The following is a 71,718-nucleotide window of genomic DNA, read 5'->3' as shown; positions in this document are numbered from 1 at the left end:
TGTCTAAAGTAAATCTTAGCAGTAACCAAACATCACACCATGTATTTGACATGTAATCTTCTCTCAAAAGTTCTGCTTCATCCGCACTCTAAAAAATAACAAAGCGCATGTCCTCTTAAGCATAACATTTTATGCTTTATGCTTATGTTTTTGTGTAATTTTAACTTTTGTAATTTAATTTAAATAAACAATGTGTTTAGATGTTTAACATAAATTTGCATTCTAATGATACAGTCAAATATATGTTGTCCTTGTCAGTTATAAGCTTAATACTCAATAACTGTTACTCTTTTAATGTAAAATCTGCAACAACAAAAAAAAACACAGACAAGAAACAGAGGAGTATACAATTGCACACAACTGTGCATTGTTTTGATGTCATTGGTTTTCATGGGCTTTCATTTTCTGATTGGAGTTGAGATCTAGAAACAGAAATCATTTGTCATGTTTATGAAGACAGACAAATCTATACAGCCTGTCTGTTTCCACTTTTGTCAGCCAAGAACAGAAAGCTGAGGCCGCAATGGGACCAGGCTCACCAACACTGGACAGTTTAAGACTTGAGAAATATAGCTAGATCTGATGAGTCTCGATTTCAGATGTTAGGGCCAGAATTTAACACCAACAACATGAGTCCACAGACAACCTGCCTTATGTCAGCGGTCAAGGCTGATGGAGGTGGTGTAATGATGTGGTGAATACCAATTAATCATGGCTTGAATGCCTCAGCTTATTTGAATATTGTTGCTGACCATGTGCATCCCTTAATGGCCACAATTCACTCAAGTTCTAATAGCTACTTGCAGACCCATATCACAAAGCATAAGTCATCTCAAAGGAATGTTTCCAACATCTTGTGGAATCCATGGCATGAACAACTGGGTCTGTTTTGAGTGTAAAATGGAAGCATTTGTCATAAAAAGTAGTGTTAAAAAGGATACTTTTACAGAAAGCATGCTGCAATTGAAGTTCTTTTTTATGGTCTTATATCTCCTGAAGATCTCATGAAGAGCCTATCGAATCTCAGTTTGTCATGGCATAACAGTTTTCTGTCCAAAGATTGCATCTATGAAACTGGTGTCGATGCTGATATTACACTCCGCACTGGCTGTAAGCCTGAGAAGGTTATGACAGGTGTGGAGAAATTTCCTTTGTTCCCTCCCTGAACTGCAGTAGACTCGTTCCACTCCGTCTAATTAGAAGCCCTGTATTACCAGCCTGGGAGAATTCGTGGTGTGTACCGCTGAGCTGGACTTAACACATCTCCTCATTATATAACACCCTGCCTGAATTCCTACCTCATTTGCTGATTAAGAAGTGTAGTCTGTATCATTTGGAGCCACTCCAGCGTGCACCATGCGCTTTACATCAGCGGACGGGTGAGATGAGGCTATTTGGACTGGGACTAAAAGGAAACATCTAGTGTTCTCAAGTGTAAATTGAAGAAAATATTGCAGTCTTTCTTCTCCTTGACCTATATGATAGCTGTCAAGAGTCAAGCAAATACTGTAATATGGATAATTCCCCATTCGAAAAGCAGTCTGGTGTTTGCTCTGCCTCAAAAATGCTGGCCAATGGCATTACTAATATGGTGCCAGAGTGGGAAGACTTTGGAAAGGCTCCAGACTATTACAGAATCAGAGTCATGAAACCCACCACAAGCTAAAAAAAATGTAATATTATATTCACAATCTGAAACCTGAAAGAACTGGGACTTGACAGGACTGTGATGCTACAATGCTACGTTTTAGACAAAAATTAGAATATCTGGACAGTAAATGTTCATTTACTTGGTGATATTAGAATAATGGCTGATGACATTCATACTGAAAGTAGTGGTTTTACATTACTGTGTTCATTAAAACTACATAGCTCTCCTCAAGTCAAGCCAAGTCAAGTCAAGAGGAACAATAAATACGACTCAGTAAACAGGACAGTGCAACGCCAACACAGCAATCAGTACTGAATGGTATATATACGCGCTATGATGCTATATATAAACCTAAGCTTTGTTCTTTGTTCTTGTTCTTTATTGTATTTATGTTTACCTGTATCTGTTTTAATGTGATCTGGGGTTTCTACAATAAAAACATCTTATTGCTGGGAGAAATGTGTTTAAATAATGTGATTAGGTGCCTAAAATGCATGCACAGTACTGTAGGTGAAAGTGGAGTCATTAACTGTCATATTTAAGAGAAGTAAACTGTAAAAGTTTTAAAGGAGCAGTCCAGTGTTTCTCAGGCTAACCTCTGTTTGCTGTATCAGTAGTATACAGTGGATTGCTACAGACAATCATTTTGATTATACTTAAGAATCAACGGAAATATATACATATATTCATTCAGCGCATGTTTTAATAAGAATGAATTCTGCCCTGTAAAAGCACTCTGTCCAATTAGCGCACACTGTATCGTATGAGCAACTTACTGTTTGGTTCTGGGATATAACCACTAGGAAAAGGCCTATTCCTCTGGATAGGCTGCAAGGGTGTTTGTACTATGAAAGGTGTTATGAGGTGGTGCAGGTGCACTGCGGAACCACACTAATATGGTCTACATATCCGAATATAAGGATACAATGCGTCCATGCTGAATCAGCTTTATTATACAGGTTATGTTATACTGCAAACTCACATTTATGTAATTAATTATGTAACCTGTTGTTTAATGAGGATGCGGTTGCGAAACCACTGGAATAAACGAGTGATAGTGGAAGGCTGTGCCTGGCGGGAGCAGTTGGCCCTCGCCCACGCACAGTTCTTCATTTTGTTAAAGATATAAAGGACGGGTTCCCCCCTTTTTTGGTGAAAAGTCGGCTAAGTGGAACTGCAGCTCGGTGGTTTACTGGTACAGCTGTCTCTTACCAGGGTCGACAGGCTCTCCTGATCCAGTGTGAGTGGTGAGTAACAGCAAGTCTCATTGTGAAACTGAAAGCATGCTAAGTATGCTTTCGGTTTGTTTGTGTTGATTGTGAAATAAAGTGACCTTTTATACTGAACATCTGGTGTGGAGCCTGAGTTACTTGACGATCCTCCCTTTGATTAAAAATGTTACAAAACACATGTTAATGGAGAAATGAATATTTAAAATATATATGTCTATATGACATGGCTATATAATATGAATTTGACACTACCAATACAGGTACTGGGATGAGACAGAATGAGAAATGTGTTCTTATGAAATCAACATTATGTCACAATATGTCATAGCGTGTACGGCCAGACAAGAAGGGATGAACACTCACAGAGATGGAACAACAGCAGCAACTAAGGGCCAGAATGAGGAACAAAACAGAAAATGGCAAAAACAACAAACCTGGGACTGGGAGGAGCAGGGAGCAGGATATAAGTAGAAGGTACCATGGAACGCCACAATCCTAGCTTGGGATGCAGGGGTAACTAGAAACTAGATCCAGAGTCGTGCTCTGTGAACACTCAGGGGTAGCTGGACAGCCAGCTGCCTGACTAGATAACGAGGCAAGCCAAACCTGAGTATTTTGTGACTGCCTCGAGCTGGGGTCGCCTAAGAGCATGAGCAGGAAGCGAACGTAACACGCTTGCCTCTCAAATCAGACTCTGATATCTCTTGACTAAGAACAGATCACTTGCCAACCTTGAACACGCCAACATGTGGGGAATCACAGAGAGTCAAGGAGATTCCTGGAGAGTCAATTCACGGCAAGGAGTGGCCCTCATGGAGCTCCTTGAATGCTCCCAGTCCCAGGTGCAACTCATGAACACCAAACGAACACAAATGAACCGGAATAAACACAAACGAACAGGAAGTGAGGCGGAAGTCCTTATATGAGCCTGTGGGCGGCGGCCACAATTTGTGCATATACTTGAGGACCAAACTACATTTAGCACACATACTCGTTTGAATGCTGAAATGGTCTTTTAGTCACATGTATGAATTGCTTATGAGACCAGACTGAAAGACAAACTGAACCATGGTTCACTTTGATACAGACAGAGATCACCTTCTTTTGTCCTTTGGTCCAGACTGTGGTCTGGCGCACCTTTCGCACCTGCCATTTCAGTTGGTACCAAACTGAGAAAGTCTGAAGGTCCAGACCAAACAAGGTAGGTGTGAAAGTACCTTAAGTTGAATAACACTGGACTGTTCCTTTAAAGATTATGCTGATGCTTACTTCAACCTCCTTACCCACAATCTGCTCAGATATGTTCTTTCACATTTGCAACACTGTTGTGTGAATGTTGTTTTGTGAAATGGTTTTCATAACATATTTGCTGTCAGCTTTGTTTAAAATGAGATCTAAGGGCTAGTGCCAAAAGCACAGCAAGAGAAGAGAGAGAGGAAGAGACAGAGAGAGAGAGAGAGAGGGCCGGAAGCAGGATAAGAAGAGAAGTGCAGATGGCTGGAGCATGACGGGCGCAGGGCCGAGGCCAGAGATGAGCCCTGTTCCACTTCTTGCTCTCGGATACATCCGAGATATCTGACTTCAGAAGGGATTTAGCTGTGAGGTTGACTTGAAGGTTGTTTGAGGTTGTAAGAGGAAAGCCAACACTCAGAGCAAAGCTGAGCTGCAGTCTGCAGTCTCACCACACAGATGATTCCACCAGGACTTTTGTAAGTGCCAGTGTCACTGTTTGGACCTGAGGACAGCAGTGGAAACAATACCTGCAATACCAATCACAAAAACTCTCAATATGAAGGTTCTTAAATGCTTCAAGGCTTGGATATATATGGTTCTATAGGTAATACATTGAATTCATATAGAACCATTACATTATGCAGATGCTCTGAAAGGTTCTCCACTCCCAAATTGTGTGAGCTCTCTCTATGCTCCATTGTAGATTACCGAGGTGTTTGACTACCTGATTTCCTGAAGGTTTCCTGAATTTGGCCCATTATGTTAAGAAAAATATTTCTTTATTGCTGGTTTTTTAGAGCTGTAGTGCATCTCTAGAGAAGAAGCAAATCTGCTAAATTAAAGCTCTAACATGCATCCAGGGAGATTCAATCATAAGTGGTCAGCACAAGGTACAGGTGCGAACAGGGTACAATGCATCTCAAGAATGCTTTGTAATCCCATCACTCAAACCACATTTGGAGCTGGTCACATTTGGAGACGCATGTGACCACATCACTCTTGTAGTGTGAATGCCAAAGCTGAAAAATATCTAATAACCATGAGACTACACTGACCACCGTCTTGTACGAGTTAGCTGAGCATGCTACAATTACAAACTAACCAATGGATAAGGGCAGTACTCGTGGCTGGTGTGCAAGCAAAACTAGGTGCCTCATTTCTATTAATTAATTGTTAATGTGTGTCATGCCCCTCCTCCAGCCGAAAGGATATGAGAAATCCAATCACAAGCGGTCACAGAAGACGCATTTAAAATGCCTTTAAGCCTTAAACACCTTCTGCGCTGAATTCACTTCAAATTCAAATTCACAAATGAACCTGTTGTATCTGGGGTATGGGGTGACCACAGCCCTTTCAATCCACCCCTGCTTTTCGGAACTCTCAAAAATAACAAAAGGGATCTTTGGAGTGATGCCATAAAAGATAGCTCTTTAATTATACACAGCCCTCGCAAGTGTAACGAGACAAGGGTAACAAGCATGTCAAAAGGAAGGAACTTCTAATGAGCTAATACCATGTCCTGACAACCAGCAAAGCAAAGGAGTGACAATGACAACCCCAAACAATCCCATTACAAACTGTGAAGATGTGTTTCTACACACCGCCAGCTGCAGAGTGCTGGTTTGGATGGACGGCCCGTTTCTGTGTTTGAAGCATGGTGCTGATGTTCCACCTACAGGGTGAGAAAACATTATGGCAATGCTTAATGTAAAACCTGTTGTTACATAAACAACCTGTCTGTGTCATACAATGATGGTAATGATAATTTCAATAGGCAGTGCTTCTCACTCCTGCTGGCGACCCACAGGTGCGCACAGTTTCAGCTGATGGCGAAGCTTAGAACCTAGCCAGCTCACGAAGGGACAGAGGAATCAGGTGCGCCAAGTCAATTATACTTGAAATCGGCAGTGCTGTGAGATGCAGGGGCAGACTAGGTTTCTGTATTATGTGTGTGAGGGTGCTTGTCCATACTTGGTGGCATATCCAACATGGCTGTGGATGTTTCAACATTTTTTAATTATATAATTTGTCAGAGATTTATGACTGCTGAAGTGAACTTCCTGAAAATCTCAATTACTCTATAAACCTTTTCTAAACATAGTCTAAAAGTTCTACTAAAGCTTTACCAAGAACCATGTACAAACTAAGAATTATTTAGCAATCTATATATTTAATCTATATATTTATATAAGTGTGGAACCCCTCGTTCTGAGCATCATTACTTGCCCTTTCCATTCACTGTGGGCTGAAACAGGCTGTCACAGCAGCTGAGTATTGGCTATCAGGTCAGGATCAACAGGCCTGTTTCCACTGGCATGATTTATGAACGCCTTATTGCTGTTTGTGTTATTTTATTTGCCTACATGATAGCGCTGTCAAATATAAGCGTGATAAAGTGCCCGTGGTAGGCTGGGCACATCTGCTGGGACTTTCCTCTGTCATCTTCACACAGCGCGTCGCTCACTCTCCGAGCACTCTCCTCGGTTTCTGTTTTCTGTTTTATCACCTAGGCAGGAGATTTGATATGGGTCGCACCTGTATTACACGACAGGCTCTAAAGAATATTACACATGATGGAATTTGTACTCGTTTCAGAGCTGTCCTTTACATTGGGTGAAAATGTCTTGATGAACGGACCAGAACAAATGGTAAAGAAAATGACCTGGACTGATATTCCAGGTAAAACCATTTCTATGCATTAAAGCATGAACTGTGAAATATAGGATAGAAAATTTGAAAATTCAAGTTTTTTCTGACCAATTCATTTTAAAGACTAAATAACACTTTGCGAATATTTTATTTTATATTTGATACATCAAACCTGTGTCCTAAACTGTGCCCAGCTCACTATATAGTGCACTACTTTGGGGTTCTGCCATTTTTAGTAGAGTCCAAAAACTTACTGCACTGTAACCATCTCATAATGCACCATAATATATATTGTACAAATGACACTGTAATATATATTGGACACTAAACAGACATGGAATACTCGCTGGAAGATTCACACGTAGCATCTCTGAAAAACACAGACTAGGACTAAGACTAGTGTTGGACTAAATGGCAGTGTCAATGTTGATTTATCATTTAAATTTAGTTGACTTATCCAATGAATGAGAAAACTGTTGTTTCTTTCTAAAGCTCTTTGGTATATAAAAGGTGCTGTATACATGAATCTGTACATTATTATTATTAATTACTAGCAAAGGCTCGCTTTCTACCAAGATAAAAAGCTTCAAACAATTCAATCTCAGGTGGTCTACAATACGTCTGCACAGTAATATATTAATCTAAAACGAGCAATGTGTTTAACCCCTTAAAATCTAACACATTTAGTTTTTTTTTTACCTTATAAAATAACACTTGAATTGATTTGAATAGTGTATTGTATTCATTCATTTAAGTGGAGTTATGACATGTACACACCTAGTTCGACGTTACCCTGAACTTCTGAGCTCCCTCAGCTGTGGTCCATATACGCAAAATATCTATTCAAGTCACTTGAGTTTCACCAGATTTATTAACAATTTTATTAACAGTTTGAACATCTGTGAATAATCTGTAGGAAGACAAAGTTTTTTAATAAATAATAAAAACAAAAATGTATTACTGTGCCTTTAAGACTGACATATATATATAAGCTCTGTTCTGATTAGCCACACTGTATTGTACATCATTCAGAAAGCATGAATTGGTGGGGCTAAGCTGCATTCTAAATAGGAGAAAAATACACGTAAATAGACTCTTTTTAAGCTTGATTTGCATAAATGGACTGCATAGACTGATGTATTTAATACTTGATTGATGTTTAATGATGTTTATGTATGTACATAAGACTAGACTAGGGTTCAGTTCCTCAGTCAGACAAGCAGATTCCTCCCCTGTCTCCTACCTGTATATCATTATTCAAATGTAAGCCTTTTCTGTACCAAAATACTACAAATCTGTGACAGTTCCCAGATGAAGTTGCTATGAGAATACAAGATGACCAAAGGTATGTTAACCATGTTTAATTGCATAAAATATCATGTTACCCCTTGTTAATTTGTGCCCTACTCTCCCCTACACCCTCAGGCCTTGTATTTAACAATTACATGGTACACAATGCAAACTGACTGGAGTTATTATTAAGTTACTAAAGGTATTAGCCATTTAACAGGGTCCAATTTTGATCTCTGGTATCACAGTGTCTCTGGTATCACCTGTCAACCCCTAGGTTTATTTTTCTCAGTCCCACACAGTTCAGTTTCAGGGTGTATAAAGATGATGTTTATTATGACAGTAGCATAGGAAAGAACTGAAATTTTGGGCCTCTGTACAGTGTTTGAGGGGTTCTAATAAAGGTGATACACAGTAAGGTTTATTTGTGTGAAGAACCTTTATTGGTTCTTTCTGGAACCAAAAGTATTTTTTCTATGGCATTGCTCAGAGAAGCTCTTGTAGCACATTTAATTTTAATAGTGTACAAAGACTGCGGGGGGTGTATTCGCAGTGTATGCAGCATGTAACACTCCATCTAGGCGTGATTTAATTTGAAAGGAATTGCTCTCAGATCCCCCCTGAGCGGCCTTTGCAGATAGAGCAGGAAGGAGCCAGGGGAGGCCTGACCCGCCGGGCTCTAAACTGCAGGTGTTGGAATGAGGAGTGAGATTGGAATAACAAGGTAATTCCACAGAGCATGACCTTTCATCCACGCTCACTAGCTCAGTGACCTTTTTCTAGTGGGTGAGAGAGCAAAGTAATTAATAAGTAGGTTCAGCTCTCTTTAAAAACCATAGCAGATCACCAAATGAGTCTCGTGCTTGAACACAGCCTCTCTGCAGGGTAGTTATCATAATGTGGTAAACATTGCTGTGGGACCAAATGGCGGTCAGATCCGTCAGTCTGCAACCGATGGATCCTTCATTGTGGCTGATTTAATTGCCTCAGTGAAATTCCTCCCAGGGCTGTCAGCGCCTCTGATGGCTATGATTAAGATTTTATGTGCCACGAGGGGGCCGATGACAGTCAAAGAGAGAAACTGGAGACAGCTGTCAAACTGGGAGAGTCCAGGCATGTATATAGACTGCAATTTGTGACCAAATATATAACAGAATGCCATGGTGGGCCTGAAGAGACCTGAAACATAGCATTCACTTTGTTCAATTGCATGTAGCCTGGAAATATGTGTCCTGAACCCCACAATCTTCACTGCATATGAATGTCTGGTATCAAAATTGTCATGAAAGTCAATAATGTGTGGTAAAAATCTGCCATTTGGCTAAATCTGGCATATTCATCCTACAATAATGATGTTAAGTGGTGAGTGCTTTCCACGTTACAAGAATGAACAAGAAAAACAGCCACCAGTTAAAAGAAATGGAAGACTGAAGCCTGCCTGGATCTGACTGCATATATAAGCACTGAATGACAAGCATTTTCTGCATAGATATAAATAACACAGGCTTGTACAGGCCATAACCTTGAAACCACTAATAATGTGTAGGTCCCCCTCATTCTGCTTAAATAGCACTGACCCGTCAAGGCATGTATGGACTCCACAAGACCTCTGAAGGTGTCCTGTGGCATCTGGGGCCAAGACTTAGCAGCATAGCAAGCAGAGTTGTGAGGTGGGGCCCATGACCCTGTTGCCAGTTCATGATGTTGTCCTTCCTCTGAGGAGTTTTGGAAGGTGCTGCCCACTGCATACCTGATGTTTTGGAGATGCTCTGGCCCATCACAATTGGTCTAGCCATCACAATTTGGCCCTTGTTAATGTGTCTCAGATTTCTATGCTTGCCCATTTTTCCTACTTCCACCACATTACCTTCAAGAATGGACTGTTCATGCCCTGCCTAATATGTTGATACCACTGCTTGACAGGTTCCCCCGTAAGCAGATAATGTTATTCTGTGGTTTTAATGTTATGGCTGAGCAAAATGATACAAAAGGAGAGCAGCATGCGATGATGCACATCTACAGCTATAGTTGAAAATCCAGATGGTTCAACCAAGGAGAAAGGGGTAACTTATTGGTTTCCTTTCCTGGCCTGAAGCACACATGAACATAAACAGTGTAGTGCAGTCTGCCCATGAATTTAACCAGCATGGCTTCATGTGACATTCTTTGAAGCCCTTCTGAACTACTTGTCCACCTGTAAAAATCTGACTGAGTAATTTAGACCTTATATTCATGAGATTATTACTTCATTTGAATATGTGAAAATGCTTCCCCTCTGCCTCAGTTCCCAATGTACCATTGAGGGTGACAGTATAAACAGTTAAGGCTGTAATGCCCAAATTAAGCAATTACACATGAGTCAGATCTTGCCTACCCCCTTTTAAAGCCATTAAACACAGCATTATTCACACACTCGGCTTCCTTAACTGTTCCCCGCTAGCTCACTTGCCACTGTCCAATGCTCAAACCAGTCATGGCTGTCACCACAGCTCTCCCTGCTGGTCAGTATTTTCACTGCAGCCTGCAAGAAGCAACAGGACCCATCGTCCCAGCTCAAAAACAAAAAAACAACAACAAAAAAAAACACCCCACCAAACCCCATTCGTCCCATTCGCTCCGTCAGCTTATAACTCATGGCTGTGACGAGTGTGTGCTCCTGCATTTTTAATGAGGCCAATACAGAAAAGGGGCTGCTTCAGCTGTTTGCGCAGAGATTTATTTTATTAATGGCTCAGGCCTTGTTTTATGTGCGAAAGTACTAAATCATTCATCAAAAAGCAAAGGAACTTTGGCATCAAAAAAGGGGAGTCTGTCTGCCTGAATTGTCCGAGACTCTAAAGTTCTGGATGAATAACTGAGGGAAGGGAATGTTGAGAGCGATGTTTGGTGCTAACTCCCGGCCTGGTGCTGATGTCATGTCAAAGAAGCACTGGACCTTTAGAGAACAGTGCTAGTTTAATTAAAAACAATTAGTTACCCACAAAAACTACCAGAACTGACGTTCTTTGAGGGATGTTCAACAGCATTCTTTATCTTAGGTTTCCTCAGTCTGAGTCTTTTGTCCTAACTGTCCTATTCCTGCAGCCCTTTTGAGTCTTGGTTCCTGATGTGTTACTTCTTTATGCTCTTAGAGAGGTTCTTGGTTTAAATATTGGTTTGTCTCAGTAGTTCCTTATGTTATAAGGGAGCTTCTCGCATTGAGTCTTGATTCTTTTCCAAGTAGTTCCTTCTTCAGGCTCTAAGAGAGTTACTTGTTTTGAGTATTGGTTTCTCTCAGTGGTTGTCCTTGACACTATTCAAGAGTCTTTTTTGGGTCTTTGTTCCTCTCAGTGGCTGTTCCTCATGCTCCATGGATGGGAGTTTCTTCTTTTGAGTCTTGGTTTCTATTAGTAGTTCCTTCTTTTCTTCTCAAGAATTTATACATTTGAGTCTTGGTTCCCATCGGTAGTTGTCCTTCATGCTCTTAAAGAGTTTTCCTCTCAGAAGTTCTGTCTCATGCTATTTAAGAATTTCTCCTTTTGGGTCTTCGTTCCTCTCATCAGTTGTTCCTTATGCTATTAAGAGTTTCTCCTTTTGGGTCTTGGTTCTCTTTCAGCAGTTCTGCTTCATGCTATTTTTGTTTTGACTTCATTATTTATGAAATATTTTTTCCTCTTGCTCTTAAAGTTTTTTGTTTTGAATTTTTCCTCATCTTCTTCTGTGTGCTCTTGAGTTTCTCCTCAAGAGTTTCTCCTTTTTAACATGGGTTCAGTTGTATCTCCTCATGCAACTTGAGAGTTTTCAGGTTTTTGTTCCTCGCAATCGTTGTTCCTTATGCTCTTATGAGAGTCTTCTTTTGAGTCTTGGATCCTCTCTGTGGTTTTTCCTCAGGCTCTTAAGAAATGTCTTCTTTTGAGTCTTGGATCCTCTCTGTGGTTTTTCCTCAGGCTCTTAAGAAATGTCTTCTTTTGAGTCCTGGATCCTCTCTGTGGTTGTTCCTTAAGCTCTAAGGAAGAGTCTTCCTTTTGTGTCTCTTAGTAGATCTCCTTTATGCTCCTTTTGTTTGGTTCCTTTCAGTGGGTCTTCCTCATGCTCTTAATGGGCTTTTCCTCTTGAGTCTGGGTTCATCTCTATGGTTCTTCCTCATGGTATTCACACACGCCTATTGTGACCATTTTGTCCAATGCTTCTCTTAGTCAAGTGAAAATTAGAAGGTAAATCGTGGCTGACGGGAGCTACTAAGTTTGCACGTTGTGGTGCCTTAATTAGAGAGTCCCTGAAATGCTGAGCCGAGAGAAAGAGAGAGAGAAAGAAAGAAAGAAAGAGAGAGAGAGAGAGAGAGAGAGAGAGAGAGCCATCACATGAATCTCAGGTTAATGCCTGTGAAAAAGATAACGGTGACTAAGCACTGCAGCCTTCACATAATTCAATTCAGCTCACTTAATGAGATTTTTTTTTTGTGCTCTGCAGGAATGCCATGCCATTGTCAATCCACTTCAGTGTGTGGCTGTAGAGAGGGCCTCGCTTAACCTTCTCACCATTAATCAACACTCTTCTGTCCCTCACTTCGGCTCAGATACCAATGACATTAAACTGTAGAGACAAAAGCGTTTCTGTTATTGATACAGAAAACAGGAGGCCATGTCTGTTCATGTTTGAATGAACTGGGTGCTATGATGGTGAGTTCAAGTGACCCTAGTTAATTAGCACTAGCACAACTCACAAATTACTAAGCATTTACTAGAAAGCTACACTCAAATAGCTGACAAATTTGAAATTCCCAAGGCCAGTGGGAAACACTTTTGAAAACATTGACAACATCACGTTGTCAGTGTGTGCATGCTTGGTGCAGACTTACAACAGAGTTACTGTTTCATTAGATTGTAATCTATTTGAATGGCAATGATCTGTGGGGTTTGCTGGGATGTATTAGTAACACTAGCCTTTGAGTATGTAGTGTACATCTTCAAAAATCCTTATTGCATACCTAGAACCGGTCATTTCTTGAGCATGGTTTTGGAACAGAAAGGCAGCCCCTGCTGGGCTGGCATGCTAACGCTAATGTTTTATGATTGTTTTGTGTTCTTTTATGGTTGGAGATATTTTGAGAAACACTGCTGGAGATGAAGAGATAAACCATGCATTATCAAAAATGTCCACAATATGTGGATGAAGACTCTTGGCTGATTATTATTGGGTGATAATTTGGGTACTAATACTGGGTAAGGCCTCCTTGGTCTCTCAAAAAAAGCTTCAATTCCACCACATTCTGAAAGTGTTCTATTGGATTCAGATCCAGTGACTAGGAAGTTCACGGAAGATTAATGAACTCATTGTCATGTCCAACAAACCAGTTTAAGAGACTTTTGCTTTGTGACATGCCATTAGAAAATGGTAAATTGTGGCCCTGAAGGGATGCACATGGTCAGCAACAATACTCAAATAGGCATTTATGCAATGATTGATTGGTAATAACAGTGTCAAAACGTGCCAAGTAAACATACCCTTCACTATTACACCTCAGCCAGTATAGACTGTTGACACAAGGCAGATTGAATCCATGGTTTCATGAAGTTGAAGCCAAATTCTGACTCTACCACGCAATGCCCCAACGCTAGTTAGGGCGGACTAGCACACGCCCCCTTCGAGCCGCTAATTTTTCAAACAACCAAATCACCTGGAGGAAAGCACCGCAACGAGGCAATGTGGGGGAAGAGAGAGCGCCATCTACCCACCCTGGAGAGAACAATGTGTACAGTTTAAAGAAAGGGGTTGTGGGTAAGTTTGGATAAATTGTGTTTGCAAATCAGACTTTGTAATTGTGAACTTTGCACAGCTGCACTGTCCATAAAAAGGAACCTGCTGTTCAGTCTCTATCCAAGAGAGAGGCGCATTCCCATTAGAATTCACACCTCACCCACTCCAAGTCTGCTCTTGATTTATTATGTAATAGAACTTTGTTAGACTCGTTAATGGTCATTACTGCCCTGCTGTGAATTAGAATTTCCCTTTCAAGTCATTCTCCAGCTGACCTTCAACCTGTCATTACCATCCATCATTGGGAGACATGCAGACACAAGAAATCTCAACAAACATAAACTATTCATAGCACGTCAGATATGTCCTGGCTGTCATACATACAGTGTAACCATGAACAATGAATCCCTTGTTAACATAGCCAATGATTTCTAGACACGTCAAAGTCCCTCATGACTATTTAAACAGAGGTCTCCACAGTTTCCACTGTAATGAAGTGTATTAAAGGTGCCATTTAATTCATTGATTGAGTAGTTTAAGATGTTCTTTGATACTTAGGTTAGTGTGTGACTTTTGCTGGGGCAAAAAAAAATTGCTCAGATGTCAAATAAGCCCATTTACCACCCCGTTATTTTACCTCAAAATGAATTTTCCTTTTACACAGGGCTCATGAATACAATTATAAGCTCTGCTTTTATTGTGTGGTTTCTGTAATCATTTGCAGTAACCACAAACTGTAGCACTTTCATTAATTAACACTGTAACAGACCGTATAGAGTTGCTGTCCTCTCAGCACAATGTGCTTTTAGCAAGCTGAAGAGATTGTAGCAGGTTAGCTTATAGCCTTGCCCCTACTCGCTTCCTTGGGTTTGGCTTTCTTAAACATACCGTATAAATAATAAGCTGGTGCTTTGCCTTCTGATATGTGTGTTTAGCCCCAGTTTGGTTTAGCTGAGGTAGTCCAGTTGGTCATCACAGGAGTGGACGATAGAGAGAAGAGATGGCAAAGCCCACTCAACTAATGTTAGCTTTTAGCCTAGCACAGATCCCTGTTTGTTCTCTATTGCTTGCCAAGGTGGGCTTACATAGGAAAAGCTGTGGTTATGAAGCCTGGGGGCCCGGTGGTAATGAGCTGAAGTCTTCATCTCGTCTTACTGTTTTACTGTCTTACTGGGGTCCTTTTAAGTGCATTATGTATTATGAACTCTTTTTTTGCCATAAGTATGTTCCAAAATAACATGGATGTACTTTAATTATTCCAACAGGACCCAAAGCACATACTTAGCATAACAGCTAAAGTTTTTTTTTTAGTTTTAAATCTTTGAGGGTAAAAAAAGATCCTACATTTGTATGAGATCTATCTTCTCCTTAAGTCCGCAGTCAGTATTCCTGTCAGATATCTCAGTAATCATAATGACATGCTTGAACTCCCCACCATCCTGCTTCTTCACACTAGTCACATATTCTTTCGCTTAAAAGGCAGCATGCTATTTCACACTGCAATAATCAGCAGGACTTGGCCATCTGGAAATGCGAGAACACTCAGAACTCTAAGTTCGTCTGCCGTTTTGGGCCCAAATGTTCGTTTTCTCTCCTCTCGTTTCTCCTTTGAACAAACAAGATCCTTTAAAGATCTTAAAGATGAAAAATGAACCCTGTTTTGTCTTCTGTTGTTCCGCCTGTAGTTTTCAGTAATGAAGCGCTCCATACGGCTCCCTCAATGCATCTGTTTAAATATTCATGGCCTGCCCTGAATTGCCCAGTTTTTAATAAGCAGAGGGGAAATTTCCTCCCATCTAAGATGAAGCAGCATTACCTCAGACGAGAGCACAGCCAGAAGGGAAGAAACGTCGAGCCGGAGTGAAATCTGTCTCAGTTCTTTAAACAAAGACTTCAGAATTTGACCTTATTTCTGTACCAACTTTACTGCATCAGAGCAGGCACTGTGGAAAGGTACACGCTGGGTTTGGGGACATATAACTATTCCAAAGTGTCTAAGACTTTTGAATTGAGGCCATAGAATAACTACTTTTGGTTCTCTTGGTTCCCTTGCCTCGTCCTTTCAATGGACAGTTCTTTAAAGAACCATTTTGCTATTGCAGACCACGCCCTGAGATGGAGCAGAAGGGTGGACTCTGCACACTTTGGCTTGGAGCTGGGATCGGCTTTCCTGTGTTCGGCACGTGAAGCGAATTGATGGAAGAAGGGGGGGGGGGGGGGGGGCAGGGTTTGTTCGGCATGTAGTTGAAGTAAGAACCAGGGCATATAAATGGGTAAGGGGGCAAAAGGAGGAGTTTGGGGTGTGGTCCTTCTCCCAAAATGAACTTTTTTTGCTATTGCAATATGCACATTAACCTTAACCTTTAAAGCTCAAATGATGTAAAAGCTCTAAAAGAATTTCCTAGAACCAAACATTAAGGCCAAGAACCATTTACCCATTTTTATATTTAAAGTTGCCAATTGATTCAGAATTTTCTGATGTCTGATGTCTCTGGTGACTTAATATTCTTTTATGGTGGGCTTGTAAATAATTAGATGAGCTCTGCTCTGATTGGCTGGTTTACATCACTATGATGGCTTACAGAAGCCACACGGCATAGCCTAGCATACCTATGTCCTAAGCACTGTAACAAAAAGAATTGTAATTGTCTTTTTTGTGATTATTCCCGAGTCCATACTACCACATTCTGTTGCTGTCTTGCTGATGTTGTGTGGGGTTAGCTAGCTGAAGAGATGGTAAAAGGATGATTGACTAAGGTTATTAGCTATTAGCTTGCTTCCCCAGCTTTTGCTTGCTCAAACCCATTTTTTACTCCCCTTTCCTCCAGATCTTCAAAGTTGCTCACAAGAAATCGTTACTTTCTTCAACATGAGAAATTATTGTTACTGTATTTGACTGTATTAATGTTTACCTGCATCTACTCCAAAAACACTGCTATTTATTTTGAAATAAATGGTTTTAAATAATGTGCGTAGGTGCTTCTGCACAGCACTGTATACACACACACACACCCTGCATGCACACACACACACCAGCCTTCAAACTTATATTGTATCTCTGCTACATTAGACTCTTTATCTTTCCAAAAGACTCATTAGCTGGAGTCATTTGTCATGAGGCAGGTATGTCTAAGTGATGTCAGCGCCCTCTCAGGCTGAATGAACACGAACTGCTCTGTTCATCAGCCGCTGCTGCGATGGCATCCATGCTGCATGCTTTCCTCGGACTGTAAGGAGCATCTCATTTGCAGAATGCTGTGTGTGATGGATTGGGGCCTTTGTGTTATTAGACCATGTGTCCAGACTCAGATGTCCTCCATAAATCTCCTCCTGCCTGATTTCACACACACACACACACACACACACACACACACACACACACTTGCACAGATTAGATGTTGCGACGAGTGTGGAGTGAGGTTTCCAGTTTATTTTGGGTAGATAGCAGTGCTGCTACTTCTGCTTCCACTTCCAGTATGGTACTGGTATAGAAGCAGTACTTCACATGAACTGGGGCATGAAGTTAGACATAGCAAGTTTGGCAAGAACCTGGCGATAGTCATGCAATATGTTTCACAATACAGATGTTATGATTCAATATGTTGTGATATATTGTGATACTGTAAATTAATTAAAATTGACTAAAATAAATTTGTTGAAGACACTGCTACAACACTGCTATCTAGAGGTCAGGGTTTAAAAACCACACAAAATGAAGCGCTGTCTGCTAACCATCTTTACATGTAAATGATTAATTATGAATTGGATCTGTATTTATCAGACTCAACACAGTATTGCAGCATATTCACCATATTGCAATCCTTATCAGTATTTACTTACATCCTTAGCATGATGTGCTTCTGTACACGGGTTGTGTCTGCGTTCGTTTCATTTAGGTGTACTACTGCTACAGTGCTGTGATTTGTTGCATTTAAATGTGTCAAATCAGCCAATGTAATAGTGAATGTAATAGTAAACATGCAATTTAGCTTTTAAATAATTAAATAATTTTAAATAATTTTTTACCCATGTGAAAAAGTAAGCTTAGCTAGCCCCCATTTCACTAGCCACAACCAGACAGGATTACTTCCAGACCAGTTGAATCTAAACATCACTTAAATACAACCTGTTTGGCAATGTGGAGCAGGCTAGAAGGACTCAAAATCTGAAAAACTGCTGGCCTCGCTTGCCTCAGCTAAGGCCAATGTACAACTTCACAAAATAGGTGGAACTTCTTAAAAGACATGAGAACAACATACCAACAGTTAAACATGGTGATGGTTGTGTGATGGTCTGGGACTGATTTGCTTCTGTAGGATCCAGACACCCATCATAACTGATTGAACTTTAAGTTCTGCTCTCTATGAGATAATCCTGAAGGAGAATGTATGCCTGTCAGTTTATGACCTAAAGCTCAGGCGCAGTTGGGTTATGCCGCAGTACAATGATCTAAAGCACACATGTAAGTCTGCTTCTGCGTGGCTCAAAAGAAACAAATCGACTTGAATCCCAGTGAGATGCTGTGGCACAATCTTAAACCAGCAGTTGCTGCTGACAAACCCTCTAAGTGTAGCCAAATTAAAACAATTTTGCAAAGAAGAGTGAGACAGAGTTCCTTCACAGTGATGTAAGTTTTCACACAGGTAATATAGGTTTTAAATTAATCTATATCTTCAATAAATAGAATGCATTATGTAAAATTATTTAAAATCTGCATTGTGTTTACTAATGTTATCTTCTATTAAAATGAACTGGATGATCAGCAGCATGTAAATGTGACAAATACGCAAAAATAGAAGAAATTATAACAGGACAAATGTTTTCACAGCACAGTATAATAAGGAATAATTTTAGCAATACTACAGGCACATCTCAACCAATTCATCTGATGCTTGAGATACAGGCTTCGACCATAAAAAGGCTATTCTGCTGTAAATTTCTTTGCATTAGTTCTATGTTTTTAACCACCTGTGAATTTTAATCTTTCCCTGATTCCAAGGGCAGAACCAATGTGAAATATAATTGCTTGGTGATGTTAATTTGCACCATAAACTGCTCTAATTTACCCTCACTATTGCTTTTAAATATACAGAATCCACTTAGGATTCTAGCAGAGCTTTATTGCACACGCCTTACCTAATGAACAGTGGAACATCTGAGCGCTTAGTAAGAAGTGCAGCTCAGTGGGCTTTGAATGAGCGATCTTTAAACATCAGTTAGGATGCAGTGTGCAATTATCTTCATCAGCAGAAGTCCCAAGCACAGCATTTTCGTTTGATAGGAAAGCAACTATGTGCTCTCTACCTTCTTTAATGGTCTAATTAAATGCCGTAATGACTTCATTGACCATTTAAAACCCCTGATATCCCTCATATCTCTCTCTGTATTTCTCTCTCCCCACTGGGCTCTTCAGCATTGTATCGATCACCACAATTTCACCGCCCTCTATCTTTGATTAGTCTTATACAACTGTTTATTTCTTCCAACTCTATCAGCTCTATAAATGGCGCTGCTAACTTAAACAATCGATTGTCCCCTTCGGCTCCTGTCAGAAGACAATTAGCACAGTGCTGCAGAACAACAGGGGAATGGAGTCGTGCTGAGGACAGAAGTGTCTCATTCCACCATCCCAGATGGATCTGAGCTTTAGATCTATAAGCATGTGACAAGTAGCACAAAGCAAAACAGATTTCTTCCTGAAAACAACTTCAAGACATCCAGTCATTAAGTAAAGCTAAACAGGCTAGACTGGCATTCTGGAGACATGAGCTCAACACAGTGCATTGAAAGGGTCCATATACTTGCAAACTGACTTTTCCTTCACAGAGTCTGATGTAGTATCTACAACATGTACAACAAACACAGCATTCACTTAAATACAACCTGTTTGGCAAAATGAAGCAGACTAGAAGGACTCAAAATCTGAAAAACTGCAGGCCTCACTTGCCTCAGCAAGGTCAATGTACACAATTCCATAGTAAGACAGGCAAAATGGTCTCCACTGGAGAGTTGCAAGGCGCAAACCACTGCTGACCAAAAATAACACAAAGTAGACAGTCAAACTTCTGACAAGACATGAGAACACCATACCAACAATTAAACATGGTGATGGTAGCTCTATCTCTATGAGATAATCCTGAAGAAGAATGTATGCCTGTCAGTTTATGACCTAAAGCTCAAGTTGGGTTATGCAGCAGGACAATGATCTCCAGACATGAGCTCTACACAGTGCATTGAAAGGGCCCATATACTTGCAAACTGCCTTTTCCTTCACATAGTCTGATATAGTATCTACAACATGTACAACAAACACAGCATTCACTCACAATTTGTTTACAATAACAACCAACCCATTTGCAACATATTACACTGCAAATTTGTTAATCAGTGTTAACACTGTAAATCTGCCTAGAGCAGGCCATCCTCACAAACTCAGTGACCACACAAGAAGGAGACTAGTGAGGGAGGTCACCAAGACACCTATGACTGCTCTGAAGTAGTTAAATTGATGCTGCCACTTCCGTGCTTCATGGTGGGAATGGTGTGTTTATAGTCACTAGCCTAACTAGACTAACTCCAAATAAGCTTCTTGCAGTTAGCCATGGAGTCTCCCACATGCCTGAACTGTGATCAAGACGGAATCCTCTTTGCCACTGTCCAGTAAACCTTTGACTGGTGAAGAACCCGGGCAACAGTTGTCGTATGCAGAGTCTCTCCAATCGGTCTCCCTCACTAGCCTCCTTTTAGCGTGGTCACTCAGTTTATGAGGGTGGCTGCTCTGGGCAGACTTACATGTGCTATATTTTTTTCCATTTCTTAATGATGGTTTTTACTGAACTTCAAGGAATGTTCAGGATTTTTTTTTTGTTTAATAATTCCCTGTCTCTTCTTAGAGTTGCAAGGAATGTTCTTTTGTGGTGGATTTATAGCCAGGAATACTGATTAGCCAGTGACTGGACCTTCCAGACAGGTGTCTTTATACTACAATCACTTTGAGACACATTCACAACATTCATCTCCATTTCATTAACTGTGAGACTACTAGCACCAACTTCCTGGACTTATTGAATTGAATTTGTTGTCAGTCACTTTTAGGGGTGAATATTTATGCAATCACTTATTTTACATAATATATATATTTAAGTAAATGACAGCAATTTATGGAAATCTGCGTTCACCTGGACTTGTTTTTTGTTTTTTTGTAAATTCTTTTTTAAAATATTGCCCAATATTTCATTCATAAAAAGCAATAAAAGGGGGAAATCTCGCCAGTTTTGTTCATTATAGAGAATATTTGCTTTGCTATTGTGGTGTTAACCGCTAGTGTGTCAGCCGCTGGCCTCACCAAGCATATGTAACACAACGTTAGCATTGCTGCTAGCCTGGCTTTTCTTTTTTTTATGTGTATTTTTAATGAGTATTCTGACCATTCGCACTACTGATCATGCCTCAGATGAGTTTAACCACGCCACATTATTGATTTACCAGTGGATTTCTATGCATTACAAGGTATAATCGCAGTATTAGTATTTTGTCCATATCAAGCAGTCCTAGTCTCTACTTTTGACAAACCTTCCAAAAAGACATGTGTTTTCTGACACGTTTCTGCTCCTATTTAAAAAAGAACTGTCTTCAAGCCTCCCACTTCACATCAACTGATCTCAGCACGCGCCAAGATCTGAACAACAGTGATGGGCTGATGATGTTGGCTACTCCTCATCGTTTCTTCTTATTCATATTTCTGTTGTCCTAATCTCACAGTAGCCTCCTACAGACTAACTCTGCCAAGCACAGCATCTATAAATACAAGCACGAAGGAACAGAGAGACACAGATACCCACAAACAGCCAGCTTAATCCAGCCTTCCACAAATGACAGATTTTCAAAGCCGTGTTTGATGAAAATCCAGTTACTAAATCTCGTAATATATATATTTGTACGTGTGCTCAACTGCCATTCGCCATGTTTCATTGGTGTGCATTTATTGCGTATGGATTTTCTTATTGAAATCTGTACATTGCATTTTTAGACAGGAAAGTTCAGCACAGTTTGCTGTTTTTCCTGCTTTAACAGAACTATTAAAGTTAAATTAGCTGTGCCTAAGCAGCAAAAGCAGGAATAAAAAGCTAAAACAATAAAAACAATCTGCATATTGTTTGACACAATTCCAATTGATTATATATATATATACATATATATATATATATATATATATATATATATATATATATATATATATATATATATATATATATATATATATTTTTTTTTTTTTTTTTTTTTTTTTTTTTTTTTAATTAAGCTATGGTGACCATATTTGGATTTTTTTTAAAGGGACACTGGGGACACCCCAAAGATTTAGAGCTATAGGACCATAGCAATGTGGTGTATGTGTGAGAATGGGAGTTAAATGCCTTAAAAATAGGCAACTTCAGTTCATTTACCAAGACCCATAAATAACATTTGTTGTCTATATAGCCAAATTATCTCTTTCAGTGTTTATTTTCATGACAATATATATATATATATATATATATATATATATATATATATATATATATAAATCTATGTGAAAAATTTAATGTAAAAATAAATCAGCTGTCTTAAAATAATAAAAACAACAACATTTTTTCATTGGACACTATTCAGTCCTCCTGGCCGGTGCAACGGGCTGCGACTGTGTGAGACACTGATCTGATTATTAATTTGGAGAATGATTAATTTCCAGAATATTTAATAAACTTGGATTTGGCTGCTTTGAGTATTTGAGTGTTTGTTTGTTGTTGTTTTTTCTTTTTGACATTATTTACATCTGGCAGTTGTTCTGCACATTACTGTAGAGGTTCGTGTTCGTGATAAATGGACCAATAGAAAGAGAGAGAGAAACCAGGCTGTCTGATTTCTCGGTTAGCAACATAAAGCCATGCCTGTAGAGGCGGAAAAGCTAAAGGACTCTCCTCCTGGACAGAATTATTATCTGATATGAAGTTTACACAGATTTACTGAGAAATATTAAAGCCGGAAATCCTGCTGTGTGAAATCGCCCCTGCTGTTTACTGAGTTGTCCGCCTTCCGCATGGTATCATGTGATGCTCACGTGATAGAGCTTGACGCATCTGCTGAGCTCTTCACTACACTTCCTCTGTATGTGGAGCAGAAAGAGGGGATGCGGTTAAAAGTCTGTATCGTGCTGATTCTCAGTGTCCTCACATCAGGATCGTCTGGTAAGCCTCACTGCAGACCGTACTGGCTCTGTCAGACGCACTGATAGCAGATCTAGAACATAGTTGCTCAGACGAGCCTGTCAGTCTAACCTGGGTCTACTGCTGACACTGCAGGCGGTGCTGGTTCCTGTTTTAATGAGTGTATTTCTGCTTTTTTCATGGTCTTATATTTATATGTTTATGTTTACCCAGAGAAAACCAGTCTTCTAATTGAGATCTCCTTTAGTTCTCCCAGACTGGTCATGTTTGATATATCAGTGTGAGATTTAGGAAATGTTGCCCTGTTCTCCTTGTCCTGAAAGGACTCACACTCACATTGCAAAAAAATGATGTCTCACAGATGGCTTAATCTCTTTTTGCTCAGACTGATATCACCTTTGTCTCAGATCCATGAATAAGATCTAGATGAGACAAGCACAAGAGCTCCAGTTCCAGATCCAGTTAAGTGCTGATGCTGATCTCATCTTTTCTCCTGAAGAGGGGGTTTAGGACATGTTTAAGTCATGGTCTGGTCCCAGATCTTGGTTGGTTGTAACAGTTTAACCCTCATCATTTCATAACTGCAGTTGTAGCGTCTCTTTATTCTGCTTAGAAGCTACATAAAACTCAGGTTATATAGGTTCCTAGCAATCCAGCATGGCCTGATCCTGTCAGAGAACTCGGCAAGTTCTTATACTAGAGCAATATGAAGGCCTTTAGGAGGGACAAAACAAGAAAATGTGTCTTCTAAGAACTCCAACCCTTAGTACAAGTGTAATTGGAGCATCAGTCAGACTACTTGTCATGGGCTTCTTGCATGTCTTTGCACTTTCCAGGTGATGGATTTCGCTTTGCATTATCTTATGGAGAGCACATGGTCCTGCAGAGAGCTCCAGAGAGGGCTGTCGTTTGGGGATACGGCTCAAACGGAGCTAAGGTGGAGATTTCTCTATCGGGGCCAAAAAGTACACAAGTCAGCTCCACTTCGGTTATTAATGGTGAGTAAGAAAGCTTGTTGTTTACCGTGTTTACAAATGGAAGATCCAGGGTGTTTTACAAAGATGACGGTGGTTCAGCACTTTTGCAGACAGTCGTGTGCAAATGTTTGGGCATCTTCAGCAAAATCACACATTTTATAGTTTTTATTAGCCTCCAGAGCTTATCAAACGTAAAACACAATATTTTCATTAAATCTATAGCATAAAGCATAGTTGCTCTGTCTTTCATAGCATAAAATAATTTTAAAAAATGATCAGTGTTACCTGTGCAAAAGTAGGGGAAAAGTCATTAGGTTCTTGTAGTTGGAATCTTCCCCATTCTTCTTTGCAGAAGGCTCTCTTAGGCCCCATCCACACATATCTGCATTTTTTATTTTATTTTTTTTTTTTTGTCTGCGTTTTGGACCTTTGTCCACATCCTTTTGGACGCTGATGATACGTAGGTATAGCTCTCCCCTGTCTCATGGGCATAAATTACTTTCACTTTCAGATCTTTAGAAAGTTGCCTTAAAGAGCCCATAGTTGCTGAGTATGTGTATGAAGTTTGAGGAGTCTGAGAATTTATAAATATTTGATTCCAGTGGTTGGTGTGGCCCACCACATAACAGCACTACTTGCCAATGAGCTACTACGCCATGTGAGAGACTGAGGTTTGATCATAAAGTCATCTCAGTCTGCATGACTATGCAGTGCTAAACCAATAAGAGTATTTGGGCAAGACTCCTAACACCACCTCTTTGGCCCACCTCTCTAATCCGAGTAACCTTGTAAGTCGTTCTGGATAAGAGTGTCTGCAAAATGCCGCTCAGCAGGGTGCAGGGTGTCCAAACATTTGCACAGAAAGATATCACAATACCCACACAACATCAATACTCATATGCCATCTCTAAATGTATTACAACACAATTATTGCCGAAAGTGCTTAATATGATTTTCTGTGTACTGTGTACCCTATCTCTGGTATTTTAAGTAGGTCATTAATATGTATTTTATTCTGCAGGCATTTGGAAGATGACATTAAACCCAGTGCAGGCTGGTGGCCCTTATAACCTCACTGCTGTTCAGAAAGGAAACACTTCGGCCAGGATCGCGTTTACAGATGTTCTGTTTGGAGACGTTTGGTTATGTGGTGGTCAAAGCAACATGGCCTTCACCCTTGCTCAGGTGACTAGCAGTATTTTCATTTTTCACTTTCCTACAGGATGTTTTTTTTTTTTCAGCAAAGGTGTCGGTGTCCGTACCTCCATTACAAACAATAGTCTCAATTTTTGGGGGATAAATAGAAAGGCTGCGTTGGGTGCAATCTTATGTCTCCACTTCCTGTATTCGTTGTTTCATATTAAAAGCCCTCTGCAGAGTTTTGTAATTGCAGTTTCAAGACATTTTAGGAAAATTCTGAAGTAGCGGTGGCAGTAATTTTGCACTGTGAGAACTTTACAGAAAAAACCTTCTAAACTTTCAATGGATGACAATGTAAAACAATCATATTGTTTCATCATGAATTTTGGAAACAATGTAAAAAAAAAATAAAAAAAAGCCGCCAGATTCACATTATGTTAACATTTTTGCAAGATAGTGAGGATGTGTTTTATTAGACAAATGGTTATATCATGAATGTTCATTCTACATCATCAGGTTCATAAAATGTAATATTTTTGTTTGTCATTTTTTATTGTATTTTATTGTATCCAAGTTTGCAAAAAAAAAATCTTTTCACAAATTAGTACAACATACACCCCAAACACTTCAAATCAGAATATACCCTATTCTGTTTACACACACGGTACAGCTTGTTAAATCTACCCTTTCCACACACCCTTGTTTTAATAAGCCATGAAATAATGAAATATGAATGAAAATGAAATAATTCGTATTGAATTACAACATCATACATCATACAACACCATTGCCAGCATGAACTGCCACCTCTAAGGGTTAACTGAAGATCTTGTAGGGGTCGTGGGTTATTCCTTTCTGTTGATATATTGTTTCTCCCTTTGTAAGAGACTGACAGTTGATGAATAGCTCACACCTGGTTTTCTGGTTTTCTTGCAGGTGTACAATGCCTCAGAGGAGCTGGCCCTTGCCTCCAAGTACCCAAACGTGAGGGTCTTCCAAGCTGCCCTGGAGCAAAGCAGTGTGGAGCTGACTGATCTTGGACATGTGGCGGTTCCTTGGTCCCGTCCCACACCAGGTTTGAAATAATATATCCTGGCAAATACTGGGGTTTCTGTGATGCACTCGATCTGATGTGCTGTTCTGGAGTTTTTTCATGTGAAATTTAATTTAGTGCCAAGTGCATCACGGTTTGTGAACAATGCCATTCTGTACAGGATGTCACTGGGATTGTGATTATAATATGACAATTCTCCAAATTGTGGAAGAATAACATTTATTATGTCACATCTATTCAAATTTCTATGTGTGTAATGTTCAGATCACTGATGTTCAGATGTAGACTTTCCATCTGTGCACATCTGGGTGGATTTTTATTCATACAGCAGGTACACTATAGGTCCTAATGTTTGTGGACACCCCTTCTAATGAGTGCATTCAGCTATTTTAAGCTTGCACTCATTGCTGACACACAACTGCAGATACACAAACACACATAGTTTGTCTAGTCCCTGTAGAGCCAATAAAGTAGGACTCTCTGGAGCAGGTAAACATGAACCTATTGGCACCATGCCTAATGCCAAGCGTGGGCTAGAGGGGTATTAAGGCATTGCACTGTGGAGCAGTGGAACTGTGTTCTCTGGAATGACGGTGCTCATCCAACATCCTGACTTTACTAACGCTCTTGTTGCTGAATGCAATCAAATCCTCACAGCAGTGCTCCAAAACTATTTTTAATGCCTTTTATTTCAGAAGAAATAAGTGAAATGGATGAGCAGATGTCCCAATACTTTTGTCCCTATTGTGTATATGCTCATCTCGCTGTCACGCAAAAACCTTGTATATCCAAATTGCAACTTTCCAGGGGAAGGAAAAAAAACTTCTTAACTTTCAGTGTGAAAAGATTTTGGAGCATTTCTATTGGTCCATTTGTCATGACATTTTGGCACAATTGCCAAATTCACATTATGAAAAAAAAAGGGAAAACTGGCAAAAATGAAGTTACAGAGTTTTCACTGACGATGATGGTTCATGTCATTTTACACAATGTGTAATCCTTCCTTTGTGTGTTTGTTTGAATCCTGTGATTGCAGAGATACTTGGGGGAAAGGACTTCACTCACTTCTCTGCTGTGTGCTGGTTGTTTGGCCGCTACCTATATGAGACCCTTAAGTACCCTATAGGTTTAGTGGAGTCATGCTGGGGTGGGACACCTGTAGAAGCCTGGTCTTCACAAAGAGCCCTGACCAAGTGTGGGCTCAGGAGCAGCTCCCACACACACACTTTCCCAAAGAGGACCACTTCCTCAAAGTATGGTATATGCTCAAATGACCTATAAATGGTTTATGTAGTTAGATAGGTAGGTGGATGGATGAATAGGTAGATGGATAGGTAGATAGATACTCACTCGCTCACTCACTCACTTACTCACTCACTCACTTCATTGATCCAAGAGGAAATCTAGCAATATGCAGAGATGAACTGGAACACTTACATTTTACCATGTAAATGCCCTTTATTTTTATTTTTTTCATAACAACCATAACATAAACAACTGTAGTGTGCTTAATAATAATAAAATTAATATCAAGTAATATTCATCTGTTACTACAAGTTAAATTGCTTTACAGCAAAGTAATTCAATAACAGCAACAATATTGAATTATTGAAAAGTTGAAGGTGCCAAAGAACGCATTTATTTAGTGTTTTAGATTTTTTGATGTATAAACAGTATGTGAGTGTGATTGATGTGAAGCTTTGTGCAGTGCCATGCACTTTTCTTTTTGGAGATTTGGTTAAAAATTATACATTCAACAAAAAAGTGAAGTTTAATTAAAAGCTAGGTTAAACAGATATAAAAATGATTCTTAAAAGCAAATGGGCCAGGTTTCTCTGTATTTTAACGAAGAATCTGTATTTCAGTTTTTTCTGATTTAACTGCACATACATTTAAGACATCCACTGAGAAATATCTATCATTTTAGACATTTATTATATAGAATAGAAAGGTGTAATAATGTAACTACATTTCTATATGCACAGTTAATATGAGCGTGACTGTGTGTTTCTATGTTTTTCCCCCTTACTGTCTATTTAAAGTGATAGCTTGGAACAATACTGGAATAATTCAGTGTTATGGAATGCCATGATCCACCCTCTGCTTAACATGGCCATCAAAGGAGCCATATGGTACCAAGGTAATAAGTCCCATGTGACGACTGAGCTGAGTGGTGGTGTAATTAAGTGTGGCTTGACTCTGCTTGTATTGCTGCTTCTCAGGTGAATCTAATGCTCAATACAACCAGGCTAAGTACTCCTGCACGTTCCCTGCTCTGATTGATGACTGGAGGATGATGTTCCACACTGGCTCAGACGGGCAGACTGCAGAGGATTTCCCTTTCGGATTTGTGCAGGTGCCAAATGTAGTGATAACTAATATATATATATATACACTGAATTGTGTACATCAAAGAAAATTACAATTTGATTGGGGCCAAAAATGCTCAGTTGTTCATTTAACAAACCCTGTTATTTTACCTCAGATTGGAAAAACAATAAGATCTGCTCTTATTGGCTGGTTTACAGCACTGGCAGTGGCTCACAGAACCCACATTTTATAGCATAGTTTTAACACTCTTTTTAACGCCTTGCCCCCACCCACTTTCCCAGGTTTGGCTTTCTCAAGTCCTACCGGTAAAATAATAAGCTGGTGCTTTCCCTTGTGTGTTTAGCTCCCGTTTGATCTGCTTTTATAGGTAAAGTTAGAGGAAAGGTAAAAGTTAGCACCGACACATATACATGGTTATGGGGCCTATTTTCTGTAGCAACCCCTATTCCCATAACTAGCAGAGTCTAGAGCTGATGAGCTGCTCTCTAGTATCGACAACAGCATATTCTCCCGAAGTCACCATCATCACATTTTGCATTTTGGCCAGGGCTTTCCCTAGTGGACTGGGATACTGTACATTTTGGGGTGGTAAATTTAACAAATCAAGACTGTTAAACAGTTTTGAGATTCTGGATTTGGCCTGTTTTCCAGCTTTGTTTTGGTTATGCTGGATTTTCTTTTCAGTGAAAAGACAAGAGTGTTTGAAGTTCACGCTCTGTCACTTCCATGTACCAAACTCTTCTTAGTGGACTATGCCAGGAAGAGTACAGTTTTACATTGGTAAGACCCCTTCAATAGTGCTGGTACTGAACATAAGCATTGTCTGTAACATTGTCTGCGCTTTGACTGTTCTTTCTCCAGCTGTGTACCTATAGCAAACTAAACAAACAAGACGGATTCCCAGAGATTCGCTGGCACCAGACCGCAGACTATGGCTTTGTTCCTAATAAGCGCATGAAGAAAACCTTTATGGCTGTTGCTCTGGACTTACCAGATGAGACGTCTCCTTGGGGCAGGTACAGACAAGTGTGGAGCAAGAGTCAAAACATAAGAGGAATGTCCTGTGGACATTCTTACACAAACAATAGCAGACCACTTTTAGGTGCTTTATCCAGCCTTTTGTAAAAAAAAAAAAAAAAAAAAAAAAGGTTCTTTAGATAACCATCTCTAACAGGTTTTCATAGAGAAACAGCATCTAACCATGTAACGAACACTTTTATAAGTATAAATAACATAATATTGGTGTTTAAGAGTTATAAATAATTCCCTTAAATTTAATTAATCAATAAATGTAATTTATGATATTGATACATCTATATATATATATATACAAATTTGGCCCCTAGTTCCTCCCTAGGTCGCTCTCTTTACAGTGCCTAGTGACATGTCAAAGGTTTTATTTTGCATTGTAAACACAGCATCACTACTGTTGAGCTCAGAGGGTAGATTATACTTTTTTTTTTTTTTTTTTTTTTTTTTGGAATATAGATTAAATTTCATAACTAGCTCTTGTCCTCCTGCCCCTTATCCTTCACCTCTCTATCTTTCTCTCTCTTTGTCTCTTTCACACACACAGCTGCTCATCTCTTAGCACTTAGCTTAATCCAGTCCAATGACTGAATGTCCAGTTATCTCTTAAAGCATTTTCTCTATTAAAGCTTCTGTGTCTAAGCTTTGTTGTGGTTGAGGCTAAAGTTCAAAACTACACTGAGATATTATATTTTTAAAAAACTAGCCCGTTTGTTGTTGGCATACCACACAATTACTTGTTCTCGCATCTGACGTGCTATCAAGCATTTTAACTTGATGCTGTGGTGATTAACATGAATTAATCAATTGACACAATTATAAATGTATTGTTATATAATGTGTGTGTGTGTATATATACAGTCATGCCCGAAAGTATTCATACCCCTGGCAATGTTTGACTTAAATTTACTTTTATTTAACCAGAAGTTATATTTTTGCCTTGAAACGACACAGGCATCTCCCAGGAGATAACACGATGATGTACAAGAGGCATCATTGTGGGAAAAAGTATTTCTCAGCTTTTATACACATTTGAACAAAAAGTGGCATGTCCAAAATTATTCATACCCTTTGAAAACTGTCACAGTATATGGGAAAATCCAAAGTTCTATACCATTCCAAATAGTCCAAGCTGTTTTAAAGCATCCTAATTACCCTGATTCATTGGGAACAGCTGTTTTAATCAACTCAACAGGAGAAAAACAGCAGCTCTCTGCAGTTGGTTTGTGGACAGTCATGGCTAAGACAAAGGAGCTCACTAAGGATCTGCGGCTGTGCATTGTGGCCGCTCACAAGTCAGGAAAGGGCTATAAAGCCATATCAAAATGTTTTCAAGTTCCAGTGGCTACAGTGCAAAGTATTACTGAAAAAAAACAAGAAGTTCCGCACTGTGGAAAATCTCAGAAGATGTGGTCGGAAGCCAAAAGTGACACCTGTGCTGGCCAGGAGAATAGTGAGAGAGGTGAAGAAAAATCCAAGGATCACCACCAAGGCCATCCTGGTGAATCTGGACTCTGCTGGTGGCGACATCTCAAGGCAGACAGTTCAACGGACACTGCACACTGCTGGGTTCCACGGACGCAGGCCAAGGAGGACACCACTTCTCCAGAAAAGGCACACAAAAGCCCGCTTGACCTTTGCAAATGCTCATCTGGACAAAGAAGAAGACTTCTGGTGTTCTGTTTTATGGTCAGATGAAACAAAAATTGAATTGTTTGGCCAGAATGATGTGTGCACCATTTGGCGTAAAAAAGGAGAACACCATCCCCACTGTCAAACATGGTGGTGGGAACCTAATGTTTTGGGGGTGTTTTTCAGCCAATGGACCAGGGAACTTGATCGCAGTAAATGGCACCATGAAAAAAGAGCAATACATCAAGATTCTCAACAACAACATCAGGCAGTCTGCAGAGAAACTTGGCCTTGGGAACCGGTGGACATTTCAGCACGACAACGACCCAAAACACACAGCCAAAGTGGTGAAGAAATGGTTAGCAGACAAAAACATTAATGTTTTGCAGTGGCCCAGCCAGAGTCCTGACTTGAATCCAATTGAGAATCTGTGGAGGGAGCTAAAGATCAGGGTGATGGCAAGGAGACCCTCGAACCTCAAAGAGTTGGAGCTCATCACTAAAGATGAATGGGCAAAAATACCAGTGAAGACATGCAAAAAGCTGGTCAGCAATTACAGGAAGCGTTTGATTGCTGTGATAGCCAATAAAGGCTTTTCTATTAATTATTGAGAAGGGTATGAATAATTTTGGACATGCCACTTTTTGTTCAAATGTGTATAAAAGCTGAGAAATATTTTTTCCCACAATGATGCCTCTTGTACATCATCGTGTTATCTCCTGGGAGATGCCAGTGTCATTTCCAGGCAAAAATATAATTTCTGGTTAAATAAAAGTAAATTTAAGTCAAACTTTGACAGGGTTATGAATACTTTCGGGCATGACTGTATATATATATATATATATATATATATATATATATATATATATATATATATATATATATATATATATATATAATGTTGTTATTGCTTTTTCCCACCAACTTTCCTAGCTAGGTCTCTCTTTATCACACACAATGTTATCATGCTATCCCAAAACAGTACAGAATGCAGTGTTGTTGCTCAATTTAGAGTCTGTGCCTTAACAAACACCTGTATGTGAAAATGATTAGCAGTGCAACAGTGGATTTTGTATGCATGTGTTTGTGTGCAGCATTCACCCACGTGATAAACAAGATGTGGCATATAGGCTGGTGCTTGGAGCCCGAGCTGTAGCATATGAGGAGAAAGGGGTGTTTTTCCAGGGGCCATTCCTTACCAAGGTCATGATCTTCAAGACCTTTCTAAGCATCATCTTTGATCAAATGATCAGAACCACCCGTTCCAATGATACTTTTGAGGTAAGGTTTGTTATGATATGTATGAGACCAAGTGTTAATCTTACTCTTAAATGAATAGTTTAAATCTGAAAAATCTGATTTAAAGGGCCACATTCTGCATTGTTTGCAATTTAATATTTCCTGTGACATTCACTTGTGTGGTTTTATGAACCAAAAACAGTCATAATTCATTTTTACATGATCATTTTTCTACTCCAGTTCAGAATCTAGTTTCCCAAAAGTTTTGTTACTGTTAACTGTTAGAGTGTCCTTAGTGTTTATGAACACAATACAAAAGAGATCAGAGTTCTATGGGATGCCATATAACTATCTGGCACCAAGATATGTAAACCATCCAACCAAGAGTCCGTACCATCTCCTCTTACTGTTTTATGGAGGAGAGACCAACACCAGAACATCCTTACCCAAAGAAATGGCTCGGTCATGCAGCTCCGGTGAAGCAGACACGTTGGATGCTAGTGAGGCTCTCTAAATAAGCTCTTAGCCTACCATTTTACCAGATAGTCTTACAAACACTGGAGCCTCATGACAGAGTTTCTCCTCCACAAAATGGTAAGAACATGTGTACGGAGGCTTGGGTGGATGTTTTAAATTTAGCCCCTTTGTCCACAGACGCAGCTCCTCTTCTTCTTTGGTTGTAATGCCCCACATCACACTGAGTTGTGTGGGAAAGCTACGTACCTTTGCTCTAAACATGTGGTTCTCAGCCCTGGTCCTGGAGGCACCTTACCCAGCTCATTTTAGTGCTGTCCCTGCTGCCAACACATCTGATTAAGGGTGCCTCCAGAACCAGGGCTGAGAAACACTTCTCTAAATAACGTTACGTAGTCTGTCTGAATGTTGGGTTACACTTGTAGCATCTTCATGGTGCTTTACGATCAGTGTCCACAGCAGTAGCCTACATACGCTATGACGATAAACCAATAGAAATGAAATGACCAGAAATTCTAACACAAAAGCGAAAGAAACAACAAAGTGGCCATGGTGGAATAAGGTGGATAACAACATCATTATGAAAATGGCTATAGGCTGAATAGGAGGATAATACATGCTGCATTTTTTGACGTAACAGGAGTAATTTAGCAATTCTAAACAGGCAAGTTTTGGTAGGTTAGTTTTGCATGATATGGGCCCTGTGAACAAATTACAGCAGGTGAAATAAGTATTAAACACGGCACCAATTTCCTAAGTAAATATATTTCTAAAGGTGCTGTTGACATGAAATTCTCACCAGCTGTCGGAGACAACCCATCCAGTCCACACAAGCAATGAAATCAAACCAAGGTTGGCAGGATTGCTTTCTAATTACTGGTAGATTTCAGCTGGTGTCATGACTGTACATGGCTTTTTACACCTCTCTTTCTTCATGTGTTCAATGCCTGCTTTTTTTCTATGTAATTTCTCATTATTACACATAACTTAGTTTGTGAACATTCATGCTTTGGTTGTGTGGATTGGATTGGTTGTTACCTACATCTAGTGTGAATTTCATGTCAAAAGTACCTTTAGAAATATATTTACTTAGAAAATTGGTGATGTGTTTAATACTTTATTAATTTCGCCTGCTGTATGCTCCTTTTACCCTAAATGCAGCCTATCTCCAAAAATAGGTTTAGTGTATGAAGTTTGCCTTAGTTGTACACTGAAAGTACAAGGCTGATGTAACTAACAGGTAATGGAAACATTTACCGTGCTAATAGGTGAGGTATAGGTATCTTTTATGTGTTCGCTACCTTAGTTTAAGTGCAGAACTAAAAAAAATAAAATAAAATAAAAAAGCTGACCAGCTTTTTTTATTTTTGTTTTTGGCCAAAATATTCCTGAAGTCTGAAACTAAAATGACCATCCATACATGAGTTATCATTTTCTTTTTTATCTCTACTCTAGATCTGCTGCTCTGAAGAGAAGAAACCATGCAGTGCAGCTTCACAGTGGTTTCCCGCTCCGATGCAGGAGCTGGGCAGCAATTATGTTTTGTTATCTATAGATAAATGTACCAGTGACACAGTGGCTGGTCTTCGCTATGCCTGGAGCGACTGGCCTTGTGCTTTTAAGGCCTGCCCCATCTACAGTGCGGATGGAGTTTTACCTGCACCACCATTTACCATTAATCGTTGGCTGTCAAATAGTCGTAAAGAGTGGCAGCATGCAGCGCAGCTTAATGAGGGCTAAAGGGTGTGTGTGTGCGTGTGTGTGTGTGTACTACAGAAAAAAGTAACAAGACTCTCGCTATGAAGAAAGTAAAGATTTCATGAGCTGAAATGGGTGAATGAATTAAAAACAAGAGCTCTCACTTGTGCATAATACTGTATTGAGGAATAGAACTGATCATGGTGGGAATGTAATTGACACACTTTTAAAGGCAGTGTGCTTACCATATATTTGCAGAAGGGGGCAGTATTGTCAAAGCATGACCACTGAATGCCTAATTTGTGCTGGCTGCTTTGTTGATTTGACTTGATTCATTGTCCTATTTGGGACATATTTGCACTTCTAATGAGCTTCTGGACATTGAGACTTGGTTCTTTTGGATTGCTTATATATACAAAAGAGTGACTACAAAGAGTGTTCTTTGCAGTAGTCAACATAAATTATAATGTTATGTTTTATATGTGTTTCCTTGAATGATTTAAGTGCTTTCTAGAGTGGCTTAAAAGTTACTAATGTAACAAATGCCAATAAAAAGGTCTGATTTGTAAGTTCTTGATGATTGTATTTTACATGTGATCTCAATCTCTGTTTGATGCTTGTGGTCTGGTGTTTAAGCTCTGCTTTACTTTGAAGCTTTAGGCCCAGACACTGTTCTGCATGCACAGTGGGGCCTGCCTGCTCCCAGGGCATTACTTATAAAAAGGGGCTGAAATGAGGCAACTGTGGTCTAGAAAGTCCCCCATGAGTGACCACATTGACGCAGGGGGACTGTACAGCAGGACCTCACATGACTGGTGCCCCACCCTTCACACTTGAAACTCAAAAACAGCCTTGAGGTAGAGCTCTGGCTCATTTTATTGTCCTGTCCAGTCCTGCATAGAAGTAAATGAGTGCCAAAGAGAACAAGCCTTTAGATGAGTATACAAAAATAAAAAATAATAAGCCAGATTAGACTGACAAGGCCAGGAGGAAAGAATGTGCTCTTCTTAAATGACTTGTCCATTTTAATCATTTGCATTCTGATCCGTGCTCCTGCAGATTTCACCTGGAGGGAATTTGGTGGTGAGTTTTGATTTTCCAAGTCCTGCACCTTTTGTTTATTCAAAGAAAAAAAAACATTCCTGACATTCTGCCCTGGAAAACAAGAAGGGCGTTCTCCTTCAGGTCCTCTCCGCTGAGTCCAGGAGGTTACCCTTTAGAATACCTGCTCTGATGCAACGCCTGTACTCCAGGGTACTCCTGCCTTAACACTCCTATTTAAAAAAAAAAAAAAAGGGTTACTGAATAGTTCTTGGCCTGGAGGCATAATTCTAATGAAGCATTTAATTGTGTTCAAATATTGTTATTCATTCAAACTGCTGTTGTGAATTACATGTGTTCAGGTCCTATGCTAATCAAAGATTTCTACAAGAATCATATGTCCAAACCAAGAACCTTAGAGCCCTGAGGAGACTATACACCTGCAGCGAGCACATCCCACAATGAATATTTCACTGATCGTGGAATTAGTTCAGTTCCCCGTCCATATTGTATATGTATGAAAATGAAAGCAGCATTGTGTAGAGAATGGCGTCTCCGGCATTGTCTTGTTTCCAAATCCTGTAATATTACCCCACCGTCTCAGTTCACATGCTTCTCTCACTTCTGATGTCATTTCTGTATCAGCTTGACAACAAACGCACCTGTACAGCGGTCCATGATAGTGTGATTTGTATTTACTGCAGTGGAGTAACGGGAATGACACTCTCCGACTGTAGGGGGAGCCCAGGAGCAACAAATACCAAATTCTGCCGCTCTAAGCCATTAAGTTCTAGGAACAACTGGTATTCTTTAAATATATATATATATATATATATATATATATAAATATATATATATATATATATATATATATATATAAATATATAAATATATATATATATATATATATATATATATATATATATAAATATATATATATATATATATATAAATATATATATATATATATATATATAAATATATATATATATATATAAATATATATATATAAATATATATATATATATATAAATATATATATATATATATAAATATATATATATATACACATATATATATATACATATATACATATATATATATATATATACATACACATATATATATATATATATATATATATATATATATATATATATATATGCTCTTATTTTACTGAACCTTAAAATGGCCTCTAAGGGTCAGAAGGTCAGCCTCCAAAGTGATTTACATAGCTGAATGACTGGAATAAATGTCTAATTTAACTTGATTAAAAGTGTAGATTGTTCTTGAAGTACTTGTAGTTTCTACATAAGGAAAATTGTGGCTTTCTGACAGCACGCCACAGTTCTCCTGTTTTCCAAGTATGGTTGTTTATTCTGTTTCTCCTCCATCACTTTTAGATCTTGCTTAATAATTGTTTTATTCCTGCTGTTTTTTTATTCTGTTTTGCCATCCTGCACAGACTTAACTGAATAATGCAAAATTTAAAATGTGTCTCACATCGTTTATGATAACCTGTAAATTGTGTGCATTTCAAAAGATATTTGGGAAATTATTTATGTTTTTTTTTTTTTAGAATTTAAGAAGCTTTTTAAAAATAATGTTTTTTTCATTATGATTATTTAAGTTTTTTGGTCTTTTTAGAAGCTGCACTGCTCCTAATTTCAGTCAACCTCCCCAAATCACTCACACTAGGGAGGATCCCTTCTACATAGGGAGCGGATCGCTAGCTTCACCAAGTTGCATGCTTTGTGTACAGAAAATTAAGATGTACCTAATTCTGAGTCTGAAGCGGATAAAATAACACAACATGCGTGATCAAACCGAGTCGAATATCTGACAAACTTCAAATCTTCAAAACTCGACTCGTACACTCCAGCAGAAGAGGGTATCGGACAAGTGCGCACTACGAAGATTGGGATGTACCACCCCGCGCTTTGAGGAGGGGAGCTAGAGTTAGCTAGCTTAGCTAGGCAACCCTACGAGCGGTGCTGTGCCCCCACGCCTGTCTGCTCGGACGTGTTCAGGCGAAAATATAAATAAAACTCCAGTGCATTTGTTGTAAACAAAAACAGGTAAATCTAATCTCTTTGCATATCACAGCCACGGAGTGTGCTCACAGCAGTAGCCCGCAGGTTACGCCGTAAACTGCACATTTGAGCTCGTTAGCATTAGCAAAGCGCTAGCTAGCTAACAGGCGCATCCACTTCTATACTGGGGCTGTAGCTTGCGGCTAATGCTAGCTGGCGATTCGCAGCGAGAATTTTACATCCATAGTATTTTAATTGTGCTCGTATTATTTACTGCTCAGACCTTTTGGCCAATAGTGAGCTGCTCGCAAACCCCACAACACCACTAAGCTGATAGAAGCTAAGCTTTAGCTAGTTAGTTAGATATCTAGCTAGCTAAATAGCTAAGTCTAAAAGCTTTGCCTTCCACATGAATTCAGCAGGGGTTTCCAGTCGTGCACTGCAAATTCTGCTGCATAAAGGGTTTATTGGTTGTTAATTATTATATTAGGACACTGCTCGACGAAGAATTAGCTAATTGCTTGTTTATTGTGCTGCAGAGCAGTGCTATGACTGAGTTAGCTAGCTAGCTAACTAGTGCTAGCTAGCTAACTTGGCGCTAGCTGCTTTGCTAAGCGTTGGCTATATCTCTACTCTCTGTGATCAACCAGTGGTAAGGCGTTATACTCTATACTGGGTAATAGCCAGTAATCAGATTAAACTGACTATTAATAACATTATTTTGTACGTTTTTGGAGAATGAATGTCACTAGCAGGTTTAGACTGATCAGTCTTAGAACTGCTAGCTGGCTAAACACCACTCCTTCACCAGTGGCGTAGTCATAGTAAACATCTGTCAGCTCACACCAGTCCTTACTCCTGACCTGGACACGTGTGTTTCAACCGTGTGAAGGACACGTTCATTAGAATTACTGACACTAGTTGTAGGATAGGCTAATGCTGCTCCTGTCTTCTGTAGCCCAAAATGTGAAGTGCAGGATAACTTCAGCAGCAGGACTTTGGGGAAACACACAAAAGTAGAATTGTAGGGGGAAGTAGTTAAAAATTGTAGCTACTCAGATATGATTAGCCATGTTGAGGTTAAATAGGAGTACTCAAATATAATAACAGTGAAACTGCAGCAGCCAGACTGGCCCAATATTGTAATAGTAGTCAGGGATGGTGGATCAGTCTGGATCAGTGTCTGTATTTAGGGTGATCTAATCAGAAAGGGTTAGTGAGGAGAAAAGGTGATTCTGCACACGTTCACACTGTGTGATGAGATATTAGCTGTATATTTCTTAGTGTAGGGTAGTTGAGAGTTTGAGGAGTAGCACGATAACCTGCTGTTAGTTAATGCTAATCCAAAAGCATCAAAACGTAGACTAGGTCAGATGTCTGGCTATAAATAGACTAACATCTTACATGATTGGATAACTAATTTAATATAATTATTATTAGGTAATTGGTCTAGGCGATACGGTAAAAATACTGCATCATGATATTTAAGGACATTTTTACGATACACGACACATGTAATCACAGAGTAAATACATCAGTATTGACGGATTCCTAAAAACTATGATATAGATATTCTCACATACTGAATACAGTGATTTTTATTCAACATCTGCTGCGCTTTGTCTAATTAAAACAGTCTAATTACACTGATGGTAATGAAACCTGCAGCTGATCAGTGTTTATTAAGGACTAACCGTATCCTTGATATGATTAGAAATACATATTGTGTGTCATGATCACAAAATTGATCATAAACCAAGAAAATATATATCATCATATTGCCATATCGTCATATTAGGTAATTAGAATGTATTTCTAATTATCACTAGCTAATAAGTGTGGTATTGAGTTTCTTCAAAAACAGCGGACTGTGGTCTTTGTATGACATTAAAAAATTTTTTGTATTATTATTATTTCATATTTACCTTTTTTTTTTCTCTCTCTGCCATATAAAGAAAAACAGCCTGCGCAGAACTTTGTTTTTGGTATTATTGTTTTGCATTGAACAGCTAGAAATGTGAAGATCAGCAGCTGTACCTTTTACAGATGTGTTTAATCGAATCTCTCTGTACCGAAACAGCAGCCGTGCCACGACGCGCCCCCACCCCCAGCGGAGCTGTCATGTGGCAGGAGGCCCGCAAACATGAGCGCAAGCTGCGCGGCATGATGGTGGACTACAAACGCCGTGGGGAACGACGGCGGGAGTACTATGAGAAAATTGTGAGTGAAGATGATGATAATGATATTCCATTTAAAATGCAGTTATCTTAACCTTCAAAGCATTCTGTAATTCAGCAGTTTCACTAGTGCAGGGTTCCCTCATCAAGTCGTAATAGATTTAAGGTTATAAGATTGTCTTTTTTTTTTTTTTTTAAGTATTGGCATTAGAATGACTTATATACACAAAATTGTCTTGAAGATAAAAATAAAGAATTTAAATATTGTAACTGTCAGACAGAAGTGTATTTAAGTACAATGAAAAAGGAGTGAATATGTACATATGCAAATATAAGAGAAATTGAAATGTACTATTTACAGAATGTTACAGAATTGGGGGGGGGGCTGTTAGCTTGTCAAGTTGTGCTCGCTTTGATAGCCTTTAGTCTGTTACCAGAGGGAAGTGGTTAAAAGAGATTATGTTTGGGGTGAAAGGGGTCAGATGTAATCTTGCCAGCATGCTTCATGACCCTGCTGTTGTACATGTCCTGAAGTGTTACCAGACTACACCTGATGATCTTTTCTGCTGTTTTGATCATGTGCTGGAATTAGACTCGTTCTTGTGAGATGAATGATCCAAACCGGATGGTTATAGGTGATGTGGAGATGGACTCTGCAGTCACTTTGTAGAAGTGGATCATTAAGGCCTGTGGCAGGTTTCGTTTCTTCAGATGCCTTGGGGAGAACATACTGTTCTGTGCTCTCTCTTATTAAATTGTAAGAAGAAGCCTACCAACCAAAATATCCTGTAATGTTCCTTGGACAGAAACTGACCACTCATGATGAATGATGTGAATACATTGACCATTCCCACCCGTGCTTTTTCTCTGCGCATAGCAGTGTTTAATGCCAAAGCATTCAAATTTGTAATTTTCCCCCTTAAATTCACATAATTTCACATAATTTAAAAGACTTCTTATTTTTCTCTAATCTTCCATCTAAACATAGTAACTTTTGCTGCCTCTCAAATGTTTTCTGATGTTTTGATGTTTCATCATCCCCTTTTAACATCCCACCTGTCACTGAAAGAAAACACAAAACATTCCAAAACAAAGCTACTTTATAGAGACATATAATTTCTGTTGCTCATCTGCTTGAAATATGGCCAAAAATATATAAAATAAATAGCCTTCAAGTATTTAAAACAAACAATACCGTATTATGAAACTCGCTCTACCTGTTGTGGTACAGCATGTCAGCAGTGATACCCAGTCTGGACATTAAAAACCTACAGGTAAACTTGTTGATGAACAAGAAGACCAATTATCTGGTTCCTAGTATCAAGTCCAGCACTGACATTTAAGCATAAAGCGCTATTTAGCCATCAGTATATGTCACTAACCGCTTCCTTGTATATAGACTTAGTGGTCTGTTGACCGCCAGAAGGTATAGTAGGTAGTCAGGGTGATCAGATGACTAAGTAGGTCAGCAACTCTAGCAACTTCATGAAGAAGAAATTAATCACTTAAGTTGCTGCACACGCTGTGCTATTATTGCTGGTTGTGAGCTATTGCAGCGCTGTATTAAACAAGCTAATGTTGGCACTTCTGACACTGTGTACATTTGTCTATAATCAAAACTGTAGCTGCTTTAGTATATAGCATAGAACGGGACAAAGCATCAGGCCTTAACATTCTGTGTTCTTGTTAAATATTTATTCTGAACTGGTATATACATCTTTTCTCATTACTGTGTGCCCAGTACATGATTTGGAAAGCATATGTAATGCATTGTTTGTTTGTTTTTTTCCTCCTTGTTCATTCTCTATCTCCACCTATTGCTCTGTGCAGAAAAAGGACCCAGCCCAGTTCCTGCAGGTTCATGGCCGGGCCTATAAAATCCACCTCGATTCGGCTGTAGCTTTGGCTGCTGAAAGCCCAGTCAACATGTGAGTTACAAAAGCACTCGTTTGTTTCTCATTATTATGTTGATATTGTTTTTGAACGCTCTTCGTCACCTTCATCTTCTGGCAGAAATCTGTCAATACCGTTCCAAACTTGTGCAACCACCTAAGGCACCTTAATAATCATCTCGGATACCCTATTTACTACTAAACAACGCTATTGCAACCACAAGCAATACCACAGCAGTCACCTTGCAACACTTTTGCACCCATCCGACTAGCACTAAGCAGGTTTACACCACTGACTATGAAGGAACAGTCCAGCAGTGGGAATCAATAAGCAATAACCATTCTTTTACCTTCAGGAAACACACTTTTCAAGTTCTTAATGTTTTGCTGTGGAGCAGACGGTGAAAAGAGAACAATTAGTGTCTTTATTTGAAGATAATTGTCTGCATTTCTTTACAGGATGCCTTGGCAAGGGGACACCAACAACATGATTGACAGGTTTGATGTGCGGGCACACTTAGACTACATCCCCACTTACACCCCTTCTCTCCTGAACAGCAGGCAAGTCTAATAACCGCACAGCCGAATGCATTTACTTTATTTTCTGAATTTAATTAATCTTTTATAAAGACTTATGTTATCTGTATTTTTTTCCTACTAGTCCACTGTCTCTGTAACTGTTTTTTTTTTTTTATATGACTCCCTGTATTGTGCAGTATAATACCAAGGTGCTATTTCATGTGAACGGCATTGAACAGAGTGTTTCTATTACAGCACCCCCGAACAGGAATCCGAAGAGAGAAAGTGCAATTATGAACGTTACAGAGGTCTGGTACAGAACGACTTTGCAAACAGTGAGTTACACCTTTAAATCCAAGATCACATCATTACAAAAACAGTAACAACCTTTGCTAAGTCAGCTGTTGTCATGATCCAGTTAGCCAAGTAGAATTGGTTACTTTTTTGACATCACCTTATGTTAGAGCTCCTGGTGCACAACTGGAGGTACACATTCAGTTCTAAGGTCATTTAATTAAAATACTAATTAGTACCAAGAGTGTCCTTAGGTTTGGAAGTACTCAAATGGGCAGTACAGGACTGAGAATTTGGTTCTAAGACTCACAGTATATCTAAGGTTTTGTTGCCAGCCTTCTACTTCTCTCGTTAAGTGCGAGTTAATAAAAGGTACCTGTTGGAATATTTTAAAATGTTCTCTGAATTAATTTTAATATAATTAGCTATCAACGTAGATGTACACTTTCAGTTCCAAACTCCTGTCATTAAAATAACAAAATGAAGAATTATAGTTGTGGTTATCTATTTAGTATCCCAGAATAACCACATCTAAAATGTTAGGGGAGAAAATGGTGCAATAGAAGGAATGTCTTATCTTAACTGATTGTCACAAGTCTAATTGAGTTGTGGAAGAGCAGAATTCAGTGGGAACTATGTAAGTAATTTGCTGTCTTCCAATTGCAGTCTCTGAGGAGCAGTGTTTGTACCAGATATATGTGGATGAGCTGTACGGTGGCCTGCAAAAACCAAATGAAGACGAGAAGAAAAAGTAAGGCTGTAATAACAACACAGCATGATGAATGAACCAATAGAAATGCTTGAAAATTATTTGGTCTAAAATCTATATAAATCCCATACTTCCTTAAGAAGTTATAAAGGTTTTCTTCCTTCTTATATCTAGAAGGGTTGTAGCTTCAGGGTACCTTTATGCTGCGTGTCTCCTAAACGCTGTAGATGTCAATGTTCTACTTTGCTTTAATCCTCTAAGGCTTGCTGAAAAGAAGGCTCAGATCGGCTACACATATGAGGACAGCACAGTAACTGAATCCGATGCACCATCAGAGAAAGGAGACGAGGACAACTCGGAGAACAGCGAGTCGGAGGAGGACGAGGTCATCCCTGACATTGGTATGTCTACTTCTTTGGCTCCATTTCTTCTTCTCATATGGTGTCTCTTAGAGACACTTGGCCTCATTGACCAACCGTTCCTAAGAAGTTGTTTCTCAAACTTCTTCTCAAAAAAAAAAAAAGTTTCTCAAAAAAATCCACGACATTCATCAGTTTTTTCTTATTTGCAATTTATTCAGTTCTTGAGGACACTGAGGTCCATCATTATAAGAGCATAGCTGTGAACAGTTTTGCTACAGACTGTTAGTTCATTTCTAGGAAGATATTGGTGAATGGGGCCCACTGACCTTTTTTTTGTTTTTTGTTTTGTTTTTTTGCAATGTGTTCTGTAGATGTTGAGGTGGACGTGGACGAACTGAATCCGGAGCAGGTGATGGAGCTGAACAAGATGGCCACACCTTACGGCATGGCAGAGGGAGATTTTGTCTGGTGTGTTTGATCAGCTTTTATCTAAATCAGAATTTCAGCATCTGTCTCTTAATTGATTACCAAGCCATTATATCAGTGACTAAGTGGTATTCGAAAATGGGAAGTACTGAAATGTGCAGTGCACCAAGACAGGAAACTAATCTAAACTATTGATGACAGATATAATGAGGAAAATGCAACAGAGCATATGTGGCTAGCTGAATAACCGACACATCTTTGTGGCAGGATGTTGAGAAAGGACAAGGAGGAAGTGGAGGCCATAAAACATGCCAAAGCGCTTGAGGCCGAGAAGGCTATGTACTCGGTGAGAACTAGACCGGTTACTCTGCTAGTGTGACTGTTGAGGCCCAGTTGGTATTTCATGTGTGTGTATATATATGCGGTTGGCATGTGACCATTGGGTGTTAGATCATATCTGAACGTGTGTGTGTGTGTTTCTGTTAGGGCCGACGCTCCCGCAGGCAGAGAAGAGAGTTTCGGGAGAAATATATGAAAGGCAGACAAATCAGTCCACCCAGGTAAAGCCCTACCACTTCTGAATCCCTAGCATCGAAGAAAGCTGAACAACTTTTACACGTTGTAATGTGCTTTGCTCACATTTGTTGGTTACCTCATTTCAGTTATGCCAGAAGAGACAGTCCAACCTATGACCCCTACAAACGGTGAGTGGGTCTGACCATATGCCTGTTCTAATATTTACATTCTAACATGTTTACATGTGTTTTTCCCAGTGTCCAATTTTCCAAGTTTTTCAATCTTGTCAAATGTTTAGTGTTAAATGCTGTACTACTCTTACAAAGCACTTTATTAGTAAGACTATACTAATGCTGGGTAGACTGCATCTATTCATTCTGCCATTGATTCCACATGATGTTGGAAGTGTTCCTGAGATTGTGGTTCATGTTGACATGATTGCACAACGCAGTGAGAATCTTCCGTTCTACCAAATCCCAAAGGTGTTCTACTGGATTCTATGGGATCTGGTGACTGGGAAGGCAACTGCAGATCACTGAGCACGTTGTGATGTTCATGAAACCAATTTAAGAGACTTTTGCTTTGTGACCTGGTGCATTACACTGCTGGAATTAGCCGTTAGAAGATGGGTAAATTATATTCATGAAGGGATGCACGTGATTAGCAACAATACTCAAATAGACTGTGGCATTCACAGAATAATTGAATGGTGTTAATGGGCCCAAAGCGTGCCAAGAAACCATTCGCAACACCATCACACCACTTTCACTAGCCTGGACTGTTGACACAAGACAAGTTGGGTCCATAGATTCATGGTGTTAGTGCCAAATTCTGACTCTACCATCTGTGTGCCTCGGTAGAAATCCAGGTTTATCAGAATTGGCTAGGTTTCTCCACTTTTCAACTGTCCAGCTTTCGTGAGCTTGGCCAACCCTGTCAGCCTTAGCTTTTTGTTTTTAGCTGACAGAAGTGGAACCTGATGTGGTCTTCTGCTGTTGTCGGACCTTTCTCCATTAACCATTCTCATCAACAAGATGAGAACTGACACACACTGGGTTGTTGTTTATTTTATTTTTTTATTTATTTTTTCCATTTCAAATCCCATGAGATCAGCGGTTTTAGAAATACTCAAGCTCGCCTGTCACCAATCATCATCCAGCTCTCAAAATGATTTGAGTTTGAATGAGTATCTACAGGTATGAGTACATGAATGAGTACAGGTCTTCCTAATAAAGTGCTTAGTAATTGTGTATTTAAAGCTACAGTCCAATACTGTGTTAATGGAATCAGACCTACTGGACAGCCATGAAGTTTGCCATTGTCCTAGAATGGTCACACACGTATGACTGTGTTTGTCCAGCCAGTGTTCTCTGGCCTAAGGGTTGCTAAAAAATCCACTGTAATGTCACAGACATTTATGTTGTTTCTCTCTTTCACCCCATCCTCCCTTCCCTCCTTGCTCCTTCTTGCTCACTCTACCTGCGTCAGGCCCCAGTCTGAGTCAAGTTCAGAGTCCCGCTCTCGCTCACGCTCCCCAGGCAATGATAAGATCACCTTCATCACAAGCTTCGGGGGCAGTGACGAAGAGGGTGCCGCGGCATCGCAAGCTCCTTCTGCTGCACAGTCAAGCCATGCTCCTTCCAACCCTGCAGGTCATAGCAGGGGCTCCCGGTCGGTAACTTCCACTTTCTGCTTTCCCCCTGGCTTTTCGTTGGATGTTTTCTCCTATCATTCATATGTGTGTTGCACTGCGATTGTTTTTTTGTTTTGTTTTGTTTTAAAGAGCTTGATTTCAAACTTTTGGCACAAACACCGGAACAATGGTCTCTTTTAAACTTCAGTGCTTGACTAAATCAGGGATGTCCAGGTCTCCCTTCATCAGGAGACACTTCTGTTGTCAAATTCTAGATATTTATGTTTTCCTGCACCATAAAGGAATACTTCAGCATTTTTGTTTACCTGACTTCTGTATCTTGGTGATCAGATCACATGTTGCTTTAGCATGTGCCCACAGAGTATCTATTTCTGTTGCAAGTTGCTTTCAATGTGACTAGTAATTAACCATATGCTACAGATACAGCAGATAGAGATTAGGCTGAAAAATGCTGGAGTATGCCTTTCAATCTAAATCTGGACTAAAAACGTACCTAGGTGGGTAAATCACAATTGGCAATACACTTTTGCCAATGGGCTCAGCCTCTGTCCAGTATTCCAACCCGTAGCGTTAGGGTTTACCATGGCATGTAGTAAGTGTCAGTTTAGGCTCTTTTAGCACCTCCATCCATAATGACTTTGTTTGTTGGTATTTTTGTCTCTGTCCAGCAGGAGACGCACCTCCTCCAGCCACTCTTCTTATTCCTCACGCTCTTCTTCACGTCGGTCGTCTCGTTCGTCTTCCCGGTCCCGGCGGAGTCGACGCGGAAGGGGTGGCAGGGACCGAGACAGCCGCAGCCGCCGCTCGCGTTCCCGCTCACGTTCGCGCCGACGCTCAGACTCCAGATCACGACAGCGTGGAGGCGGTGGCAGTTCCAGGAGACGATACGAATACACACGCTCCCGTTCCACAGACCGGGACAGGGACCGGGACCGGGATAGGGACAGGGATCGAGACAGGGACAGGGGAAGGCACTACACAGCACGCCGTCGAACCAGGTAAACTGGGACAATGTTAACATACTCAGTGTTGGACTAAATAAAACTGAAATAGGTTTCACTCTGGACAGGATTAGTCCAAAATCTGATCCACCCCACAATCGGTCAGCAACAAGAAGTTTGGAGTCTGATGGAGTTACTGTGGTTCATACTGAAGCTGTAAGGCTAATGTAGCTGTCATAACATAAGCTTTAAGCCAGTAGTTTACATTGGGCTTTCACTGAAGTTTACAGATATCTCCACCCAGTTTTTCACAGTCTCTCTCTAGTAGCTATAAGCTACTATATATATATATATATATATATATATATATATATATATATATATATATATATATATATGTGTGTGTGTGTGTGTGTGTGTGTTTGTGTTTTAGTGTAGCATCTACTTTACCCATGTGTAGTTAACCACAGGCAGACTGGTGTTTCCTGAAGCATATACTGTCTCAGGAAGGTAAATTTGGCAGTGAAATGAAGTCACTCTGCTTTCCCAGAGCTGTTCCTAATGCCACAACTGCTCTTCGTCCTCAGGTCTCGGTCTCGTTCTCGCTCAGCTGACCGCAGTCGCAGAGGTGGGCGGAGTTCTGGCTACAGGAGGGGAGGAGCCAGCAGCAGTCCGAGTCCCTCCCGCTCACTTCCTACCAGCCGCAGCCCCTCCCCTTCCTCTCGATCATCACAGCCCGCCGCCAATGCTCTTTCTGACAAGCTGAGAAAGTGAGTCATACCACCACTCCAGCAACATGAATACATTACAAACACTGCTCTAAAATATTTTCCATTTAACATATGGACATTGATTTTCATTTTAACAATATTGAGACACGGAACCTGGGCTGAACTTGCAAGGATGGCCTGACCTGGCAACGTTTCTGGTTGAGATCTACTTAAATCCCTTTCCAGACCCATATACCTCTTCAGAGAGTTCTTTGAATCTGACCATGGTGATCCCTCTCACTTCAACAGCCAAGAGCAAACCAAACTAAATGTCTGAGGTTTAAAAGACTGCCTCCTCCAAAATCCTCTCTAATGTTCTATTCATCTGCAGCTGATGTGCTGCACCTGATTCTGGTCAATCATTTTAAGTTGTGATAGATGTGGGGATGTTCTAACTTTTTCTTCACAAGAAAATAAATAAAAACATTTTATAAAGATAATTCTTCAGTTTTATGCTTTTAGTTATTTTCCCATCATCTCCTAATTTTGTTTAGATGAATATCAAATGTCTAGATCTTTAGAAATGTCAAAGGACTTAATGAGAGGGCTTTTTTACTGTATGCCAGTGTTTTTAACATGGTTTAATAGATTAAGTAAAAATAAAATCACTATTAAATTCTCTCTTAATTCCTTCTTATCTTTCTTATTTGTTTTAGGCCTGACACTCCGGGTGGTAAAGAGACGGGAGCTGCCAAAGTCAGTAAGAATTTGATATAGCTGGTTTTGTTGCTAAAGGCTACACCTCCCTCACTCCTGACAGGCTGACGCAGTTGTCAATAAGTCTGAGGCTCCGCCCACCTCATTCAATCCAGGCTCCTCAGAGAGCCTCCGATCTCATTTGAAATGTCCTTTGATTGGCTGTCTCCATGGTGATCGGCTCTGCCAGTGCACCAGAGGCCACAGTGCTCTCCCACAGTTCCCAGAACGCAGTGGTCTTTTCAAGGGCATCCATTTCTGAACCTGTCTAACCCACAATAACGGTCTGCGTGCGTGCGTGCGTGCGTGCGTGCGTGTGTGTGTGTGTGTGTGTGTGTGTGTGTGAAGGAGGAATTGATATGTAAGAGAGAAGTAATTGTCAGTATGATTGTGTGTGTTCCTTTTTAAACATCCTGGGAATTTGTCTCACCCTGAAAAATGCTTACATATTATTTCATCATCCAGGAACCGCATAGCCATGAGTATGTAATGAGTGTGTTAAGAGTACAGCGAGGGAGAGTGAGTGAGGTTTCATGAGGAGCGATACAAGTGAACCCAGGTGCTTCGGCCTCAGCAGTGGGGCATGCTGGGACAAGCAGGACAGCAGCATTCGCACTTACCTGCATGAGAACACGTGATGCCCTTGCTTTGAGCGGTCTCACAGCAAGGCGGGGTGATGGCAACAACACTGGAAGTCGTTTTGTTTAACATCCTTTTAAACGTTTAACCGAGAGAGAGAGAGAGAGAGAGAGAGAGAGAGAGAGAGAGAGAGAGAGAGAGAGAGAGAGAGACTGGTGGGGAGGGGGAGGAGAAGAGAGGGGGGCGGCGGAAGGAACAGTTTATATGTGACCCAGTGCTTGTGGCTCAGTTTTTCCACTCTGAGATGGGCCTGCCCATACTAGCCTTTCCCCTGCTTGTATACACAAACATGCATCCACCACAAAGAGACGTACAGAAAGGCCAGAACAGACGCATGTGCTTCTATTGCTAGTGTAGTGATTATAAAAATAAATAAATAAGATATCTAATTGACATTTACAAAAAAGTAGGAGTAATAACCCCTCTTTAGTTTAGGTCATTTTCTGCCATTGTGTCTAATAACATTATGTCCATTACAGCCCAAGATGACCCCCCAAGAGAAGCTAAAGCTTCGCATGCAGAAAGCCCTCAACAAACAATGTAAGTTTTTTATTCTTGTACATTTTTTGGCGATGCCTTCCAAAAGTATTGCCATGACTACACTGACTAGAAAAGCACTCCAGGTTGTTGCTATGTGCTTCCTAGGGTTTTTTGCTAGATGGTTGATATGGTATTCCAGGGGGTTGATATATTGTTGCTAAATGGTTGCTGAGGTGATTCTAAATGGGTGGTTGCTGTGATATTTCAGATGCCTGGTATGATGTTGCTAAGTTGTTGCTAGACAGTGTTGCAAGGTGGTGTCTATTGTTTTGCTAGGTAGTTGCTAGACAGTTCCTATGGTATTTCATTTAGTTGCTGAGGTGTTGCTAAGTGGTTGTCTTGGTACCCCCTGTGGTTGGTTGGGTATTACTAGTGTATTTGTATCATTGTGACACAAGAAGGGTACAAATATTTTTGCACCCTATCATTCCTATGAGAAACAATTACTGGAAACCTTGCAGTAGTTTATTCAGTAACTAGTATGAAAATAATGTGTAGGCCCTGTTTCTCTCCTCATGAGAGTAACTGAGGCTCCATATATCAACTCTTATGGTTACGTAACTTTTTGTGTTCATTTATGCAAATATCTTCTTTTTACTGGGAATGAGGCATGTACCACCAGTAACAACCATTTATACATAAATAACTTGCGTAGCTCATCTGTTGACGCGAAACCTCTGAATTACACTGAGAGGGCAATGCATTGTCATGTTTTCTTGGTGCCATGGCACAGAAGGGGTATAGTTTCTGTTCACGTGTAAATGTGGTTGGTGTGTGTGTATGTGTATGTGTTTATCACAAGGGCAGTGCTGAGAACATGCTGTTATCTATCACTCTGGACTGATGATGAGGAGATAAAGAAAGGAGCAGTCTTTGCGGTGTGTATCAAGGTCGATATGTGAAATGAAAGCTCTCTTACTCTCTCTACCCTGCTCTTCCTCTGCAGCCAAAGCGGATAAGAAGGCAGCACAGGTCAAAATCCAGCAGCAGGAGCACAAGCGGCAGGTGAGAGTTTTTCACAGGAGCTCACTGCATCCTTAAATGAAGCATAGGAGACTTGATTGTTTTGATTGTCTTCTAATTGACACTTTTTTTCTTCTTCTTTTTTTTCATTCCCTTTTTTCTATAGGAACGAGAAGGAGTGCTGAGAGCTATGGCACGCAAAATACGCATGAAGTGAGTAGTGTTGTTAGAATTACTTGGTTAGAATTGAAGATAATGTGTAACTTGTGTAGTAAGATACAGAGCCTAGTAAGGGAATGGATCCGATCATCAGCAGAATATATATTTTTTTTTCCCCTATCCCATTTGGAGGGCCATATGCTTTGATAGGAATTACACATACTGAGCAAACTAACATGACTGATTTAAAGAGAAAGAAATTATATCACAGGATACCCAATAAAAAATGAACAATTTATTGTTTAGTCATTTGTCTTACTGAAAGCATCTTATTCCTCTGGCAGATAATGTTGCCTTTTTAAAGTTGTATTTCTTGATCAAACTGAAGGATCTTTTTCTTAAATTAAGCAAAATATCTGCAATGATTATCATAATAATCTAATTATTGATAATGTGTTCTAGTTACTATGGTGATTGTAGGTGGGTGGTTGCTGTGGTATTCCAGATGGGTTGGTCTGGTTTTGCCAAGTAGTTGCAAGATGGTTGTTGCTAAGTGGTTGCAAGGCGGTTTCTATTGTGTTGCTAGGTGGTTGTTAGGCAGTTCCTATGATTATAATAATATGATTATTGGTGATATGTTCTGAGACTTACTGTACTGGGTTGTATGTGATGTATTCTCAGTGTATCAGGTTAGGGGTGTTAAAAGCCTTTATTCCACTTCCTCACGAGACTTGGTTTTACACATTTTACACACAAGTAGCTTTGGCTGATTTTGAGTCAGTAATGGTTTAAAAAAAAAAAAAAAAAAAAAAACGCCAGACTAACAATGTTGTCTATTTGCACACAACAAAATCCAATACAAGGTTCTGCAGCTGCTTGTGGGGGCCGTATTTCCGTCCAGCATTTGAACTAAGAACTGCAGGATGATGTGATCGTGGGACGTGTCGTAACGAGTTTGTCCACGTGCTCCGTTTACGTGACACACAAATGCTTTTTCTGTACGTTTGCACTGCAACTATGTGGCAAGATTTAGGGAGTTATTAGTTTGAAAAGTACCAGCAACAGTAATGGTTATGGTTAGACTATTAATCCACAGTTCACATTCGTGCCGGACTGTGGGAGTGGATCCGTACAGATCAGGCAACAACTACAGTCCACCTGTTACACCACTAGAGCCTAGAGAGCACACCAGGTTATATGTTTGTTCTACTCCTCATAGTGTTATTCCCTATATTACAGCTTTATTACTAGACTGTCAAAATAATCAGTTGAACGTCCATGGCTGATAACCGTTTTGTGTTTCAGGGAGCGAGAGAGGCGGGAGAAAGAAAGGGATGAGTGGGAAAGGCAGTATGGACGTCAAAGCCACTCACCCTCCCCCAATGCCAAATACAGTGAGTAATTCTTCATATCCGCCTGTGCAGACCCAGTTAATAAGACAAAAATAGCAGAAAGGTAGACTCATTCTTAGGACTGAAGCTACAGTATTACCCAGTGAACCCATTCTTAACATAACTAATGTTATTGTGTTCTTTATGTATTTATATTAACATGCCAATTGTATATTTAATCTCCATGCTCCCTGATGAGACTTCTTTAACATTAATTTCTGGTTAAATTTGAGCAGTTTAGTGTAGAATTAGTCTCTTCTATTTCTATACTAGTTTTTCCTATTACTGTTTATCTGTTAGTTAGTCAGTATTTCATGGAAGAGAATGGGCTCTCCTTTTGAGTCTTGGTTCTTCTCAAGTTTTCTTCCTCTCGCTCTGAGGGAGTTTTTCCCTTTGACACTGCAGCCATTGACTTCCTCACTTGTGGCTCGACATTGGATTCACAAAGCTTTCCAAAGGAAAAAAAAACAAAACCAACAAGTTTATAATGTCCTTAAATATAGTAAAAAAAAACCTAGGACAAAAAAACAACGCAAGACACGCAAACCTTTTAAGAAGTTTTTGAAAGAATAACTTTTTGTCTTAATTTTTATCTTTAGTATCTTTAGTATGAACTTCTATGAAAGGCATTTTCACACTAGCGTTTTTTCCCAGACCCAGGAGCACTTGCTTGGTACATTTGGTCAAACGTGGAAGCTGTTTTCGAGCCCAGGAGTGGTCCAGAGAACCAGAGAAATCAGTGGGTCTAGGGTTTGCTTCAAGCGAACTCTGATGTAGTCTGTTGCGCATGTGGAAGCTATCCACTCCCGGCATTGTGTGTGGGGTTGTGTGATTGGTTCATTTTTGTCATGTAATTGTCTCAACTTATTCCCTGAATGGCTTTAAGAAACATTCTCCTACGAGAACAGCTCCTTGTTTGCAGGGGTTGCTACACAGTGAAAGGCCAGGACTTCAGAAAGTGCAGCTCTTTGCTGTCTTGAGTGTTTGTATCTGGGGAAAATAAGAGAGAGCAATAAACTGATTAACCGAGGTCGTACCATTTTGTACAAAGGCACACAGAAAAGTGACCAATAAAAAGATGCAAACGAGCCACGGTTCGAATTGGAATTATTTTGTGTAAAAGCAAACCAGCGATAATGAGCCCTTCCCCAAAACAACCCAGAACCAGTCCTGGGCACGAACTTCGGGACAGGTCTGAAAAAGCCCATACTTAAGAGCCTTTTGTGAATTGTGAATCTGTTGTTAAAACTGCTAGAAAACTAAACGTATTATACTTGTGTTCTGTCTGACCTTCCGCCAGACAGAACACAAAGTAAATCCAGGTAATGGAATAAAGTACAGTGAAATTTTTAAAAATTCTAATCCTGATTTTTACTTTCTCTCCCCACAGGTCGGGATTATAGCTCATCCAGAAGGTTGGTGTAAATGTATCTCCATATTTTAGCTAGCTGTTGGAGGTTTTGAATTCATTAAGTTTAGCTTGTGCTGAAGCTCGTCTCCCTCTGCCCTTTTCTGTTTCAGCAAGAGATCCCGCTCCAGATCGCGGAGTCCACACTACCGGTACTAAACAAAGCATCTGCCACTGTGAGAGTGCAGTGTGTTTGTGAAGAGGAGAACAGGGAGATGATTAAAGGCACATATGTAAAGGACTGGAAGAAGCGACAGAAGCCAGTTTTAAGGTTTCTGAGGAATTAGGGTGTGGAAGGTTTTGTTTTGTTTTGTTTTTGCCCCTCAATCTGATTCCCAACCTGTACCTCATTTAAAAACTTAGATTGCCCTTTTGGGTGGTACTAATGAATTATTTTATAATTTCATTGAAAATACACTTTATTCCCCCTGCCATTATGTTTCAGAACACACTTGGGAGATGATAACTTTTGTTTTAGGGATGTTCACCTAATGTGGAATATGTCCCTTCCTGAATGTCTGAATTGCCTTTTGCAGCAAGGTTAGCTGGATACGGGATAAACTGAATCCAATTGCTTCCCCCTCTCCTGTTTTGTCCTAATGGGCAACCCATTAAATGGACTCAAGGATGGTCTTAACTTTATAAGGAACTAGTGATTTTTGCAGTGTGAATAAGAGATCAACCCTAACTTTGTACATAATCAGTTCATGTAACGATATGTGGAAGATTCCTGAAACAGAAAATGTTATCCCTGTGATAAGAGGAGAAGGAGGAGGATGACCTTTCAAAGAAGCCACGTTCACTAACTCACACTGTAAATATCTGTCTGACTGCCATCAGTGCTGTTTCTGGCTTGTGCTTCACCCAAGGTAGACCTCAATCCACCCAAATAAAATGCTTACAGTGAACAAAAAGAAACTTTCTGTAGACTTCTTTGTTCATTTTCTTAAATACTATCTGTCTGTGCTTACTACTGGCTACTTTACCTCTGTACTGACTACTGCACTTTTGTACAGACTGCTGTACTTCTGGTTTCACTACTGTATGTCTACACACTGACTACTGTACTAACTGCTGTGCATCTGTACGCCTGCTTTCCTCCATACTGCTCTTCTTTACTCACTACTGTACTTCTGTACCTCTGCTTTACTCACTACTGCTCTTCTGTGCTCACTACTGTACCTCTGCTTTACTCCCTACTGCTCCTCTGTAGTCACTACTGTACTTCTGTACCTCTGCTTTACTCACTACTGCTCTTCTGTGCTCACTACTGTACCTCTGCTTTACTCCCTACTGCTCCTCTGTAGTCACTACTGTACTTCTGTACCTCTGCTTTACTCACTACTGCTCTTCTGTGCTCACTACTGTACCTCTGCTTTACTCCCTACTGCTCCTCTGTAGTCACTACTGTACTTCTGTACCTCTGCTTTACTCCCTACTGCTCCTCTGTAGTCACTACTGTACTTCTGTACCTCTGCTTTACTCCCTACTGCTCCTCTGTAGTCACTACTGTACTTCTGTACCTCTGCTTTACTCCCTACTGCTCCTCTGTAGTCACTACTGTACTTCTGTACCTCTGCTTTACTCCCTACTGCTCTTCAGTACCTCTGCTTTACTCACTACTGTACTTTCTGCTCCTCTGTACCTCTGCTTTACTCACTACTGTACCTCTGCTTTACTCACTATTGCTTATCTGGACTCACTACTGTACCTCTGCTTTACTCACTACTGCTCCTCTGTAGTCACTACTGTACTTCTGTACCTCTGCTTTACTCACCACTACTGTTCTGTCGAGCACTGATACGGAGTTAGTTCTGTCTCACCTGTAGCTCCTGTGTGGCTTTTCTTGGCTGTCTCATTCAGTTGCAAGTCATTTTCAGTGGACATATACGAGCTGTGTCAGAATTGGGTCTTAAGGTCCAGGGTGTCTTGAAACTTTAGAACATACATTCAGGTTAAGGTATAAAATGATGCAGACATACACTTGCAATCAGAGATTTTCAACCCCCTCAGCAGAAATAAAGGTTCATAACTTAATTTGTCTTAGCAGAGCTAGCTCTTGCTTTAAATGTAGTATTTTAGAATAGCAGGATATTTGGTTGATTCAACTATATCAGTTAAAAATAATATACTATTGGTCTCCCCTGAAGTCGGGTTAAAACAAGGTTCAAGGTGTCTTGCAACCATGGTGAAGACTAAGGAGCGGTCACACAAGCTGGAAGAGGAGAGCATTTCATTGCACCAAAAGGGCGAGGAGTAACCAAGACCTTGAACATTCCTAGAAACACCACTGGAGGCATTTTACACAGGTTATGGCACAGCAGCAAACATGCCTGGCAGTGTACTAAGCTCTGTGTAAAGAAATGAAAGACAGTTTGCTCTTCACCAGAGCTGTAGGTAAATTATAATAAAAATAATATTCACCACATTGTATTTCAAACTTCACCACCCATCTTAAGGCACATCTTAACTTCACAAAGATCCTTTAAATTGATATTTACAGTTGGTTTCTTTATCTATGAAAATCTTGTCATGTCTCCTAAAACACCCTCTGGAACAAATGAGAACAAATCTGAACCCATCTACACCATACCTAATGCCAGGCAGGGGCTTGAGGGGTATAAAGCCCCCCAGCATTGAGCTCTGAAGAAGTAGAGATGTGTTCTCAGGAATGATGATGCTTTATCCAGTACTTTTGGGATGAGTTGGGAAGTTTGGCATGTGATGGGGTGGAGATCGCTAAATGCAATCAAATCCTCACAGCAATGTTTTAAAATCTAGTAGAAAGCCATCCCTTAACAGTAGGGACAGTTACTCCATTAAAAACAGGAGAAATGCCTTTTAATAGCCTTGATTACAGAAGCAACAATGAATGAGAGGGTGTCCCAATACTTTTGTATGTGTATGTGTGTGTATATATATATATATATATATATATATATATATATATATATATATAGTTATATATATATATATATATATAGTTATATATTACATATATGAGATGGATGTAAATGAACTAAACACATAACAATCTTAATTAAACCTCATTTCCTTTGCTTTGCACTTGATTGTTGCTTTGCTTGAGAGTGGTCTCACCATGGCCAGATCCAAAGAGCTCTCTCAGGCCTTTAGAAAGAAGGTTGTAGATGGTGATGAGTCTGGGAAGAGATATCAAAAATATTCATCAACTGTCCACTAAATCATACATGTAAAACAAGTGCCAGTATGTCCACGTCAGGCTGTCCTAGTCAGTTCAGTCCAGCAGCAGCCCACCAGATGCCTAAAATCCTAAAATGTCATCACATGATCCACAGGTAGATCATGGGAGGTGTGCAATGAGGAAACCCTTGCTGTTAAAAAAAACATCAGGGCAGTTTCTCTCTGTCTACCTACTTACCTACCTATCCACCCACCCACCAACTCACCAACCAACCAGTTGACCCACCAGCCAGCCTGGTGTAGGCCTACACGTTCTACATCTAGGGTGGATGGGCCTAATGTGGGATCTTTTTGCATTGGGATGCTTCCTTTATCGAACATTGCTCTAAGCTTGGACATTTGAGGCATTGGGTGGTTATGATCACATGCCCTCACAGCTTGTGTTAACCCATCGTTTTATTGACTTTTCTGTATTTGAACAAGACCTGCACTAAATCAAACTTTAGCGTCACCCATAAGGCAGTGTCCCACATTAGGGCAATCCACCCTACATGTCCATTGCGTCCCACCAGATGGCGCAGTTCAGCCCACAGTGATTCCTTATTCATGCCTAAGGTGAAATCTTTTTTTGGATGTACAATGTTTTAGCGCGGCAACTGTATTTTTCACAGCTCGCACAGAAAAAAGGGGGCCAAGAAAAAGTTTGGTTTCGAAATCAGGCGGCCAGCACAAACACCTGTCTGAGGCGACCTCGATAAACCCACTTCCTCCTTACCCACATCCTTCAGCCAGCCCGTTTTTTATTGGTGTCACTGCAGCTGCAGCTTCGTCAAAACAACCGCAAACATCATCTTCTCGTCTCAGAATCATGCTCAAGTTTAAGCTGGACACACACAGGACGGTATATCAGATATCTGGAGTGAGATCGACACCATTGTGGATCAATGAGGCTCCAGAGCCAGAGAGAGAGAGAGACAGAGACAGAGACAGAGACAGAGAGAGAGAGAGAGAGAGAGGGAGGGAGGGAGAGGTACAGGGGCAGCGCGTCGGGCGGGGCGTGGGATGTAAACGAACCCAGGCCACGCCCCCACCGTGAGATCCGACTCCGCCCCCGCTCTCCTCAGCACTACAGGACCGTCTGTGTGAACTTGAACACTGACGGGTGGAAGGGTACGACCGAGAGCACAGCCCTCGGAGGGAGAAAGCAAGCAGTTCAGCCCTCTGTGTTGTGTGTCTTATGACACTCTTTGACTTCTTGGTGGTCTTCGGTTGGTCAGAGCGAAGAAAAGTGACCGGATAAATAAATTGGGAGAAGCTCAGAGCTCAGCATGTCCAGGCGCAAACTCGGCAGCAGACCACAACACCTGAGCGTCATCCAAGGTAAGCTGGGAAACAAACAAAACTTGTGCTGCTCTTGTATTTGGGCTCGAATGATTAGATATTTTGATAAAACTCGACTGGAAGTGAAATAATTCGAGATATATTAACTCCCAGAACATCTAGGAGATGTTAGAAACTTGACAGGGACTGAAAATGGACTAGACGTGAAGGAAACGATGGATCTAGGTGGTGCTGAGAAGGTTCTGAGAAGGCTCCTAAAAGCTAAAGCATGGCTAGTGTTGTGCTAATATTTGTCATTTGTGTCTGGACAGGTTCTTACAGTTGGAGACCCAACACAGCGTGGTAGCTTAGCCTACTTCCTTATTGCATCTTCCCCTCAGACCAGTGCATTTCTTCCTCTCTCTCTCTTGAGTCTGCTGTTCTTCTCTGGAAGTGGCCATTCCTTTTGTTTACTACTGCTTTTATTATTGCACTTATCCAGCATTGAACTAATCCTTCTTTAAGCAGGAGCTTCTTCTCAAAGTTCTCCAGACCCCCATTTGAAATACCTGAACAGGGGCCCAGACTGCATTAAGAGCTCTCAAATTGATCCCCGCTCCCTAAATAGGCCACTACAGGGGTCAGAAGATAAGGGATCCTGCAAGCCGAAGTCTGCACACGCTCTGTGTCCGTCTCGACGCATGTCAAATTCAGTCCAACGCAAGCGTGAACACCCAGATCTTCAGATGGTTATTGAAATGAATGTTTGTCATAGTCAGGAAATAGGCTGGCTGTTTTTCCCCCAAAGTGAGGGCAGCCGTGCTAAGGTGGTTTTGACAGGCCACAGCCGCACCTTCTGCCTGTCTGTGCAACGCAAACAGGAAAGGTGGCATTTTTTTGAGTGAGCTCTCGCCTCTCTGGGCACTGTCTGGACCTGCAGCAGCCTGGCCAGCCCGGCCCGGGCAGGTACATCATTCAGTCCAGACTGCTGAAGGTATGGCTGAGTTGTGACCACAGCAACAAAGTTAGTTACTCATCCGTCTGACAGTTAGATCAAAGAAATGGACTGTCACGTTACAGAGATTTCTGTGGTGGGTTGAGACGTCACAGTGAAAGTATTGACCTCATTCAGGACTGGGGCAGTGGAGTGAGATTTGTAGTTTCAGCAAACACCATAAAAGGCAAAAGAAATATGAATAATACTCATCTAGACTGTGCTCTCAGTGAGGGACAGTACTGACCACATTCAGATGGATTGTTCACCAGGTCTGTCGGAGCGGTCGGGCACGTTTCTAGCCTTGGTAAACGTGATAAAATGTTAGAAAAAGCATTAGAGTGGTGATCTAAGTGGAGGTGCTATCAATGGAAAAATGGATATACCCAATCGTGACTTCGTCCGGAGAAGGAATGTGTTGTCCAGAAGCGCAGAAGGCCAGTGCTGTTTCCAAAGTTGGTCTGAAGGAGCAATCACGTTTCTGTTTTGGTAAACACAACAAACAGGCTAGTAAAAGCATCAATACAGTGATCTGTCAGTGCTAGCAATATGTATGTGACCAAGGCCTCCAAGCTGGTCAGTCTTGTTTCTGGTCTTGGAGATTGGAGAACCCCACAAAAGGTAGAAAACACTTAGGAATAATGATCTTGGTTCAACAATCAGTGGATGAAAATATTGTGCCCTTAAAATGTTAGGATAAGGTGGTAAGTCTTAGTAAGAAGGTAACAGGTCAGAAAAAGGTCATCTGAGAGGTGGGATGTGGCGTTCAGTTGCACTTCTAGACAGAAAACAACACCAAAATCCAAAAATCTAAAAGAAATCATGATCTACTTTTTTGTTTTTAGGGGACGAAAGTCCTGCATGATTCAGGGCTGTTTCTAAAGTTGGTCTAAGATGGTTAATCACGTTTCTGTTTTGGAAAACCCAAAAAAAAAGGTTAAGAATAGTGATCTGATAGTGCTATCATTATCTATATAATGTTCTATGTTCTGCTATCAGTGCATGGCAATTTTGACCCCTTAAAAGGTTGAGATGAGGTGGTTAGTCACACCACAAAAGGTCAGAGGAATTGGGTTGTCAGTGTAATCCAGTGTATTGACCTTGTTCATGGTTGCATCCACAATGGAGCCGAGGTGGTCACATTTCCAGTCTTGGCAAACATCACAAAAGGTCCCCAAAACTATAATAGTCATTTGTACTGATTTAAAGATTGGGCTGAGATGTTCATGCCTACTTCTAGTCTAAAATGCCTCAAAAAAGTAGAAATGTTGACCCCTTACTAGGTTAAGCTGCAGTGATCTAGTCCGGGGGGGCAGGCAGAACCAAATGTCAGAAAATGTTCAAGAATAGTGATCTAGGTTGTGCTAATAATGGCTGAAAGTTATTGACCCCATTCAGAGTGGCCTATTGTGGTCACATTTTTAGTCCTGGAAAACACCACAAAAGGCCGGCAAGAGCCTAAGAATAGTGGCCCATGCTAACAGCTAATTATTCAGCTCATCTGACCTGCTGAGCCATTTCCAATTCCCAGCCCTGGCTGAAGCAGTCTTCATTATTTTTTTCTGTCACATTAGACTGACAGCTTTGTTGTCCTGATTTGCACTATTCTACAGTTTGCAGGGACAGTGTTTGTGTGTGGTGTGAAAGCCAACATTCAGCAAGTGCTGTGTGTGAACGTGCAAAAGGTGAAGGGGTTTTTTTTGTTGTTGTTGTTTTGACCTATCAGTGCGCTGGAGTGGTCGGCGAGCGTGCCGCCGGTGCAGGCAGCAGCTAGGCCGAGTGTTTCCTGTGTGAAGCAGGCCGAGTGGCAGAGACACAGGAAGTGGTCACTATCTGCTGACCAGACGGTGGCTGACTGAGGGTGGCAGATGAGCCTGAGCGCCTGCAGAGAAGCGAAAGTAACGCTTCATCAAACGAAGTGAGAGAGAGAGTGCGAGAGAGAAAGCGGAGCACAAGAACAGGCCAGTCGAGAGCTGTTTGAAAGCCGGTTAGGTTGGTCACTCAAAGAGCTTCAGGGTGCGTGTGAAGTGACAAGGGGAGGTGGGGGTGGAGGCTGGGGTGTAACTCAGAACGAGAAAAGAGTGCAGTCTGAACTTTCCTAGGTGCAGGTGTGAATGTAAAATCCAGTACTACAATGATATACACATTATACACAGTAACCTGCTGGTAGTTGGCCATTATAAGTATTCAGGTTCTGTACAGTAACAAAGTACAGTAACAAAAGTCTCGAAGTCTACTTTGTGAAAATGTGGTAAGATGAATGGACCAATTGAAATGGTCCAGGGTCACTTGTAGCACATTTTCTTGCATTAAAGGTTAGCAGTGCCTTTGACTTTTGCTCCAACATGCCCATGGCAGCAGGGGCCCTGACCGTGGTGACTGACAGGGGCCCTAATAATTGTATTAACTGAGCATTTTGGTTGTTAGAGTTGTGGGACCCAAAATCCCTGGCAGTGCACCTGCATTTCACAGATCTTAGTTTGGGTTCTGCCAGATCCAACAGCAGTATGCATATTTGCCGTGGGTAAAAGTCTATGTATGAAGAACCTGAAGATGCAACAGTCCAAGAGAACATGTTCCATATACAATGCAATGTTCCTCATGACGTTCCTGACAACAGGCCCCATTCACCAATATCTTCCTACGAATTTTTCGGAGTAAAAGTCTTAACAAAAAAGTCTAAGTCAGATCTTTGGGTTTTAACATTGTTGTAAATCAAAATCTTGGTTAAAACTGCTTAAGTGGCTCCTTAAGAATGGTTGGTGAATGAGTCCCTTAGTTCATCGCTGTGTTCCTCACAAATTCTTCCTTCTCATTCTTCCCTACCCTCAGATGACCCAGAGGCCAGCGTGACCCCCAGCTCCCCCCCTTCTCTTGACCAAGTACTTCCGCCCGCGACCGGAGGTAGCGACCTCTTGACCTGCGGCCAGTGTGGCCAGGCTTTCCCCCTAGCCCACATTCTCACCTTCATCCAGCACAAGCAGGGAGGATGCAGCAGCATCAGGGCAGGAGCGACGAGCCACACCCCTCAGTCTCCAGCCAATCATGCACTCCGGCGCGGCCCAGGTGTGCAGGTGGAGGTGGGCTACGTGGAGCTGAGGAAGGTGACGGACAGGCGGTGGGAGACTGAGCCAGGTGTGAAGGCGGAGGCTAATCAAGCAGGTGAGTGAGCGCTGGGCGCTAATTAGTGTCATTCTTTTATTGTCCTCAACGCGTTTAACGAACGGGCCCCCAGTCCGTCTCATTAGGCTGCCGTTGCTGCGGCGCTGAGGCCTTTTGTGAGTTAGAGATGCGGGTGCTAATTGTGTGGAAGGGATAGGCAGTTCAGTTACAGGCGTACAAACACACACACAGAGGTACGTCAACGCACAAATGCTCATATACACCCTGGGGGGCGGTGGGGAGGGGACAGAAGCACACCTGAGCATCTCCTTGACTCTGAGGTGACTCCTTGACTCCTGAGTCTCTGAGGTGTAATGTCCAGGTAAACACAGTGCAGTCAGGCCAGGCAGAAGCACAACTCCCAAAGCACTGTACACACCACACACACAAACAGCTCACAACCAGTCAGTACTCAGAGAACCGGTTGGACTTCACGTCAAGTATTGCTTATGCTCTCTCCAAACTCTCATTTCACCCAACAAGTCCTAAAATGAAAGTTGTTCTTTTGCCGACCCTCAACTATCCACAGAGACATAATTGTGTGTAAATCTAGCAAGCCAAATTGTTTGAATTTCCATCTTCTGTGTGTACTCTCACACAGCCAGATGCTGGCCATCTTCTTTCACGCCTTCCAGCTAAAGAGACTGTTTCGTGCAGTCCAGTCACAGAGCTTTCACTCGACCACAAAACTTAGCAGAAGTCCTTTTTTGTCCACTTGAGGCATTCTGCTAGTAGTCGCCTTATCCTTCTTGAATGTTGTGCTTCACCTGTCTGAAAACATTTGCACCAAGTTAGCAGTTTCTACTCTTTCAAAATGAGTGTCTTTGTTTAGAGCTACAGGGATTAGTGTACTGAAACTACTAAGGCTTTATCCCCCACACTCATTAACGATTTCCTGTTAGTCAGTTTGTTCAGAACTACTGTGGCTAAGACAGAAGGGAGGCGCTTCACTGATTGAGGTCCGGTGCTGTCCGGGCCCTAAAAAAAAAAAGAATAATACACTTTTAATAATATACTATACATAACAATACGTAATGCCAGTGTTGGTCCCCTTGTCGTGCCCTTGTCATCCAGGGTTAAGAAAAGGGGAAAAAAAAAAAAAAAAAAAAAAAATATATATATATATATATATATATATATATATATATATATATATATATATATATATAAGAAATATAAGAAAATATGTAAATCAATATTATATGTCACCAACACAAGTTAAAATCTTAAGATAAGAGAATATATGTGTAATTTCAAATATCATTAAATAAATACAAAACTCAAAATGATGGCAAGACATTGTGATAGGTTCATGGTTCAGAGCATGTGGTAAAGAAACACTGCGGTTGGGTAGAGACCTCATTTGCATATTACAGACCTTTGCGATATCCATAATTGCAAAAGCCAGTGTTACAATAACAGTCAATAAACGATTGTAGCTTGTGCAACCCTAAATTGTGCATGTGAGTGACCGCGGACTGCTGGCTCTCGCGCCGCTCTGCTGCTTTCTTTGCTGCAGTAATCTGGTGGGGTCACTAGGTGTGTGCAGGTGCCACTGTTGGTCTTTATTTGTCTGAACTGCTGAACTGTGACTTCAGTGCTTCCTCTAGACACTCTGCGTCCCAGAACTGGCCGCCTAAAGTCCGCCTGCTGAACCAGAATCTAGATCTGCTGTGGCCTTCTTACTGCTGAGGGTTAGGCTAAGCAAATATGACAGTTTATTAAAGGTGACAAGTATTCATCGAGGGACCGGGGCGGTTATGACTGATTATTATCTACAGCGCGCGCACATGTATGCTCTGACGCGCACATGTTTGCACTTCCTTCCTTTGTGTGGAGCTCAAGGGACAGACATACTCTGCTTCCTTCTGTCCACGACTGCTTGCACTGTCCCTCTCCTTCAGTTTGTGTGTTTCTGGAAAGAAATGTAACGCAGGGGACGAGGGAGCAATAAGGCTAGTAGACGTATACTGATGTTTATGAGCTTTGGAAGGATATGCATGATTAATGTGTGATTAAGAAGTTCAACAACAAACCATTTTTGTAAATAGTAGAGATGCACAATATAGATACAATTTCATATTGACCTTATATACTACATACTGTGACTGATATAAACTTAAGCATATGTAATGTATGTTTTTTTGCTGATTTTTCTTTTTTTTTACTGTTTGACAAATGGGCCAATGGATTTAATGTTTTTTTGTTTTGTTTTTTAAAACATGCTGATGATATTACATGAATTGATTAGTGTTTATGATACTTGATTAGTGTTTTTGATATTTATGATGATACAATATTAGTACCATTGGATATTTAAAGACATTTTCACAATACTAATATTTTCTATTCAAAATCTGCTGCACGCCATCCACTTAAACTAGACTAACTGCAATGTTTGTAATGAAACATTGACTTAGTCAGTGTTCTTGATGAGCACTGATGATATCCTCGATATGCTTAGAAAAACATATTGTGTATCATGCTAACAATTTATCACAATACGATAAAATATCGTCATATCGACCAGCCCTATGCTGAAGGAATGCACCCCAAAAAAATGTCATCTTATAGGCATCTTATTTTTCACATTTTACAGTTTGGAAGATATTCTAAAGCTATTTAAGTTTTTTTTTTAGTTTTTTTTTTTTCCTTTCTAGAATTTAAGCCATTCTCTTAACAAATAGTAAAATAACAAGAGGACCAGATAACTGTTTAGAGTAAAGCTGCTTAAAAACAGTAGAAGAAATAGAAATAGAAGATAAATATGAAATAGTAGAGAAATATGAGCGGTTTAGATTAGCTTAAAGATGATTTCACTTGCTAAGAAAATTTCTTTCAGTGTGTCCTACAAACCTGACACAGCTTGTTTTTATTTGGGCTGTTAAGTTTTAAGTTCATTTCTACCAGCATGCCTCTCTATTTATAGAAGATCTTTATGTATCATTACGGCCAATAATAAAAAAAAAATCAGTGCTGCTTTAAAAATTGCAATATAGATGACAGAAAAGATGATCAGGAGCATCTGATTGGTCAGGCGCACAAAGCGGCTCACAATACAAACGCTGATTGATTGACTAGAAAGCTCATTTGCATGTTGTAGCCTTCTGTTGTAAGTGTGCCTACGCATGTAGCCTACGCATGATGTGTTGTAGGGCAACAAAAGGTTAGATGTGGGCGATATCGCAAAAATATATAACGATAATAATTTCTTCAAGAAATCGAAGAAGAACACACTTTGGAGAAGGCATCAGCATTTTTATGCATTTTTATTTGTCAATTGTGAGATTTGTGTGTGTGTATGTGTACACACACCCTGTATGTGTGTGTGTAATATATATAACTTTTTATTTATTTATTTATTTTTCAAATTTGGAGCATTTCTGTTGGTTTGTTTATCGTAAATTGTAAAAGATTTTCAGACAGTGACAATGCACCTGGTCATATGTAGTTTTTTTTCTGAGGTTTCATCCATTTAGAACAGACAAAAGAGGCCCTCACAGAGACCATCAGAAACAGTCAGTGCTATTACAGAGGACTGATGTTCTCCTTGTAATGAAAGGTGCTGGCAATATCCATCACATGCTCAGCAAGGCCTACTGAGATGTAGTTTGTCGTGATAACAGATATGTTCCAACAAGGGCTTGACTCAGTTTAACTGGTAGAGGTTGAGAATAGGTGATGGTGCACTAAGTGTAAGATGGCGTGACTGAGCGGATGGGTGAGGGACAGTACTTGAGTCTCATTTGCTCTTTCACTCTGACTCACCTGTGAAAATTCAGTTACCCCACAACAGTTAGGTGTCCCTTGGTCAAGTGCAAGTGTGTGATTTTAATTTTTTTTTTTAACCCCTTGCCTTCGCCTGTATGTGTGTCTGTTTCTATATAAAAGCCTTCTTAACTTTCAGTGGAAGTCAGTGGACAAATATTGTGATTTCGGGGACACAGTGCAAAAAGAACAACTGCCAGATTCACATTGTCAAAAAGTGAAAACAGGCATGTGTGTGTGTGTGTGTGTGTGTGTGTGTGTGTGTGTGTGTGTGTGTGTATCTATATCTATATATATATGTGGTATGTGTGTGTTGAAGTAACCAACAGCATGTGATGGATTGCTCTGATGATTGCTCAGACAGTACATGGATACCTTATCTCCCCCATTCCCCTTCATTCTCGCGCTCTTCATTATTCTTCCATCTTTTCTATCCACTCTCCCTCTCCCTCCTTCTCTTTTTCTCTGCTCCCAAGGGAGAGAAGATTCTGCCTGCTGCTCGTTAGAGCTCCCAGCCAATCTGCATTTTTAATTAGCAGTTATTGCTTCTGCTTAATATGCAAGTGCTACCCTGGGCCAAATGGGAATCCTTACAAAAAAAAAAAGAGTGAGTGAGAGGAAGAAAGAAGGGCGGGGGGAGAGAGAGAGAGAGAGAGAGACTGGTTTGGGTATTGTGTTTCACTCCAGGACCCCAAGACAAAAGCCCCCTGCAACCCCCCCACCCCCCACCCCCCCACCTCCTCCACCCAGGGGAGAGATTTGGAGGCAGAAGGGGGATCGTACGGCGAAGCTAAAGGTGCACTCATAGGGGTGATGATTTTTACTGTGTTGTTTTGCGACATGTACAGCTTCGTCTTCAGTCTTCATCTCCGCTCTTCTTTGTTCCTAAGTTGAACTTATTTCCACCCTTTTTTTTTTCTCCCTCCCTCCCTCTCGTTTCTCCTTTCAACCTCCCTCCCCGAGGCTCAAAGGCACGTCTTCTGCTTTAAGATGTGCTCCTCTCCAGGCCTGGAGCCGTAGACGGAGGGGAAAAGGCAGAGACACTTTTTAATCTTCTATTCCTTCACCCCCCCAATAAAATACAGAAGGATTTTGAGTGAGGAGACATGAAAGAGGCTTATACCATTCAGCCCCTGAGCCCTTTGGCAGGGGAAAGAAAAAAATGAAATGCGTTTTCCCTTCAGTTTTCGGGATCCTCTTTCCCATTTTGATTTATGCAGAGAGGCCCCATTTATCAAGGAGGCTGACTCAGGCCTCATTTGCATAAAGCCTTCGTTTCCCCCGTTCCGCTAATTAGCAATTTGCCGCTTAATTGGTGAGTGGCTCTCGGAGAAAGAGAGACAAAACTCGCCATATTCGAGATGTCTTCAGTCTGGCTCGAAAACTGGTGCCTTTGCTTCTGCCTTTGTCTGTCTCTTTACCTTCGTCTCGCTCTTCACCGGACACACCTGGCAGCCCTGACCCAGACAAGGTTACTGAGGCTTGTCTAGTGTGGCACTCCTTTTCACTCACTGTCCCGTTCATACCTCTTGCTACCTATCAGAGCCAGTGTTTCCACCCCTCACCCCCCACACACCAATTTTATTTTGGTTCACTTTTCCCCCAGCATTTGATTGATACTGCACACGTACAGCTGATTTCCTGTCAAACATGCGTCGCTCCACAGCATGCAAGTCCATGAGCTTTTATTAGCCCTCAGACTGCAGTTTGCCCTACTTTTGCGTCTGCCGTTGAACCTGTTTTTGTCCTGCACAAATTAACTGACATGACGTTCCGTGAATCACGGGCCGCCACCTTCTGGTGTCCTTTCGTTTTTCCCTCTGCCACGATCCTGCAAACTGTCTCACTGGTTATCTGTGAGCGTTCTCACACATGACCTTAGGCCCTGAGGGATATTATTATTTTCTTACAGGACTGGCCGTGCCAGTTCGGGTGGTCCCTGCTTTGCATTTTGCTTTGTCATTCTTTTTGATGGTACCTGTAGCTGGTGTCTCAGTATGTGTGTTAGAGGGGCACATAGGAGGATAGTGGTGATAACACTTCTTATTTTGATGGTCCACAATAGGACGCCTGTGAGCAAATATGAGCATCTACACTGCTCAGTAGATGCTCACTTTGTGTCTAGCCTGCCCTCAGTTAAATATAAACTAAACTCAAGAGGGTTTATCTAATGCTGAACCCTTCTAATCCTAATCCTGGTCTTAATCCTAAACCTAACACAAACACTGCCCGTATTCACCTGGTTGGCCATTTGAGCTTTTTCTGTTGCGCAAAAACTTTGGTTCTCTTATATGGCAACTTTACAGGAGAAGGAAAGCATCTTCTGATGCTGGTAAAATATCTATTTCTGATCCTGTCTTTCTGTTTATTTCTAGATGAGCCATCCAGTTTCACCTGCCTGGTGTGTGAGTGTGTGTTGCCCACCGCATGGACTCTCCTCCAGCATGCCCAGCACGCCCACTCCCTGAACCTCTATCAAGTGGATGGAAATCATATGCCCGAGATGTCAAAGCCAGCAGCCACGATGGATCCTCGTCACCTGGGCGCCACTCTGGCCTCTGCCTTCCACTCCACCTCAAAACGCTTACCTCGACCCCCTCAGCCACCCCGCCCCCAGCAACCCTCTGCACCTTCTCCGGCAGGGCGGGACCTGCAGGGTCTGAACTTTTCCCTGTGTCTGCAGCGGCTGGCAGAGGTCAGCTGTGGTAATGGAGGGGTCGTTCCCTCCCCGTCGCCATCTCCACCTGCGGCTTCACCTTTCCCCCATTCCACACCCTCTCTCCTGGGGGCCTTCTCATGTGAGGTTTGCGGCCAAAGCTTCCAGTCTCTTCGCAGCCTGTCCGCTCACCGTCGCACACATGCCTGCGAGAGGCCCTACCACTGCGGCATGTGTCAGCTCACCTTCGCCCAGAGTGGCGAACTTGCGCGCCACATGAGGAGCCACCGGCGTGCCGCCTCTGCACAGGAGGTCACTGCAGATGAGCTTGGAAACGTGCAGACATCGTTGTCTCAGCAGGTAGCTGGGGACGGTTCCTCTGCAAGTTTGGGGAGTCACAGGGCTGACCTTGATCTCAGCAAGCATTCTGCTGCAAGTCCAGGCTTGATGCTGCTGTCTTCACAGTCTGGAGCCACAGGCCACAGCCTGCTGAGGTTCTACCAGCCACAGGTGGAAGCTGGTCAGGAAGAGGAAGCGCATGGAGAGCCGCAGCAGCCTTCGCCTTATTCTAGTCCATCAGAGGGCTCCATTGAAAGTGGAGAGACTGGCGGCAGCGGAGAAAGCGGCATCGCCAGCGGAAACTGCACCCCAAAGCGTCCAGAACGAGAGAATGAAAGAGAAGCTGAGGTGGAAAGTGTGGACATGGTCCAGGAGTGGCAGCAGGACAACGACAGGAGGCCAGCCGGCAATGGAGGAGGCAGGAAGAAGAGAGAAGAAGCTTGCGAGTTCTGTGGCAAGAGGTTTCGCAACAGCAGCAACCTAACTGTGCACCGGCGGAGCCACACCGGAGAGAGGCCTTACCGCTGCGGGCTGTGCAGCTACGCCTGCGCCCAGAGCAGCAAGCTCACCCGCCACATGAAAACGCATGGCGCCCGAGGCTCCAGAGCGCCGTTCCAATGCCAGCTGTGCTCCGTGCCCTTCACAGTGTACGCCACACTGGAGAAGCACTTGAAGAAAGCGCACGGAGTCAGCCAGGCCGCTGCCGGAGTTTACAACCACAGTCCTCCAGTTAGCTACACGAGCCTGTCCGTCAAACTGGAGGACGATCCAACCAGCAATCACTCGGATGCTCCAGCCCATACCCTCGCAGAAGGCACAGTGGACATGTATGAAAGTCTAAAGGAGGAAGACTCCGAAATGAGGGTCAGCAGTGTCGACCGTGCGGCATCGCCCTCTCACGAGGACTCCAGTGGTAAGGTCAGTTTGAGCCTCGCTCCAAACACTGCCTGAGCTAAGAGGGTGAAGCACCATCCACCTGGATCTCATTCTACCTGCCAATCAACATCTGAGCTCCAGGCTGCTCCAGACTGAAACAAACATACAAAAGGACACCTGGAGGCTTATACAGAGCCGTGCTGTGTGCTCTGTAGCTGCATATGATCAAATAACCTATATTTGAATGAAATACCAAGTGCCTGCACATCAACTACTGTGATACGTCTTGTCATGAGTGATTTACGCCTCATATCACCGTTCTGCTGTGGGACTGTGAGGGTTTACGAGTTTGAGGACATGGGACAGAGTCATGTGACTGCTCATGGAGACGGGCATGGATGCCAGGCAACTGCCTTGGAACTTCGTCAGCGAGGGACGAACCAGATCACCTGCAGTGGACGTTATTGTTAGTGGTATTCAGAATGAGATTCTGACTGCAGAGGGGGAGGTTTTTTTGTTAAGTCTGACGATGTGCTTTAGCACGGACATTGTTTGTAGAATTCTGTTTATTACAAAACGTTACACAGATGTTAAAGGTGTACATGAGGAACTGCGCACAGTATAGTGTATCTTGAAGGGGAATTCGTTAATTATTCTAAATGGAAATTTGCATAATTTTGTGCCCAACAAAGTCATTCAGAGTAGATCAGAGTAGAAACTTGCCTACTTCATTACAGTGGTCACCAAGACAACACCCCAAATATGGCCATTTAATTTATTGTCTAGAACCATCAAGGAACCTACATGTTTTCTGAATATTTAATTTCGTATAGTTAATGTTAATAATAATGGGGATTATTTTGTGAGACAACACCCTCCGTGTATTCCCTACCTCTATCTCTACCATAAACAGATGCAAAAAAAATCCATTTTAGCCAAATCCTCCAGCATCAGGCACCACCACTGTGGACAATTCAGTACTTGACTCAGTACTTTTTTTCTACAATGGAGTGTTTCACACTAGACCGCTTTGTGCTTTTCCTGCTCAAGCACACCTAATTCAACTCACCTGTGAATCGGCAAGTTTATTAGGTCTGTTGGAGCAGGAAAATCAGCAAACCATGCTGGACTCCGACCCTCATTAATTCCCCTACGCTAGAACATACCGATTAACACCAGACCAGCCTGAATGAACCCTCCAGACGTCGGCTTCCATTCACCACCACTGTGATCAGTTCCAGCTCTGTAGGTTAGATCACTCAGAATGACTTTGTGTACTTTGTGTACGTTTATCAGTTGAATTCGGCACAAATTTCAAAACAGAATTTGTGGAATTCCTCCAGGATGAGGGTTAAAGTGAGGTTTGTGTGAGATTCCCTTTCTCTGACAAGGTTACATGACTGTGGGCAGATTTCTTTTTTTTTTTTTTTTTTTTTTTTTTTTAGAGGATGCTTATATTCTCAATCAATTTTTTTTTTTTCCCTTCCTCAATTAATTTTTTTTTTTATTGAACCTAGAAATAGGCTTGTGTCCTAAAAAGTGGACATGTGATATTTGCTACTGATTATAAACAATATACAGTGTGGGTAGGTGGCAGGGACAGTCTTTTAACACAGTCATCTGTGTTAATGGCCTCCAGCCAAGCTGCATGGAGATGTCTTAAGACGTGTTTTTTTTGTTTTGTTTTTTTGTTTTTGTACATTTTGTATTTTTAGCCTGCGCTTACACATCCTTATATGTTTA

General features: G+C 41.0%; 3 protein-coding genes across 7 annotated transcripts; all 3 read left to right on the top strand.

Annotated features, from left to right (window-relative positions):
- The first annotated feature begins 22,909 nt into the window (after positions 1 to 22,909).
- Positions 22,910 to 35,137, top strand: siae (sialic acid acetylesterase). Of its 3 annotated transcripts, XM_072695606.1 has the most exons (11): positions 22,925 to 23,015; positions 23,380 to 23,455; positions 23,831 to 23,992; positions 24,993 to 25,156; positions 26,048 to 26,186; positions 27,202 to 27,418; positions 28,208 to 28,305; positions 28,388 to 28,521; positions 29,358 to 29,512; positions 32,252 to 32,438; positions 34,326 to 35,137. In XM_072695606.1, the coding sequence occupies exons 3-11, from the start codon at positions 23,869 to 23,871 to the stop codon at positions 34,608 to 34,610; spliced, it is 1,503 nt and encodes a 500-aa protein (XP_072551707.1). In that variant the 5' UTR covers positions 22,925 to 23,015; positions 23,380 to 23,455; positions 23,831 to 23,868; the 3' UTR covers positions 34,611 to 35,137. The 3 variants fall into 3 exon arrangements, with proteins under 3 accessions (XP_072551704.1, XP_072551707.1, XP_072551705.1); XM_072695603.1 differs by lacking the exon at positions 23,380 to 23,455 and having other exon boundaries at positions 22,910 to 23,015; XM_072695604.1 differs by having other exon boundaries at positions 23,380 to 23,992.
- A 2,427-nt stretch (positions 35,138 to 37,564) lies between these two features.
- On the top strand, positions 37,565 to 55,439 carry clasrp (CLK4-associating serine/arginine rich protein). 3 transcript variants are annotated; one of them, XM_072695542.1, is made up of 21 exons: positions 37,567 to 37,687; positions 39,723 to 39,862; positions 41,650 to 41,747; positions 42,171 to 42,272; positions 42,486 to 42,565; positions 43,191 to 43,275; positions 43,495 to 43,634; positions 43,967 to 44,063; positions 44,289 to 44,367; positions 44,508 to 44,581; positions 44,684 to 44,725; positions 46,026 to 46,208; positions 46,863 to 47,189; positions 47,720 to 47,902; positions 48,559 to 48,598; positions 49,717 to 49,777; positions 50,724 to 50,782; positions 50,907 to 50,953; positions 52,205 to 52,293; positions 53,681 to 53,705; positions 53,812 to 55,439. In XM_072695542.1, exons 2-21 carry the CDS (start codon positions 39,764 to 39,766, stop codon positions 53,855 to 53,857), a joined length of 1,956 nt encoding a protein of 651 aa, XP_072551643.1. In that variant the 5' UTR covers positions 37,567 to 37,687; positions 39,723 to 39,763; the 3' UTR covers positions 53,858 to 55,439. The 3 variants fall into 3 exon arrangements, with proteins under 3 accessions (XP_072551644.1, XP_072551643.1, XP_072551642.1); XM_072695541.1 differs by having other exon boundaries at positions 46,860 to 47,189; XM_072695543.1 differs by lacking the exons at positions 52,205 to 52,293; positions 53,681 to 53,705; positions 53,812 to 55,439 and having other exon boundaries at positions 37,565 to 37,687; positions 46,860 to 47,189; positions 48,559 to 48,602.
- A 2,574-nt stretch (positions 55,440 to 58,013) lies between these two features.
- znf296 (zinc finger protein 296) lies at positions 58,014 to 71,384 on the top strand. Its single transcript, XM_072695180.1, has 3 exons — positions 58,014 to 58,240; positions 62,007 to 62,336; positions 68,480 to 71,384. Exons 1-3 carry the CDS (start codon positions 58,189 to 58,191, stop codon positions 70,048 to 70,050), a joined length of 1,953 nt encoding a protein of 650 aa, XP_072551281.1. The 5' UTR covers positions 58,014 to 58,188; the 3' UTR covers positions 70,051 to 71,384.
- The last annotated feature ends 334 nt before the right edge of the window (positions 71,385 to 71,718 follow it).

This window comes from Salminus brasiliensis, chromosome 13 (genome assembly GCF_030463535.1).
Source record: "Salminus brasiliensis chromosome 13, fSalBra1.hap2, whole genome shotgun sequence".
Lineage (NCBI taxonomy): Eukaryota > Metazoa > Chordata > Actinopteri > Characiformes > Bryconidae > Salminus > Salminus brasiliensis.
This window is presented reverse-complemented; position numbering and strand designations above follow the sequence as displayed.

Coding starts and splice junctions, on each gene's coding strand:
- siae (XM_072695603.1), top strand. CDS start 22,958: ATGCGGTTAAAAGTCTGTATCGTGCTGATTCTCAGTGTCCTCACATCA. Junction 26,187..27,201: donor TTGGTCCCGTCCCACACCAG/GTTTGAAATAAT, acceptor CTGTGATTGCAG/AGATACTTGGGGGAAAGGAC. Junction 32,439..34,325: donor GTTCCAATGATACTTTTGAG/GTAAGGTTTGTT, acceptor TCTCTACTCTAG/ATCTGCTGCTCTGAAGAGAA.
- clasrp (XM_072695541.1), top strand. CDS start 39,764: ATGTGGCAGGAGGCCCGCAAACATGAGCGCAAGCTGCGCGGCATGATG. Junction 39,863..41,649: donor GGGAGTACTATGAGAAAATT/GTGAGTGAAGAT, acceptor TGCTCTGTGCAG/AAAAAGGACCCAGCCCAGTT. Junction 48,599..49,716: donor AAGAGACGGGAGCTGCCAAA/GTCAGTAAGAAT, acceptor TGTCCATTACAG/CCCAAGATGACCCCCCAAGA.
- znf296 (XM_072695180.1), top strand. CDS start 58,189: ATGTCCAGGCGCAAACTCGGCAGCAGACCACAACACCTGAGCGTCATC. Junction 58,241..62,006: donor ACACCTGAGCGTCATCCAAG/GTAAGCTGGGAA, acceptor CCCTACCCTCAG/ATGACCCAGAGGCCAGCGTG. Junction 62,337..68,479: donor GGCGGAGGCTAATCAAGCAG/GTGAGTGAGCGC, acceptor GTTTATTTCTAG/ATGAGCCATCCAGTTTCACC.